This window comes from Mobula hypostoma, chromosome 30 (genome assembly GCF_963921235.1).
Source record: "Mobula hypostoma chromosome 30, sMobHyp1.1, whole genome shotgun sequence".
Classification (NCBI taxonomy): domain Eukaryota; kingdom Metazoa; phylum Chordata; class Chondrichthyes; order Myliobatiformes; family Myliobatidae; genus Mobula; species Mobula hypostoma.
In genome coordinates, this window is record NC_086126.1 from 21,078,036 (window position 1) to 21,132,136 (window position 54,101).

Genomic DNA, 54,101 nt, shown 5'->3' on the forward strand with positions numbered 1-54,101 from the left:
TATGAGTCTTCAAGCTCCTAAGCCTTCTCCCGGAGGGAAGAGGGGCGAAAAGTGTGCTGGCTGGGTGGGTCGTGATTTTCCTGGCAGCACTGCTCCGACAGCGTGCGGTGTAAAGTGAGTCCAAGGACGGAAGATTGGTTTGTGTGATGTGCTGGGCTGTGTTCACGATCTTCTGCAGCTTCTTCCGGTCTTGGACAGGACAACTTCCATACCAGGTTGTGATGCACCCTAGAAGAACGCTTTCTACGGTGCATCTATAAAAATTAGTGAGGGTTTTAGGGGGGCAGGCCAAATTTCTTTAGTTTTCTCAGGAAGTAAAGGCGTTGGTGGGCCTTCTTGGCAGTGGACTCTGCTTGGTTGGACCAAGTCAGGTAATTTGTGATACTGACCCCGAGGACCTTAAAGCTTTTGACCTGTTCCACTTGCTCACCACCGACGTAAATTGGGTCGTGCAGTCCGCTACTCCTTCTGAAGTCAACAACCAATTCCTTCGTCTTGCTGACGTTGAGGGATAGGTTATTGTTTTCACACCATGCCACCAGGTTCTTAATTTCCGCTCTGTACTCAAACGCATCATTACCCGAGATAGGGCCTACAATTGTTGTGTCTTCAGCAAACTTATATATTGAGTTTGATGGAAACTTGGCTACACAATCATGGGTGTAGAGTGAGTACAGCAGGGGGCTGAGTACTCAGCCTTGTGGGGCACCGGTGCTCTGGGTGATTGTTGAGGAGAGCTTGTCCCCTATTTTTACAGCCTGGGTCCTGTCTGTGAGGAAGTTGAAGATCCAGCTGCAGATCTGAGTGCTAAGGCCCAGGTTCCGGAGCTTAGGAATCAGTTTATTTGGAATGATGGTATTAAAGGCAGAGCTGTAGTCAATGAAAAGGAGCCTTACGTATGCGTCTTTATTCTCCAGGTGTTCTAAGGAGTAATGTAGGGCCAGAGAGATGGCATCTGCCATTGACCTGTTGCTCCGGTAGGCGAATTGCAAAGCGTCGAGGTTGACCGGTAGGCTGTGGTTGATACAACCCCAAAATTCATTTTCTTGCAGGCATACTCAATAAATCTCTAGAATAACAGCTAGAGCAGAATCAATGAAAGACCGCACCAACTGGGGTGTTCAACCAACGTGCAAAAGTCAACAAACTGTACAAATATGAAAATAAATAAATAATAATAATAAATAAATAAACAATAAATATCAAAAACATGAGATGAAAGTGAGTCCATAGGTTGTGGGAACAGTTCAGTGATGGGGTGAGTGACGTTGAGTTCAGGTTATCCCCTCTGGTTCAGGAGCCTGATGGTTGAGGGTAATAACTGTTCCTGAACCTGGTGGTGTGGGACCTGAGGCTCCTGTATCTCCTTCCCGATGGAATCAGTTCAGAGTTGAGGTTATCCCCTCTGGTTCAGGAGCCTGATGGTTGAGGGTAATAACTGTTCCTGAACCTGGTGGTGTGGGACCTGAGGCTCCTGTACCTCCTTCCCGATGGAATCAGTTCAGAGTTGAGGTTATCCCCTCTGGTTCAGGAGCCTGATGGTTGAGGGTAATAACTGTTCCTGAACCTGGTGGTGTGGGACCTGAGGCTCCTGTACCTCCTTCCCGATGGAATCAGTTCAGAGTTGAGGTTATCCCCTCTGGTTCAGGAGCCTGATGGTTGAGGGTAATAACTGTTCCTGAACCTGGTGGTGTGGGACCTGAGGCTCCTGTACCTCCTTCCCGATGGAATCAGTTCAGAGTTGAGGTTATCCTCACTGGTTCAGGAGCCTGATGGTTGAGGGGTAATAACTGTTCCTGAACCTGGTGGTGTGGGACCTGAGGCTCCTGTACCTCCTTCCCGATGGAATCAGTTCAGAGTTGAGGTTATCCTCACTGGTTCAGGAGCCTGATGGTTGAGGGGTAATAACTGTTCCTGAACCTGGTGGTGTGGGACCTGAGGCTCCTGTACCTCCTTCCCGATGAAATCAGTTCAGAGTTGAGGTTATCCTCACTGGTTCAGGAGCCTGATGGTTGAGGGGTAATAACTGTTCCTGAACCTGGTGGTGTGAATCCTGAGGCTCCTGTACCTCCTTCCTGATGGCAGCAGTGAGAAGAGAGCATGTCCTGGGTGGCAGGGGTCCCTGATGGTAGATGCTGATTTCCTGTGACAATGCTCCGTGTAGATGTGTTCAATGGTGGGGAGAGCTTTACCGATGGACTGGGTCGTATCCACTATCCTTTGTAGGATTTTCCATTCAAGGGCATTGGTGTTTCCACCTCAGGCTGTGATGCAGGCAGTCAATAGACTCTCCACCACACATTTCTAGAAGATTGTCAAAGTTTTAGATGTTTTAGAAGTGTATAGGGTTTGGACATCTGTGGTGAAAATGAGGCAGTCAAGGCCAGGGAACTGAAAGTTAGTGAGGAGATCGAGGGCATGTGAAGAGTCACGGATGTAGCTGGGCAGGGACTGAACCAAGGGGAATAGAATGCACTTGAGGTGTGGGGACATGAGTTCAGTGGGGCAGGTGCAGGAAGAGACAATGGGCCTACCCGGACAGTCAGGTGGGAGGTAGAAATGAGCAGTGCGGAGTAAGGGAACTACGAGTTCGGAGGCAGTGGATGGGAGCTCTCCAGAGTTGATGAGGTCAGTGATGGTGTTGGAGCCGGTGTTTTTGATGGTCTGGAGTGGGGTCCTCTTCAAGGGGTAGGTATGAGGAGGTGTCGGAGAGTTGCTGCTTGGCCTCAGCAAGAGGACTATCCACCGCACTACAACAGCACCCCCACCCCCCCAACGATTGTAGGGTTGATGGTAAGGTTGGGATTGGTGTGAAGAGGGTGGTAGTTTGGTAGCTCCACAATCATTCCACAGTCAAAGTCACTTAGATCACATTTCTTCCCCATTCTGATGTTTGGTCTGAACAACAACTGAGCCTCTTGACCGTGTCTGCGTGCTTTTATGCACTGAGTTGCTGCCGCATGATTGGCTGATGAGATATTTGCATAAACGAACAGGTCTACCTAATCACGTGGTAAAATAAACAAGAATCATTACAAGTTGAGGGATGTGCAGTCCGAGATGTTTAGGGTTTTTCGGGTGGGTTTCAGAACCTGATGGCAGTGGAGAAGAAGCTGTTAGACCATAAGACATAGGAGCAGAATTAGGCCATTTGGTCCATCAAGTCTGCTCCGCCATTCAGTCATGGCTAATCCTTTTCCCCCCCTCAGCCCTACTCCCCGTCCCTCTCCCGCTAACCTTTGATGCTGAGTCCAATCAAAAACCTATCAAGCTCTGCCTTAACCCAACAACCTGGCCTCCATAGCTGCCTGTGGTAATAAATTCCACAAATTTACCACCTTTGACGAAAAAAGTTCTCGCATCTCTGTTTTAAATGGACACCCCTTTATCCCGAGGCTGTGCACTCGTCCTAGACTCCCCCACCATGGGAAACATCTGCCTAGGCCTTTCAACATTCGAAAGGTTTTAATGAGATCATCCCTCATCCTTCTATATTCCAGCGAGTATAGGCCCAGAGCCATCAAGCGTTCCTCGTATGATAACCCTTTCATTCCTGGAATCATCCTTGTGAACCTCCTCTGAAGTGGCAGATGGAGGTCAACCCAGATAAGTGTGAGGTAGTTTATTTTGGTCGGTCAGATATGATGGCAGAATATAGCATTAATGGTAAGACTCTTGGCCATATGGAGGATCAGAGGGATCTTGGGTTCCGAGTCCATAGGACACTCAAAGCTGCTACGCAGGTTGACTCTGTGGTTAGAAGGTATACGGTATATTAGCCTTCATCAGTCGTGGGATCGAGTTTAGGAACCGAGAGGTAATGTTACAGCCATATAGGACCCTGGTCAGACCCCACTTGGAGTACTGTGCTCAGTTCTGGTCGCCTCACTACAGGAAGGACACGGAAACCATAGACAGGGTGCATAGGAGATTTACAAGGATGTCATCTGGATTGGGGAGCATGCCTTATGAGAATAGGTTGAGTGAACTCGGCCTTTTCTCTTTGGAGTGACGGAGGATGAGAGGTGACCTGATAGAGGTATATAAGATGATGAGAGGCATTGATCGTGTGGATAGTCAGAGGCTTTTTCCCAGGGCTGAAATGGTTGCCACAAGAGGGCACAGGTTTAAGGTGCTGGGGAGTAGGTACAGAGGAGATGTCAGGGGTAAGGTTTTTACTCAGAGAGTGGTGAGTGCGTGGAATGGGCTGCCAGCAATGGTGGTGGAGGCGGAAACGATAGGGTCTTTTAAGGGACTTTTGAATGGAGCTTAGAAAAATAGAGGGCTATTGGTTAGCCTAGTAATTTCCAAGGTAGAGACATGTTTGGCACAACTTTGTGCTACACACATCAAAGTTGCTGGTGAACGCAGCAGGCCAGGCAGCATCTCCAGGAAGAGGTACAGTCGATGTTTCAGGCCGAGACCCTTCGTCAGGAAGGTTTGACAAAGCCTTGGAACCTTGTGCTGTGGGTTGTCTATATTTCTATTATATATATGTAGAGAGAGAGAGAGAGAGAGAGACTGTGTGAAAGTCTGTCAAGGATGATAAGTATTATTTTGATGTCTGTACTCCCACTGCTGTCCCACTTTGTTTTTCCTTTCTGTATTGCATTTGTGTTTATTCCAATAAAGTATCCTCGTGGCTTTGAACACGTGTGCCTTCTCCTTTTGTTTGGGAATACAGATGCGAATGCCCCGATCTGAACCAGGAAAGAACACATAACAAATTTTAAAATGATTCCCATTTCAACCAGTCTCCTGAAACTCCAAAGAAAGCAAAGGTGCTGGCGTGTCACCTTCACGTGGTCAGAGTGCCGTGAAACAAGCCTTTTGGCCCATCAGGTCCGTACCAGCCATCAATGACCCAGCTGCAGCTCCTGGTTTCATGGCCGACAAGGTCTTGGTGTTTCAGTGTACATTGAAACTGACAGTGAAACACGTTGCTTGCACCACGACCAAAACAGTTGCAGGATTGCGATGGGGGCGGTCCTCAAGTGTCGCCAGGCCTCCGGTGCCCACAACTCACTAACCCCTAACCCTGGAAAGCAAGAGGAAGTCGGAAATCGGGGCAGCCAGAGGAGAACGGACAGACTCCTTTGGGATTGAGCCCCAAATGGCGATGGCTGGCACTGCGAACTGCTACGTGACCGTACAGCCAAGCACGCCTGCAGATGCTTTTTGAATGGTGTGAGTGGCTCTGCTTCCAGCAGGATCCAGATTTCAGCACCTCTCTGGGTGAAAATACCTCTCCTCAGACGCTCTAGAAACCCCCTACTCGCCACGTTAAACTTCACCCTAGGTGTCACAGCCATCTCCCACAAAGACAAAACACTTCCTCATTAAATCCTGTAATAAGAAATTTGTGGACATGGGTTACAGGCTGGGATCTAATCCAGGGGTTCACAGGGTTTATATACAGAATAACAGATTCCTGGGAGTGGGTTACAGGCTGGGATCTAATCCAGGGGTTCACAGGGTTCATATACAGAATAATAGATCCCTGGGAGTGGGCTACAGGCTGGGATCTAATCCAGGGCTTCAGGGGGCTTCATACAACAGATCCCCAGGAGACAGTTAAACTCTCCCTCTCCCCTCCACTATCCTCTCCCTCAATCACCCCCTCACTCCACTACCCCTATTCCCCACTACCCACTCAGCTCTTCCCTCTCTCCCCAATCCACAATCCCCTGTCCCACCCACTACACACCGTCCCGATCACATCCTCACTCCCCTCTCCACTCCGCGAAACTCCAGTCCCCCAACTCCCCTCCCTCCCAATCAGCCAAACTCCCCTATCCCCTCCCTCCCACCGCATCAGCCCCAACTCCCCTGTCCCCCTTACACCCCTCCATCCCCTCACACCCTCCCCATCCCCCTCAATCCCTCTCATTCCCTTCATTCAGCTCATCCCTCCTCGCCCTCCTCGCCCTCCTCATCCTCCCTCATCCCCGTCATCCGCTCGTCACCCCCATCCGACTCAATCCCACACTTTCCCCTCATTTCGCTCCCTCCCTGAGTGACGCCGTGTTAAAGGGGAGGGCAGCTTCCCCTCGCCTTTAATGAGCCGACGGCGACTTTGTGCTTTGGGGAATTTCCAGCGGCCCCGGGACATTTTCTCATCCGGATGCAGAGCTCAGGACGGGGAAGCGAGCGGCCCTGCACCGGCACCCGGCCATGGAGCAGTGTGCGGGCAGCGGCGGCACCGAGCCGGGCCACGGCGGCCTAGGAAAGCTGCAGGCCTGGGAGCCCGGCGCGGCCGATGAGCGATGTGAGTCCGCCTGCGACTCGGCCTACGGCTCCGGCCTGTTGGAGAGCTTCAGCTCCCGCTGCTCGCTGGCCGAGAGCGGCGGCGATGAGGCGGCCGAGCCCGCCGAGCCCGCCGAGCCCGAGGAGCGGTTTGAGCCCTGGAGCTACCTAAGCGAGGAGGGGGACACGTAGGTGCTCGGGAGAGTGAGGGAGGGGAGTGAGTGAGGGTGGGGAGGGAAGGGAGTGAGGGTGGGGAGGGAGGGGAGGGAGTGAGGGTGGGGAGGGAGTGAGGGTGGGGAGGAGGGTGGGGAGGGAGTGAGGGTGGGGAGGGAGGGGAGGGAGTGAGGGTGGGGAGGGAGGGGAGGGAGTGAGGGTGGGGAGGAGGAGGGTGGGGAGGGAGTGAGGGTGGGGAGGGAGGGGAGGGAGTGAGGGTGGGGAGGAGGGAGGGGAGGGAGTGAGGGAGGGGAGGGAGTGAGGGTGGGGAGGGAGGGGAGGGAGTGAGGGTGGGGAGGGAGTGAGGGTGGGGAGGAGGGTGGGGAGGGAGGGGGAGGGGAGTGAGGGGGGAGTGAGTGAGGGTGGGGAGGGAGGGGGAGGGGAGTGAGGGGGGAGTGAGTGAGGGTAGGGAGGGGAGTGGGAGTAAGGGAGGGAGGGATGGAGTGAGGGTAGGGAGGGGAGGGGGAGTGAGGGGGGAGGGGAGGAGGAGTGAGGGTGGGGAGGAAGGTTGAGTGAGTGAGGGGAGGAGGGAGTGAGGGAGGGGGAGGGTGGGGAGGGGTAGTGTGAGCGAGGGGAGGGGGAGTGAGTGAGTGAGGGGGAGGGTGGAGTGAGGGGAGGGGGAGTGACTGAGTGAAGGGAGGGGAGGATGTAGTGTGTGTGTGGGGGAGGGAGTGTGAGTGAGGGAGGGGGAGAGGGAGTGAAGGAAGAGGAGGGGTAGTGTGTGAGGGAGGGGAGGGGAGTGTGTGAGTGAGTGGTGGAGGGGGAATGAGGGAGGGGAGGGAATGGGGTAGGGGGAGTGAGGGAGGAAGAGGGAGTGAGCATGGGCTGAGCGAGGGTGGAGTGATGGAGGAAGAAGGAATGAGAGGGAATGTTGAGGATGAAATAGAGATTCAGAGGCCTGGAGTCAATTGGACGGGTTGCGATCATTCTCTTTATTGGTGGAATGAGGGGGTGAGCTTGTCAGGGTTTTGAAAATCACGAGGGGCAGAGATGGGGTCGATCTGAAGGATGGACTATAAAAAACTGAAAAGCAATGACATGATGTGAGAGGGGAGTGATTCAAAGATCCGAGGGGTATGACGTTCTCAGAGAGGGCAGTGGGCAGATATAACTTCTAATCTGTGCTCTGTACCTATGGCTACGTGAACATGTTTTTGATTGTACGACAGTAAAGAGATGGCTATGATCACAGTGTGTAGAAAGCATTTGGGATAGCAGAGGAATCTGGGCCGAGTGGAAGTGGGATCAGTGTGAAAAGGCATCTTGGTCAGCAGGGAGGGCCTGTTCATTCTGAGAGCAAACCTTCCCCTCGGGATGGCAGGTAGACAGACATCTGCTGCTCCCCTTCAACCTGTGGTTGTGGGCTATTCTGCCCCCCTGGTCTAGCAGCTGGCAGCTTTGGTTGACCCTCTTGTCCGAGAGACGGTTCTGAGGGCACTCTCCCTCCTTGGGGGTGGGGGGTGTGCAGAGGGAAACATGGGCCCTGTGCCTCCGGACCACCTGCATGGCCTGGGAACTCCAGGGACATCCTCAGAACTGAGGCACCACTCTCAGTAACAACTAACAGAATCAGTGAAAGAGCGCCCAACTAGGGAATTCAAACAGACTGCAGTAACGGTGCAAATACAAAAACATTCAATAATTAGAAATAAATATTGAGAACATGAGATGAAGAGTCCTTCAAAGTGAGTTCATAGGTTGTGGAAACAGTTCAGTGATGGGGTGAGTGAAGTTATCTCCTTTGGTTCAAGAGCCTGATGAGGGGTACTAACTGTTCCTGAACCTAGTGATCTGGGACCTGAGGCTCCTGTACCTCCTTCCCGATGGAGTCAGTTCAGAGTTGAAGTTACCCCTCTGGTTCAGGAGCCTGATGGTTGAGGGGTAATAACTGTTGCTGAACCTGGTGGTGTGAGACCTGAGGCTCCCGTACCTCCTTCCCGATAGAATCAGTTCAGAGTTGAGATTATCCTCACTGGTTCAGGAGCCTGATGGTTGAGGGTAATAACTGTTCCTGAACCTAGTGATCTGGGACCTGAGGCTCCTGTACCTCCTTCCCAATGGAATCAGTGAGAAAAGAGCATGGCCTGTGTGGTGCTGGCCTTTGATGGCTAAAGTGTTATACCTGCCCAGTCATCTCCCCCCTCGCCTCATTTCAAAGACCCTAACGGTCCTTCCAGGTGAGGCAGCATCTCACCTGTGAATCTGCTGAGATCCCGTCTATTGTGTCCGGTGCTGCCGAAGAGGCCTCCTGGACATTGATGAAACCCATCATAAATTGGGACACCGCTTAATTGAGCAGAACTTCCCGGTGGCCAAAGATTTTAATTCCCATTCCCATTCCCACTCCGACGTGACGGTCCGTGGCTGCCTTTTCTACCAAGATGAGGCCACCCTCAGGGTGGAGGACCAACACCTTGTATTCCGTCTGGGTAGCCGCCAACCTGATGCATGAACATCGATTTCTCCTTCTGGTAAAAAAAAGGTTCCCTCCTCCCCTGCCTCTCTTCTTCTATTCCCCCATCTGGCCTCTCACCTCTTCTCACCAGCCTATCACCTGGTGCTCCTCCTTCCCTTTCTCCCACAGTCCACTCTCCTCTCCTATCAGATTCCCTCCTCTCCAGCCCTTTACCTTTCCCACCCACCTGGCTTCACCCATCACCTTCCAGCCATCCTCCTTCCCGTCTCCCCCACCTTTTTATTCTGGCGTCTCCCCCCTTCCTTTCCAGTCCTGAAGTAGTGTCGCAGACTGAAACATCGATGGTTTATCCATTTCCACAGATGCTGCCTGCCCCGCTTAGTGCGTCCAGCAGTTTGTGTGCGTCCATTGGGATCTCCAGCGTCTCTTGTGTTCATTATAAGAGTCAGTCCACCTCAGAATGGCAGGGTAGCTCAGCAGTTAGCGTAACACTGCTGCAGCTCGGAGCATCAGAGTTCTGAGTTCAGTTCCAGCGCCCGCTGTCCGGAGTCCGGACATCCTCCCTGTGGACTGCCTGGGTTTCCTTGGGCAGCTCTAGTTCCCACCCACACCTGAAAGATGCGCCAGTTGGTAGGTTAATTGGTGATTAGGCTGGAGGTAGAGGTAGGTGGAGGCGGAGGGAGGAAGAGGTAGAGAAATGGAGATAGAGGGAGGTAGGTTGATAAAGGTCGAGGGAGGTAGATCTGTAGACGCTCACTCTCTCAGCTCTGATTCCAGTTCCAGCACTTTAAGGAAGGATTTGAAGGTTCCAGACAGGAATTTACTGGAATGTTTCCAAGGGTGAATGAGGGATTTAGATTATTAGATTGTGAGGACACTCAGTCCTCGTTTATTGTCATTTAGAAATGCATGCATTAAAAAATGATACAATGTTCCTCCAGAAAGATGTCACAGAAACACAGGACAAACCAAGACTAAAACTGACAAAACCACATAATTATAACATATAGTTACAACAGTGCAAAGCAATACCGTAATTTGATAAAGAGCAGACCATGGGCACGGTAAAAAAAAAGTCTCAAGTCCCGATAGCCCCATCATCTCACGCAGGTGGCAGAAGGGAGAAACTCTCCCTGCCATGAACTCCAAGTGCTGCAAACTTGCCAATGCATTGGAAGCACCCGACCGCAGCCGACTCTGAGTCCGTCCGAAAACTTCGAGCCTCCAACCAGCCGTCCGACACCGAGCACCGAGCACCATCTCTGCTGAGCGCTTCGACCCCGCCCCGGCCACCGAGGACTCGGGGCCTTCCCCTCCGGAGATTCTGGATCACACAGTAGCAGTGGCAGTGAAGCAGGCATTTCAGAAGTTTCACAGATGTTCCTCCGTGCTCTCTCGTGCGTCTCCATCAAATCAGGATTGTGCACGGAACCCTACTTGAAAGATAACAGACATCATTCACCGGAGTGGCTGCTGCCATCTTCTCCTCCCCCAAGAATTCGGCTCCAAGGTTGGACTGAGGAAGTGAGGATGTTCTCCTTAGGACAGGGAAGGTGGACAAGATCAGGATTGGTCGAGATGGTGGTGGGCTGGGAGGATGAATGGAAGTTACTTCCAGTGGCGGATGGTTCAAGGAGCCGGGGAGATGGATCAACCAGCTCGGGAGGAGATAGCAGAGGGTGGGCACTGAAGTTTTCAAGAGGGAATTTGGGTGGAGTAACTTGCAAGGCAGCGGGGGAGATGGAGTTGGACAGACTTGGTGGCCACCCCTGACCTGCCCTAATGCTGGGTCTATTTTGCAGGTTCCTCCACCTCTGCATCATCCATGAAGAGGAGAGCCTGGCACTGGCTTTCATCAGCCAGTCCGAGACAGCCTACCTGAACTGGCAGAATGACCTTTTCCAGGTAAATGGGCATCCCATGCTGCTGGGACCTGTGCACCTGCTGGTTGTACTCATTCCTCACGACCTTCCTATTCACCAGTGCAAATCCTCTCTCCCCTCCCCTTCTGCCCTGTCACACTCTCTCATCCCCCCCACCACTCACCTCCATCATTCTCTCGTCACACTCTCTTATCCCCTCAACATTTCCTTTCACCATCCCCCTGTGCGGGACCCCATCGCAGCCTCTCATCCACTCCCCTTCGAAGTCCCCCCATATATGGCCCTGTCACACACTCTCGTCCCCTCCCCTTCACTATCCCCCTGTATACGGCCCGTCACACTGTCTCGTTCCCTCCCCTTCACTGTTCCCCATCCTGTACCCCATCCCCCATGTACACGGCCCCATCACACTCACATGTCCCCTCCCCTTCACCATCCCCCCATACACAGCCCTGTCACACTCTCTTGTCCTCCCATCACCTCCCAGTCTCTGTCACTATTCCCACTCTCCCCTCCTCCGTCTGTCCATCACTCCCCCTCACCTGATCCACCCGTCACCTCCCAGTCTCTGTCACTATTCCCACTCTCCCCTCCTCCGTCTGTCCATCACTCCCCTTCACCTGATCCACCCGTCACCTCCCAGTCTCTGTCACTATTCCCACTCTCCCTCCTCCATCTGTCCGTCACTCCCCCTCACCTGGATCCACCCATCACCTCCCAGTCTCTGTCACTATTCCCACTCTCCCCTCCTCCGTCTGTCCATCACTCCCCCTCACCTGACCCACCCGTCATCTCCCAGTCTCTGTCACTATTCCCACTCTCTCCTCCTCTGTCTGTCCATCGCTCCCCCTCACCTGATCCACCCGTCACCTCCCAGTCTCTGTCACTATTCCCACTCTCCTCTCCTTTGTCTGTCCATCACTCCCCCTCACCTGGATCCACCCGTCACCTCCCAGTCTCTGTCACTATTCCCACTCTCCCCTCCTCCGTCTGTCCATCGCTCCCCCTCACCTGATCCACCCGTCATGTCCCAGTCTCTGTCACTATTCCCACTTTCCCCTCCTCCGTCTGTCCATCACTCCCCCTCACCTGGATCCACCTGTCACCTCCCAGTCTCTGTCACTATTCCCACTCTCCCCTCCTCCGTCTGTCATCACTCCCCCTCACCTGGATCCACCCGTCACCTCCCAGTCTCTGTCACTATTCCCACTCTCCCCTCCTCCGTCTGTCCATCACTCTCCCTCACCTGGATCCACCCGTCACCTCCCAGTCTCTGTCACTATTCACACTCTCCCCTCCTCCGTCTGTCCATCACTCCCCCTCACCTGATCCACCCGTCACCTCCCAGTCTCTGTCACTATTCCCACTCTCCCCTCCTCCATCTGTCCATCACTCCCCCTCACCTGGATCCACCCGTCACCTCCCAGTCTCTGTCACTATTCCCACTCTTCCCTCCTCCGTCTGTCCATCACTCCCCCTCACCTGGATCCACCCGTCACCCCCCAGTCTCTGTCACTATTCCCACTCTCCCCTCCTCCGTCTGTCCATCACTCCCCCTCACCTGATCCACCCGTCACCTCCCAGTCTCTGTCACTATTCCCACTCTCCCCTCCTCCGTCTGTCCATCACTCCCCCTCACCTGATCCACCCGTCACCCCCCAGTCTCTGTCACTATTCCCACTCTCCCCTCCTCCGTCTGTCCATCACTCCCCCTCACCTGATCCACCTGTCACCTCCCAGTCTCTGTCACTATTCCCACTCTCCCGTCCTCCGTCTGTCCATCACTCCCCCTCACCTGGATCCACCCATCACCTCCCAGTCTCTGTCACTATTCCCACTCTCCCGTCCTCCGTCTGTCCATCACTCCCCCTCACCTGGATCCACCCATCACCTCCCAGTCTCTGTCACTATTCCCACTCTCCCTCCTCCATCTGTCCATCACTCCCCCTCACCTGGATCCACCCGTCACCTCCCAGTCTCTGTCACTATTCCCACTCTTCCCTCCTCCGTCTGTCCATCACTCCCCCTCACCTGATCCACCCGTCACCCCCCAGTCTCTGTCACTATTCCCACTCTCCCCTCCTCCGTCTGTCCATCACTCCCCCTCACCTGATCCACCCGTCACCTCCCAGTCTCTGTCACTATTCCCACTCTCCCCTCCTCCGTCTGTCCATCACTCCCCCTCACCTGATCCACCCGTCACCTCCCAGTCTCTGTCACTATTCCCACTCTCCCCTCCTCCGTCTGTCCATCACTCCCCCTCACCTGATCCACCTGTCACCTCCCAGTCTCTGTCACTATTCCCACTCTCCCGTCCTCCGTCTGTCCATCACTCCCCCTCACCTGGATCCACCCATCACCTCCCAGTCTCTGTCACTATTCCCACTCTCCCCTCCTCCATCTGTCCATCACTCCCCCTCACCTGATCCACCCGTCACCTCCCAGTCTCTGTCACTATTCCCACTCTCCCCTCCTCCGTCTGTCCATCACTCCCCCTCACCTGATCCACCTGTCACCTCCCAGTCTCTGTCACTATTCCCACTCTCCCGTCCTCCGTCTGTCCATCACTCCCCCTCACCTGGATCCACCCATCACCTCCCAGTCTCTGTCACTATTCCCACTCTCCCCTCCTCCGTCTGTCCATCACTCCCCCTCACCTGGATCCACCCGTCACCTCCCAGTCTCTGTCACTATTCCCACTCTCCCCTCCTCCGTCTGTCCATCACTCCCCCTCACCTGATCCACCCGTCACCCCCCAGTCTCTGTCACTATTGCCACTCTCCCCTCCTCCGTCTGTCCATCACTCCCCCTCACCTGATCCACCCGTCACCCCCCAGTCTCTGTCACTATTCCCACTCTCCCCTCCTCCGTCTGTCCATCACTCCCCCTCACCTGATCCACCCGTCACCCCCCAGTCTCTGTCACTATTCCCACTCTCCCCTCCTCCGTCTGTCCATCACTCCCCCTCACCTGATCCACCCGTCACCCCCCAGTCTCTGTCACTATTCCCACTCTCCCCTCCTCCGTCTGTCCATCACTCCCCCTCACCTGATCCACCTGTCACCTCCCAGTCTCTGTCACTATTCCCACTCTCCCGTCCTCCGTCTGTCCATCACTCCCCCTCACCTGGATCCACCCATCACCTCCCAGTCTCTGTCACTATTCCCACTCTCCCCTCCTCCGTCTGTCCGTCACTATAGAACCATAGAACATTACAGCACAGAAACGGGCCTTTTGGCCCTTCTTGGCTGTGCTGAACCATTTCTCTGTCTCGTCCCACTGACCTGCACCTGGACCATATCCCTCCATACACCTCTCATCCACGTACTTGTCCAAGTTTTTTTTAAATGTTAAAAGTGAGCCCGCATTTACCACTTCATCTGGCAGCTCATTCCACACTCCCACCACTCTCTGTGTGAAGAAGTCCCCCCACAATGTTCCCTTTAAACTTTTCCCCCTTCACCCTTAACCTATGTCCTCTGTTTTTTCTACCCTCGCCTCAGTGGAAAAAAACCTGCTTTCATTCACTGTATCTATTCCCACTATAATTTTATATGCCTCTATCAAATCTCCCCTCATTCTTCTACGCTCCAGGGAATAAAGTCCTAACGAGGGCTCACAGTTTGAGGATAAAGGGGAAGTCTTTTAGGACCGAGATTAGGAAAAACTTCTTCACACAGAGAGTGGTGAATCTGTGGAATTCTCTGCCACAGGAAACAGTTGTGGCCAGTTCATTGGCTATATTTAAGAGGGAATTAGATATGGCCCTTGTGGCTAAAGGGATCAGGGGTATGGAGGGAAGGCTGGTACAGAGTTCTGAGTTGGATGATCAGCCATGATCATACTGAATGGCGGTGCAGGCTCGAAGGACCGAATGGCGTACTCCTGCACCTATTTTCTATGTTTCTAACCTATTCAATCTTTCTCTGTAACTTAGTTTCTTGTGTCCCAGCAACATCCTTGTAAACCTTCTCTGCATCCTTTCAACCTTATTAATATCCTTCCTGTAATTTGGTGACCAAAACTGCACACAATACTCCAAATTCGGTCTCACCAATGCCTTATACAACCTCACCATAACATTCCAACTGTTATACTCAGTACTTTGATCTATAAAGGCCAATGTATCAAAAGCTCTCTTTACGACCCTATCTACCTGTGATGCCACTGTTAGGGAATTTTGTGTCTGTATTCCCAGATCCCTCTGTTCTACTGCACTCCTCAGTGCCCTACCATTTACCTTGTATGTTTTACGTTGGTTTGTCCTTCCAAAATGCAAGACCTCACACTTGTCTGTATTAAACTCCATCTGCCATTTTTAGCCCATTTTTCTAGCTGGTCCAAATCCCTCTGCAAGCTTTGAAAACCTTCCTCACTGTCCACTACACCTCCAATCTTTGTATCATCAGCAAACTTGCTGATCCAATTTACCACATTATTATCCAGATCATTGATATAGATGACAAATAACAATGGACCCAGCACTGATCCCTGTGGCACACCACTAGTCACAGGCCTCCACTCTTGAGAAGCAATCCTCCACTACCACTCTCTGGCTTCTTCCATCGAGCCAATGTCTAATCGAAATACTACCTCTCCATGTATACCTAGCGACTAAATCTTCCTAACTAACCTCCCATGCGGGACGTTGTCAAAGGCCTTACTGAAATCCATGTAGACAACATCCACTGCCTTCCCTTCATCCACTTTCCTGGTAACCTCCTCGAAAAACTCCAACAGATTGGTCAAACATGACCTACCACGCACAAAGCCATGTTGACTCTCCCTAATAAGTCCCTTTCTATCCAAATACTTGTAGATCCTATCTCTTAGTACTCCTTCCAATAATTTACCTACTACCGACGTCAAACTATAATTTCTATAATTTCCCGGATTACTTTTCGATGCTTTTTTAAACAACGGAACAACGTGAGCCACTCTTCAATCCTCCGACACCTCACCCATAGATACTGACATTTTAAATATACCTGCCAGGGCCCCTGCAATTTCAACACCAGTCTCCTTCAAGATCTGAGGGAATACCCTGCCAGGTCCTGGGGATTTATCCACTCTGATTTGCCTCAAGATAGCAAGCACCTCCTCCTCCTCTTCAATCTGTATCGGTTCCATGGCCTCTCTACTTGTTTTCCTTATTTCATGCCAGTTTCCTTAGTAAATACAGACGCAAAAAAAAAACATTTAAGATCTCCCCCATTTCTTTTGGTTCCATACATAGCCGACCACTCTGATCTTCAAGAGGACCAATTTTATCTCTTACTATCCTTTTGCTCTTAGTATACCTGTAGAAGCTCTTTGGATTATCCTTCACCTTGACTGCCAAAGAAACCTCATGTCTTATTTTAGCCTTCCTGATCTCCTTCTTAAGTATTTTTTTGCACTTTTTATACTCCTCAAGCACCTTATTTGCTCCCTGTTTCCTATACATGTCATACATCTCTCTCTTCTTCTTTATCAGAGTTGCAATATCCCTTGAGAACCAAGGTTCCTTATTCCTATTCACTTTGCCTTTAATCCTGACAGGAATATACAAACTCTGCACTCTCAAAATTTCTGCTTTGAAGGCTTCCCACCTACCGATCACATCCATGCCAGAGAACAACCTGTCCCAATCCACGCTTTTTAGATCCTTTCTCATTTCTTCAAATTTGGCCTTTTTCCAGTTTAGAACCTCAACCCGAGGACCAGATCTATCTTTATCCACGATCAAGTTGAAACTAATGGTGTTGTGATCACTGGAACCAAAGTGCTCCCCTACACAGACTTCCGTCACCTGTCCTAACTCGTTTCCTGATAGGAGATCTAATATTGCATCCTCTCTAGTTGGTATCTCTATATATTGATTTAGAAAACTTTTCTGAACACATTTTACAAACTCTAACCCGTCTACACCTTTAACATTATGGGAGTCCCAATCAATACCGTATGTGGAAAATTAAAATCCCCTACTATCACAACTTTATGTTTCCTGCAGTTGCCTGCTATCTGTCTGCAGATTTGCTCTTCCAATTCTTGTTGACTATTGGGTGGTCTATAATACAACCCCATTAATGTGGTCATACCTTTCCTGTTTCTCAGCTCCACCCATAAGGACTCAGTAGACAAGCCCTCTAATCTGTCCTGCCTGAGCACTGCTGTAATATTTTCCCTGACTAGCAATGCCACCCCCCCACCCTTCATTCCTCTGCCTCTATCATGTCTGAAATATCGGAACCCTGGAACATTCAGCTGCCAGTCCTGCCCCTCCTGTAGCCAAGTTTCACTAATGGCTATAATGTCGTAATTCCCTGTGTCAATCCACGCCCTCAGCTCATCAGCCTTCCCCACAATACTCCTTGCATTGAAATAGACACACCTCAGAAGATTATTACCGCCACACACAACCATTCTATTTGTGACTTTGCATGAACTTTTAACATCATTTATTTTCACCCCTGCTCCACTATCTGCTCTGGCATTCTGGTTCCCATCCCCCTGCAAATCTAGTTTAAACCCTCCCCAAAAGCACTAACAAACCTCCCTGCAAGGATATTGGTCCCCTTGTAGTTCAAGTGTAACCCATCTCTCTTGTACAGGTCCCAACTGCCCCAGAGGAGGACCCAATGATCCTGAAATCTGAAACCCTGCCCCCTGCACCAGTTCCCCAGCCATGTGTTCATCCACCAGAGCATCCTATTCTTACCCTCACTAGCACGTAGCACAGGTAGCAATCCTGAGATTACCACCCTCGAGGTCCTGCTTTTTAACTTCCTACCAAGCTCTCTCTACTCACTCTCCAGGACCTCCTCACTCTTTCTTCCTACATCATTGGTACCGATGTGCAGCACGACATCTGGCTGATCACCCTCCCACTTCAGAATGTCATGCAATCGATCAGAGCCATCCCTGACCCTGGCACCCGGGAGGCAACAAACCATCCAGGAGTCTCTGTCACGACCACAGAACCTCCTGTCTGTACCTCTAACTATCGAGTCCCCTATCACTACCGCTCTCCTCTTTCTCCCCCCTCCCTTCTGCACTGCAGAGCCAGACTCAGTGCCAGAGATCCGGCTACTGCAGCTTGTCCCAGGTAAGCCAACCCCCCCAACAGTATCCAAATCGGTATACTTGTTGTTGAGGGGAATGGCCACAGGGGAACCCTGCTCTGCCTGCCCTTTCCCCTTCCCTCGCCTGACGGTAACCCAATTACCTGTGCTCTGCTCCTTTGGCGTAACTACCTCCCTGTAGCTACTATCTATAAACTCCCCATCCTCCCGAATGATCCAGAGGTCATCCAGCTCCTGCTCCAGTTCCCTAACGCGGTTTGTTAGGAGCTGCAGCTGGATGCACTTCTTGCAGGTGTCGTTGTCAGGGACACTGGAGGGCTCCCTGACTTCCCACATCCTGCAAGAGGAGCATTCCAACATCCTGCCTGGTATTCTCTCTACTCTAAACAAACAAAACAAAACTTACTGGAACCTACCCTCGCCTCTGCCTGTTCACGCCGAAGCCTGTTGAGCCAAAGCCGTCCCACTCTGCTCCCTGTCACTCTGCTGCCCGCTATATATGGTGGTCTTTTTTTAAAAACATTTGGCACTCTATGTCACGTGCCTGCGCAGTCTAGCCTCTTTTCCCCGAGCAGTGTAAAACAAAATATAGATAAATGATTTTTTAACATGATGAACATCTCAGCATTTACTGCATTTATCTAAGGTGCCTGGCACTTTAGAATACGTTTTCCTTTCTTCTTGTATCCTGTAAGCTTCGGACACACAGTAGACATTGAAAATGCTGGAATCTGTAGCAAAGACAGACTGCCAGAGGAACCCAGTGGGTCAGCCAGCATTGGGCAGGGATGTGGATCAGAAAAGGATTTGTGGGATGGGGCCAAGTGGGACTGGCTTAGATGGGAATCTGGGTTAGCATGGACCAGTTGGGCCGATGGGCCTCCTTCCCTGCTGTATGACCAAGAATGGCTTCCTTTCAGCATTCAGCAGCTCTCCGAGTGTGTAGTAATGATCCATTCCCTCTGGTCCCCAGACTCCGCTGCACCTGGCCATTTACACCCAGCAGGCAAGCGTGGTGCGCCAGCTGGTGCTGAAGGGAGCAGACGCGGGGCTGCAGGACCGTAATGGCAACACCGCGCTCCACCTGGCCTGTCAGTACGGCCTGGAGGGGTGCCTGCGCGCCCTGACGCAGCCTGCCTCGGCCAAGGAGCTCGCCCTTGTTGGGTGCAACACCGCTGACGTGCTGGCCACTCAGAACCTGGAACGCCACAACTGGCAAGGTACGTAGTCACGCCTTCTTCGGTGTAACCGCGAGTGAAGCCTTCTGAATGAAAGTGGGGCTTTAACACAAACACGAGATTCTGAAGGTGCTGGAAATCCAGAGGAACATACACACACAAAATGCTGGAGGGAGTCAGCAGGTCAGACAAAATTCAAAGTAAGTTTATGATGACAGTACGTAGTACAACACAGAGTCAGTTTTGTGTGGGCATACTCAGTAAATCTGTAGAATAATACCAGAACCAATGGCTGACTGCTCAACCTGGGCGTTCAGCCAGAGTGCAGTGTTTGTGGAGTGGAATAAATGGTGGACGTTTCAGGCCGAGACTCTTCATCGACATTGGAAAGGAAGGGAGCAGAGGCTAGAATAAGGAGGTTGGGGAGTGGGGGGAAGGAAAACCAGCTGGCAGGTGATGGGTGAGACAAGGTGAGGGGGAAGGCAGGTGTGTGGGGAGCCAGCAGAATGAGGTGAGAGGCTTTGGGGATCTGAAACAGGTGCTAAAGGAGAAATGGTCTCCTTTGGCACTGGCGCGGGCGGAAGGATCTCCGAACATGGAATGAGCTGCCGGCGGAAGTGGTAACTTCAGGTTCAATTAAAACGTTTCATTGAAGTTCAGATAAGTACATAGCTGGGAGGAGTCTGAGGGGCTAAGGTTTGGGTTCAGGTCGATGGGATGAGGCAGGATTGGGACAGCATAGACATAATGGGCTGAAGGGTCATTTCTGTGCTGTAGTACTGGATGACGCTAAGTATTTACAGTGGCGGCTGCAGATACTGGAACCCAAAACAAAGCGCAATGAACTCCATGTGTGACAAAGGCTCTCAACCTGAATAGTTGGCTGTCAACTTTCCTCCTAACCTGCTGGCTTTGAGATTAAAAATATCAAATGTTGAAAGTGGATGTGGGGAGGATGCTTCCTGTAGTGGGGGAGTCTAGGACCAGAGGGCACAGATAGAGTGGATGTGGAGCGAATGTTTCCTATAGTGGGGGAGTCTAGGACCAGAGGGCACAGATAGAGTGGATGTGGAGAGGATGTTTCCTACGGTGGGGGAGTCTGGGACCAGAGGGCACAGATAGAGTGGATGTGGAGAGGATGTTTCCTACGGTGGGGGAGTCTAGGACCAGAGGGCACAGATAGAGTGCATGTGGCGAGGATGTTTCCTATAGTGGGGGAGTCTAGGACCAGAGGAAAAAGATAGAGTGGATGTGGAGAGGATGTTTCCTATAGTGGGGGAGTCTAGGACCAGAGGACACAGATAGAGTGGATGTGGAGAGGATGTTTCCTATAGTGGGGGAGTCTAGGATAAGAGGACACAGATAGAGTGGATGTGGAGAGGATGTTTCCTATAGTGGGGAGTCTGGGACCAGAGGACACAGGTAGAGTGGATGTGGAGAGGATGTTTCCTATAGTGGGGGAGTCTAGGACCAGAGGACACAGATAGAGTGGATGTGGAAAGGATGTTTCCTATAGTGGGGGAGTCTAGGACCAGAGGACACAGATAGAGTGGATGTGGAGAGGATGTTTCCTATAGTGGGGGAGTCTAGGACCAGAGGGCACAGATAGAGTGGATGTGGAGAGGATGTTTCCTATAGTGGGGGAGTCTAGGATAAGAGGACACAGATAGAGTGGATGTGGAGAGGATGTTTCCTATAGTGGGGAGTCTAGGACCAGAGGGCACAGATAGAGTGGATGTGGAGAGGATGTTTCCTGTAGTGGGCGAGTCTAGGACCAGAGGACACAGATAGAGTGGATGTGGAGAGGATGTTTCCTATAGTGGGGGAGTCTAGGACCAGAGGACACAGATAGAGTGGATGTGGAGAGGATGTTTCCTATAGTGGGGAGTCTAGGACCAGAGGGCACAGATAGAGTGGATGTGGAGAGGATGTTTCCTGTAGTGGGCGAGTCTAGGACCAGAGGACACAGGTAGAGTGGATGTGGAGAGGATGTTTCCTGTACTGGGGGAGTCTAGGACCAGAGGACACAGATAGAGTGGATGTGGAGAGGATGTTTCCTATAGTGGGGGAGTCTAGGACCAGAGGACACAGATAGAGTGGATGTGGAGAGGATGTTTCCTATAGTGGGAGAGTCTAGGACCAGAGGACACAGGTAGAGTGGATGTGGAGAGGATGTTTCCTGTACTGGGGGAGTCTAGGACCAGAGGACACAGAGTGGATGTGGAGAGGATGTTTCCTATAGTGGGGGAGTCTAGGATAAGAGGACACAGATAGAGTGGATGTGGAGAGGATGTTTCCTATAGTGGGGAGTCTGGGACCAGAGGACACAGGTAGAGTGGATGTGGAGAGGATGTTTCCTATAGTGGGGGAGTCTAGGACCAGAGGACACAGATAGAGTGGATGTGGAAAGGATGTTTCCTATAGTGGGGGAGTCTAGGACCAGAGGACACAGATAGAGTGGATGTGGAGAGGATGTTTCCTATAGTGGGGGAGTCTAGGACCAGAGGGCACAGATAGAGTGGATGTGGAGAGGATGTTTCCTATAGTGGGGGAGTCTAGGATAAGAGGACACAGATAGAGTGGATGTGGAGAGGATGTTTCCTATAGTGGGGAGTCTGGGACCAGAGGACACAGGTAGAGTGGATGTGGAGAGGATGTTTCCTATAGTGGGGGAGTCTAGGACCAGAGGACACAGATAGAGTGGATGTGGAGAGGATGCTTCCTATAGTGGGGGAGTCTAGGACCAGAGGACACAGATGGAGTGGATGTGGAGAGGATGTTTCCTATAGTGGGGGAGTCTAGGACCAGAGGACACAGATAGAGTGGATGTGGAGAGGATGTTTCCTATAGTGGGGGAGTCTAGGACCAGAGGACACAGATAGAGTGGATGTGGAGAGGATGTTTCCTATAGTGGGGGAGTCTAGGACCAGAGGACACAGATAGAGTGGATGTGGAGAGGATGTTTCCTATAGTGGAGGAGTCTAGGACCAGAGGGCACAGATAGAGTGGATGTGGAGAGGATGTTTCCTATAGTGGGGGAGTCTAGGATAAGAGGACACAGAGTGGATGTGGAGGAGATCGGAGAGTCTACTTGGATGGATTTTACGGTGTTGCTCCTCCACTCTGAGGGTGCCGAGATGTTGGATTGAGAATGGGGATTCTAATTAAAATGGCTGACTTTCGGTGGATGGAGGGGATGCGCTTGATCAAAGGGGTTCCCCAATTTGCGATGGGTCTCACCAATGTACACGAGCACAGGATCCAATAGACGACTTGCAGATTTGCAGATGAGGTGATGTCTCGCCTGGCAGGGCTGGTTGGGGCCCTGAATGGAGCTGATGATAAGGTATGGAGCCTATTCCATTTGAATAGCAGGCCGTTCTTGGGGTAGAGTGACTCCCGGTTGCTGTCATTGCCGCTGTTACCGTGGTGCCTGGGAGAGGGTGATCCCGGCATCTCGGAGGCTCCTGACTAACGTGTGCAATGTTGTCTTTTCATAGGGTTGACCTGTTTGCATGTGGCGGTTCTGTGCCGAAGGGAGGAGATCGTACAGCAGCTGTTGGAGACCGGAGCCAAGATCAATACACAGGTGGGAACTGAGGAGTCAGGTCCCCATCCACCTCCCCCTCCCCAACCCGAGCCGAACCGTTCCCTCCCTTCCCGGCTCCCTGTCGAGCTCACAGCACCTTCCACTCTCAGGTGTGCCCCACAATTCCACTCTTTTGACTTCTCCCCATAACCTTTGAAGCCCTGACAACCTCCACTTTAAATATTCACAGCGACATGGCCTCCACAGGGTCCACGGTAATAAGTTCCTTGTCCTCTGACTGAAGGAATTCAATCTCACAGAGTGATGAACATGTGTCATGGGGACGGACACCTTCATCCCATCCAGTCCATGATGAAGCGTTGAAACATCGACCTGCACCCAGCCAATCTCTCTCTACACCTCACCCACCCACATACCCATCATTGAAACATCGACCTGTACCCGGCCAATCTCTCCATACCCCTCCCACCCATGTACCCATCATTGAAACATCGACATACACCCGGCCAATCCCTCTACACCCCTCCCACCCATGTACCCATCATTGAAACATCGACCTGCACCCAGCCATTTTCTCTCCACACCCTTCCCACCGATGTACCCATCATTGAAACATTGACCTGCACCCAGCCATTTTCTCTCCACACCCCTCCCACCCACGTACCCATCATTGAAACATCGAACTGCACTCGGCCAATCTCTCCATACCCCTCCCACCCATGTACCCATCATTGAAACATCGACCTGCACCCAGCCAATCTCTCTACACCCCTCCCACCCACGTACCCATCATTGAAACATCGACCTGCACCCAGCCAATCTCTCTCCACACCCCTCCCACCCATGTACCCATCATTGAAACATCGACCTGCACCCGGCCAATCTCTCCACACCCCTCCCACCCATGTACCCATCATTGAAACATCGACCTGCACCCAGCCAATCTCTCTCTACACCTCACCCACCCATGTACCCATCATTGAAACATCGACCTGCACCCAGCCATTTTCTCTCCACACCCCTCCCACCCATGTACCCATCATTGAAACATCGACATACACCCGGCCAATCTCTCCATACCCCTCCCACCCATGTACCCATCATTGAAACATCGACATACACCCGGCCAATCCCTCTACACCCCTCCCACCCATGTACCCATCATTGAAACATCGACATACACCCGGCCAATCTCTCTCCACACCCCTCCCACCCATGTACCCATCATTGAAACATCGACATACACCCGGCCATTTTCTCTCCATACCCCTCCCACCCATGTACCCATCATTGAAACATCGACATACACCCGGCCAATCTCTCTCTACACCCCTCCCACCCATGTACCCATCATTGAAACATCGACATACACCCGGCCATTTTCTCTCCACACCCCTCCCACCCATGTACCCATCATTGAAACATCGACATACACCCGGCCATTTTCTCTCCATACCCCTCCCACCCATGTACCCATCATTGAAACATCGACCTGCACCCAGCCATTTTCTCTCTACACCCCTCCCACCCATGTACCTATCCAAACTTCTCCCAAACGTTGAAATCGAGCTCACATGTACCAGAGGCACTCTCACCACCCTCTGAGTGAAGAAGTTTCCCCTCATTTAAACATTTCATCTTCTACCCTTGACCTCTAGTTGTATTCTCTCCGAACTTCAGTGGAAAAAATCTGATGGCATTTATCCTGTCCATACCCTTCCATTTTGAACTCCTCTATCAAATCTCCTCTCAAGCTTCTACGTTCCAAGGAATAAAGCCCCAATCTATTCAATATCCTCATAACTCGGGTCCTCCAGACCCGGAAACATCCTTTTAATTTTGTCTGCGGTCTTTCAACCTTATTTACATCTTTCCTGTAGGTGGGTGACCAAAACTGCACACAATACTCCAAATTAGGCCTCACCAATTCATCAACTTAACATCACAACTCCTGCACTCAGTACTTTGATTCATGAAGGCCAATGTGCCAAAAGCTTTCTTGATGACCCAATCTACTTCTAGATTAGATTATGAGGACACTCAGTCCTCGTTTATTGTCATTTAGAAATGCACGCATTAAAAAATGATACAATGTTCCTCCAGACTGATATCACAAAAAAAAGGACAAATCAAAGACTACCACTGACAAAATACATAATTATAACGTATAGTTACAGCAGTGCAAAACAATACCATAATTTGATAAAGAGCAGACCATGGGCATGGTTAAAAAAAAGTCTCAAAGTCCCGATAGACTCATCATCTCAGGCAGACGGTAGAAGGGACAAACTCTCCCTGCCATGAACCTCCAAACGCCGCAAACTTGCCGATGCAGCACCATCGGAAGCACCCGACCGCAGCGGACTCTGAGTCCGTCTGAAAACTTCGAGCTTCCAACCAGCCCTCCGACACCGAGCACCATCTCTGCCGAGCGCTTCGACCCTGCCCCGGCCGCCAAGCAACAAGCAAAGCCGAGGACTCGGGGCCTTCCCCTCCGGAGATTCTGGATCACACAGTAGCAGCAGCAGCGAAGCAGGCATTTCAGAAGTTTCTCCAGATGTTCCTCCGTGCTCTGACGTCTGACTCCATCAAATCAGGATTGTGCTCGGCACCCTACTTGACAGATAACAGATATCATTCACCGGAGTGGTCGCTGCATTGCGCCGCCATCTCCTCCTCCAAAGAATTATGGAGCCTTCCTCTGTTCTGATGAGATGTCCTTGCTGTCTAGGCTCTGCCTTCTGCCCACTCATTGAAACATCCTCTCCATGTCCACTCTACGCCTTTCAACATACAAGATCACCCCCTCCTTCTCTTGTGCTCCAGTGAATAAAGACCTCAGCTGTGTAAACTCTCTCTGAAACAGTACCTCAAGTCCCGGTAACAGCCTTGCATCGTTCCAGTTTAATGGCACCTTTCCTACAGCAGGGTGACCAGAATTGAACACAATACTGGAAGTGTGGCCCCACCAATGCTTTGTACCTCCCAGCTTCTATACTCAGTCTCTTTACCAATGTCAGCCAGCATGCCAGACGACCTCTTCACCACTCTACCTACCTGCTACGTCACTTTCAGGGAACCATGTTCAAAGAAATTTTATTAGCAAGGTACATATATATCACCATATACATCCCCGAGATTCATTTTCCTGCAGGCATACTCAATAAATCCATAGGATGATAACCATAACAGAATCAATGAAAGACCTCACCATCTAGGTGTTCAATCAGCGTGCAGAAGACAATAAACTGCACAAATACAAAAATTTTTAAAAATAATAAAAAATTAAGCAATAAGTATCAAGAACATGATATGAAGAGTCTTTGAAAATGAGTTCATAGGTTATGGGAACATTTCAGTGATGGGGCAAGTGAGGTTGAGTGAAGTTATCCCCTCACTGGTTCAGGAGCCTGATGGTTGAGGGGTAATAACTGCTCCTGAACCTGGTGGTGTGGGACCTGAGGCTCCTGTACCTCCTTCCTGATGGAATCAGTTCAGAGTTGAGGTTATCCTCACTGGTTCAGGAGCCTGATGGTTGAGGGGTAATAACTGTTCCTGAACCTGGTGGTGTGGGACCTGAGGCTCCTGTACCTCCTTCCTGATAGAATCAGTTCAGAGTTGAGGTTATCCTCACTGGTTCAGGAGCCTGATTGTTGAGGGGTAATAACTGTTCCTGAACCTGGTGGTGTGGGACCTGAGGTTCCTGAACCTGGTGGTGGGAGTCCTGAGGCTCCTGTACCTGCTTACTACTGTACCTGGTGTAGCCTGACCTCGGTGGTTGGGAAGATGTTAAGAGTCAATTGTTAAGGATGAGGTTGTGGAGTACTTGGTGACACAGGACAAGATAGGACAAAGTCAGCATGGTTTCCTTCTGGGAAAATCTGCCTGATGAACCTGTTGGAATTCTTTGAGGAGATTACAAGTAGGATAGATAAAGGGGATGCAGTGGATGTTGTATATTTGGACTTTCAAAAGGCACCTTGTCAAGGGCCACACATGAGGCTGCTTACCGAGTTAGCAGCCCGTGGTATTACAGGAAAGTTACTAAGATGGTAGAGCATTGTCTGATTGGAAGAAGGCAGTGAGTGGGAATAAAAGGATCCTTTTCTGGTTGGCTGACAGTGACTAGTGGTGTTCCGCAGGGGTTGGTGTTGGGACTGCTTCTTTTTATGCTGTATATCAATAACTTAGATGATGAAATAGATGACTTCGTTGCCAAGTTCACAGATGTTACGAAGGGTGGTGGAGGGGCAGGTTGTGTTGAGGATGCAGGTAGGATGCGGAAGGACTTGGACAAATTAGGAGAATGGGCAAGAAAGTGGCAAATGAAGTATAATGATGGAAAATGCCTGGTCCTGCACTTTAGAAAGTGGTGGACACAGCCCAGTCCATCTCAGGTAAAGCCCTCCCCACCATTGAGTACATCTACACGGAACGAAATAAATGTGTGGACTAGTTTCTAAATGGAGAGAAAATCCAAAATCTGAGATGCGAAGGGACTTGGGAGTCCTTGTGCAGAACACCCTAAAGGTTAATTTGCAGGTTGAGTGGTGGTGCGGAAGGCAAATGCAATGTTAGCATTCATCTCAAGGGGTCTAGAATACAAGAGCAGGGATGTGATGCTGAGGCTTTGTAAGCCACTGGTGAGGCCTCACCGTGAGTATTGTGAACAATTTTGGGCCCCTTATCTTAGAAGAGATGTGCTGGCATTCGAGAGGATCCACAGGAGGTTCACAAGGGTGATTCCAGGAATGAAAGGGATATCATACGAGGAACGTTTGATGGCTCTGGGTCTGTACTCACTGGAATTTAGAAAGGTGAGGGGGGGATCTCATTGAAAACTTTTGAATGCTGAAAGGACTAGACAGAGTAGATGTGGTAAGGATGTTTCCCATGGTGGGGGAGTCTAGGACAAGAGGGCACAGCCTCAGGATAGAGGGGCTCCCTTTCAAAACAGAGATGCGGAGAAATTTCTTTAGCCAGAGGGTGGTGAATTTGTGGAATTCATTGCCACAGGCAGCTGTGGAGGCCAGGCCTTTGGGTGTATTTAAGACAGAGATTGATAGGTTCTTGATTGGACATGGCATCAAAGGTTACGGGGAGAAGGCTGGGAACTGGGGTTGAGAATCAGCCATGATGGAAGGGTGGAGCAGACTCGATGGGCCAGAGGGCCTACTTCTGCTCCTATGTCTTATGGTCTTATGGTTCCTGATGGCAGCAGTGAGAAGAGAGCATATGCTGGGTGGTGGGGGTCCCTGATGACAGTGTCCCGTACAGATGTGCTCAGTGTTGTGGAGGGCTTTACCCGTGATGGACTGGGCCGTATCCACTATATTTTTGTAGGATTTTCCACTCAAGGGCGTTGGTGTTTCCATACCAGGCCATGATGCAGCCAGTCAATATACTCTCCACTATAGAAGTTTGTCAAAGTTTTAGATGTCATGCCGAATCTTCGCACGCTCCTGAGGAAGTCGAGACACTGCCGTGCTTCCTTCGTAATTACACTTACCTGCTAGGCCCGGGACAAGCCCTCCGAAATAATAACTGTATTGCTAGGCCCCTCTGTTCTACAAGTCTCCTGGGCCCTGCTGTTCACAGTGAATATCCTACCCCTGGTTTGTCTTCCCAAAATACAACATCTGACACTTACCCAAATTAAACTCCAGTGGCTGTTCCGCTTCCCAGCTGATCAGGATCCCTGATGGCCATCTTCACTGTCTGCATCTATTTTAGTCTCATTTTCACACTTGCTAATCATGCCTTGTATATTTTTATCCAAATCCTTTAGAACATGTGTATAAATTTTAAAAGAGCATGATACAGAAAGGCCCTTCGGCCCACAATGTTGTGCCGCCCCTTGGACCAACTCCAAGACGAATCCAACCCTTCCCTCCCGCGTCGTCCGCCATTATTCTACCGTCCACTCGCCTGCCCTTTTGATGCAGGTGACCCAGAGGTAATGGGGTGCCAGGACGCGATGGCAGGTGACGGCGGTCAGAGCCCAGTCCAGGCCCCCTCTGTAAGGAGTCTCTGTAATTGGTCAGGGTTGAATCGGGGGGTGCAGCTCGAAGGGTGGAGGGGTCTGCTCCGAGCTCTCTCTCTAATTGCAGATGGAGACTGCTGACAGCTGACGCCGGAATTGAACTCTGAACTCCAACACCCCGAGCTGTGATAGTGTCGCACTGACCGCGGCGGCTCTGTATGCACTTACGTATAACAAATAAAGTCAGAGGTTAAATGTGGAATAAAATCTGCATAAGTACCAGCATCTATTTGCAATAGATGGCGCATGGCCAAGTGGTTAAGGCGTTGGTCTAGTGATCTAGAAACATAGAAAATAGGTGCAGGAGTAGGCCATTCGGCCCTTCGAGCCTGCACCACCATTTATTATGATCATGGCTGATCATCCAACTCAGAACCCCGCCCCAGCCTTCCCCCCATACCCCCTGACCCCCGTAGCCACAAGGGCCATATCTAACTCCCTCTTAAACATAGCCAATGAACTGGCCTCAACTGTTTCCTGTGGCAGAGAATTCCACAGATTCACCACTCTCTGTGTGAAGAAGTTGTTCCTAATCTCGGTCCTAAAAGGCTTCCCCTCTATCCTCAAACTGTGACCCCTTGTCCTGGACTTCCCCAACATCGGGAACAATCTTCCTGCATCTAGTCTGTCCAATCCCTTTAGGATCTTATACGTTTCAATCAGATCCCCCCTCAATCTTCTAAGTTCCAACGAGTATAAGCCTAGTCGATCCAGTCTTTCTTCATATGAAAGTCCTGCCATCCCAGGAATCAATCTGGTGAACCTTCTTTGTACTCCCTCTATGGCAAAGATGTCTTTCCTCAGATTAGGGGACCAAAACTGCACATCTGAAGGTTGCTAGTTCGAGCTTTGGCCGAGGCAGCGTGTTGTGTCCTTGAGCAAGGCACTTAACCACACGTTGCTCTGCGACGACACCGGTGCCAAGCTGTATGGGTCCTAGTGCCCTTCCCTTGGACAATATCGGTGGCATGGAGAGGGGAGACTTGCAGCATGGGTAACTGCTGGTCTTCCATACAACCTTGCCCAGCCCTGCGCCCTGGAAACCTTCCAAATCCATGGTCTCACGAGACTAACGGATGTCTGTATATTTAGACTAGAAACATGAAGAGTGGTTGCTGACCTGTGGGCTCGGTGTGTTTCTCGTCTGATTACCAGCAGGCCCTTCAGCCCACCATATCAGTGCTGTACAGGATGTTAAGTTAAATAGATGCCTTCAGAATACACTTATCTCTATTGCCGGGATTCAATGGCACGAGCGGCCTTGATGGGCCGAATGGGCGGGCGATGTGCCTCTGTCTAATGGACTCTGAGATCTCTACGCTGTTGGCTTGTCCCGGGGGTTGTATTAAGCCTGTCTAACACCTCCCCCTCTTTCGGCCTGGCAGGACGCGACGAGTGGGCGGACGGCCCTGCACTTGGCGGTGGAGCTGGGAGAAGCTGGCCTTGTGCGGCGGCTGCTGTGGGCGGGCGGAGACGTGGACGCGCCCATGTACAACGGCTGCACCCCGCTGCACCTGGCGGTTGGGCGTCTGGACGCACCGCTGGCTGCCGCCCTGTACCAGGCCGGCGCTGACCCACTGCGCCCCAACCTGGAGCAGGAGACACCTCTCGACCTGGCCAACAGCAACTCGGTACGGGAGCTACTGCCCGGTGGTGGGGGAGGTTGAATAGAGGGTGGGGAATACCAACAGAGTGGGGAGTGTTGAGGTTACCTGGGGAGGAGGGGTGAGGAAGGAGGGGATGGGGATTTACCTGGGGAGGGTGAACGCTACATTGGGTGGGGTGCCATTAGGGGGCAAGATATGGAAATGGCAGTATGTGGTACAGGGCCGATAGGGGAATGGGGAAATGGCAGTATGTGGTACAGGGCCGATAGGGGAATGGGGAAATGGGAGTATGTGGTACAGGGCTGATAGGGGAATGGGGGGAAATAGGAGTATGTGGTACAGGGCTGATAGGGGAATGGGGGGAAATGGGAGTATGTGGGACAGGGCTGATAGGGGAATGGGGAAATGGGAGTATGTGGTACAGGGCTGATAGGGGAATGGGGGGAAATGGGAGTATGTGGGACAGGGCTGATAGGGGAATGGGGAAATGGGAGTATGTGGTACAGGGCTGATAGGGGAATGGGGAAATGGGAGTATGTGGTACAGGGCTGATAGGGGAATGGGGAAATGGCAGTATGTGGTACAGGGCTGATAGGGGAATGGGGGAAATAGGAGTATGTGGTACAGGGCGATAGGGGAATGGGGAAATGGGAGTATGTGGTACAGGGTGATAGGGGAATGGGGAAATGGGAGAATGTGGGACAGGGCTGATAGGGGAATGGGGAACTGGGAGTATGTGGTACGGGCGATAGAGGAATGGGGAAATGGGAGTATGTGGTACAGGGTAATAGGGGAATGGGGAAATGGGAGTATGTGGTACAGGGGCGATAGGGGAATGGGGGGAAATGGGAGTATGTGGGACAAGGCTGATAGGGGAATGGGAGTATGTGGTACAGGGGCGATAGGGGAATGGGGAAATGGGAGTATGTGGAACAGGGTAATAGGGGAATGGGGAAATGGGAGTATGTGGTACAGGGGCGATAGGGGAATGGGGAAATGGGAGTAAGTGGTACAGGGGCGATAGGGGAATGGGGAAATGGGAGTATGTGGTACAGGGCGATAGGGGAATGGGGAAATGGGAGTATGTGGGACAGGGCGATAGGGGAATGGGGGAAATAGGAGTATGTGGTACAGGGCGATAGGGGAATGGGGAAATGGGAGTATGTGGTACAGGGCGATAGGGGAATAGGGAATTGGGAGTATGTGGGACAGGGCGATAGGGGAATGGGGGAAATAGGAGTATGTGGTACAGGGCGATAGGGGAATGGGGAAATGGGAGTATGTGGTACAGGAGAATGGAGAAATGGGAGTATGTGGGACAGGGCGTTAGGGGAATGGGGAAATGGGAGGATGTGGGACAGGGCGATAGGGGAATGGGGGAAATGGAGTATGTGGTACATGGTGATAGGGGAATGGGGAAATGGGAGGATGTGGGACAGGGCGATGGGGGAAATGGAGTATGTGGTACAGGGTGATAGGGGAATGGGGGAAGTGGGACTATATGGTACAGGGCGATAGGGGAATAGGGAATTGGGAGTATGTGGGACAGGGCGATAGGGGAATGGGGGAAATTGGAGTATGTGGTACAGGGGTGATAGGGGAATGGGGGAAATGGGAGTATGTGGTACAGGGGTGATAGGGGAATAGGGAAATGGGTGTATGTGGGACAGGGAGATAGGGCAATTGGGAAATGGGAGTATGTGGGACAGGGCGATAGGGCAATTGGGAAATGGGAGTATGTGGGATAGGGCAATTGGGAAATAGGAGTATGTGGGACAGGGTGATAGGGGAATAGGGAAATGGAAGTATGTGGGACAGGGCGATAGGGGAATTGGGAAATGGGAGTATGTGGGATAGGGCAATTGGGAAATAGGAGTATGTGGGACAGGGTGATAGGGGAATAGGGAAATGGGAGTATGTGGGACAGGGCGATAGGGGAATGAGGAAATGGGAGTATGTGGGACAGGGGTGATAGGGGAATGGGGAAATGGGAGTATGTGGTACAGGGCGATAGGGGAATAGGGAATTGGGAGTATGTGGTACAGGGTGATAAGGGAAAGGGGGAAGTGGGAATATGTGGGACAGGGTGATAGGGGAATGGGGAAATGGGAGTATGTGGTACAGAGTGATAGGGGAATGGGGAAATGGCAGTATGTGGTACAGGGCGATAGGGGAATAGGGGAAATGGGAGTATGTAGTACCGGGTGATAGTGAATGGGGAAATGGGAGTATGTGGTACAGGGTGATAGGGAATGGGGAAATGGGAGTATCTGGTACTGGGTGATAGGGAATGGGGAAATGGGAGTATGTGGTATAGGGTGATAGGGGAATGGGGGAAATGGGAGTATGTGGTACAGGGTGATAGGGGAATGGGGGAAATGGGAGTATGTGGTACAGGGTGATAGGGGAATGGGAAAATGGGAGTATATGGGACAGTGCAATAGGGGAATGGGGGAAATGGGAGTATGTGGTACAGGGTGATAGGGGAATGGGGAAATGGGGGTATATGGGACAGTGCAATAGGGGAATGGGGGAAATGGGAGTATGTGGTACAGGGTAATAGGGGAATGGGGGAAATGGGAGTATGTGGTACAGGGTGATAGGGGAATGGGAAAATGGGAGTATGTGGTACAGGGTAATGGGGGAATGAGGAAATGGGAGTATGTGGTACAGGGGTGATAGGGGAATGGGGGAAATGGGAGTGTGTGGTTCAGGGTAATAGGGGAATGGGGAAATGGGAGTATGTGGTCAGGGCGATAGGGGAATGGGGGAAATGGGAGTATGTGGTACAGGGGTGATAGGGGAATGGGGAAATGGGAATATGTGGGATGGGGTGATAGGGGAATGGGGGAAATGGGAGTATGTGGTACAGGGTGATAGGGCAATGGGGAAATGGGAGTATGTGGGACAGGGCGATAGGGGAAAGGGGGAAATGGGAGTATGTGGGACAGGGCCGATAGGGGAATGAGGAAATGGGAGTATGTGGTACAGGGCGATAGGGGAATGAGGAAATGGGGGTATGTGGGACAGGGCGATAGGGGAATGGGGGAAATGGAGTATGTGGTACAGGGCGATAGGGGAATGGGGAAATGGGAGTATGTGGTACAGGGTGATAGGGGAAAGGGGGAAATGGGAGTATGTGGTACAGGGTGATAGGGCAATAGGGAAATGGGGGTGTGTGGGGCAGGGCGATAGAGGAATGGGGAAATGGGAGTATTTGGTACACGGTGATAGGGGAATGGGGTAATGGGAGTATGTGGGACAGGGCGATAGGGGAATGGGGGAAATGTATGTGGTACAGGGTGATAGGGGAATGGGGGAAATGGGAGTATGTGGTACGGGGTGATAGGGGAATGGGGAAATGGGAGTATGTGGTACGGGGTGATAGGGGAATGGGGGAAATGGGAGTATGTGGGACAGGAGTGATAGGGGAATGGGGAAATGGGAGTATGTGGTACAGGGCGATAGGGGAATGTGGGAAATGGGAGTATGTGGGACAGGGGTGATAGGGGAATGGGGAAATGGGAGTATGTGGTACAGGGCGATAGGGGAATGGGGTAAATGGAGTATGTGGGACAGGAGTGATAGGGGAATGGGGAAATGGGAGTATGTGGTACAGGGCGATAGGGGAATGTGGGAAATGGGAGTATGTGGGACAGGGGTGATAGGGGAATGGGGAAATGGGAGTATGTGGTACAGGGCGATAGGGGAGTAGGGAATTGAGAGTATGTGGGACAGGGGTGATGGGGAAAGAGGGAAATGGGAGTATGTGGGATAGGGGTGATGGGGAATGGGGAAATGGGAGTATGTGGTACAGGGTGATAGGGGAATGGGGAAATGGGAGTATGTGGGACAGGGCGATAGGGGAATGGGGAAATGGGAGTATGTGGTACAGGGTGATAGGGGAATGGGGGAAATGGGAGTATGTGGGACAGGGGTGATAGGGGAATGGGGAAATGGGAGTATGTGGTACAGGGTGATAGGGGAATAGGGAAATGGGAGTATGTGGGACAGGGCGATAGAGGAATGGGGAAATGGGAGTATGTGGTACTGGGTGATAGGGAATGGGGAAATGGGAGTATTTGGTACACGGTGATAGGGGAATGGGGGAAATGTATGTGGTACAGGGTGATAGGGGAATGGGGGAAATGGGAGTATGTGGTACGGGGTGATAGGGGAATGGGGAAATGGGAGTATGTGGTACAGGGTGATAGGGGAATGGGGGAAATGGGAGTATGTGGTACGGGGTGATAGGGGAATGGGGAAATGGGAGTATGTGGTACTGGGTGATAGGGGAATGGGGGAAATGGGAGTATGTGGGACAGGAGTGATAGGGGAATGGGGAAATGGGAGTATGTGGTACAGGGCGATAGGGGAATGTGGGAAATGGGAGTATGTGGGACAGGGGTGATTGGGGAATGGGGAAATGGGAGTATGTGGTACAGGGCGATAGGGGAGTAGGGAATTGAGAGTATGTGGTACAGGGCCGATAGGGGAATGGGGGCAATGGGAGTATGTGGGACAGGGTGATAGGGGAATGGGGAAATGGGAGTATGTGGTACAGGGTGATAGGGGAATGGGGAAATGGGAGTATGTGGGACTGGGCGATAGGGGAATGGGGAAATGGGGGTGTGTGGGACAGGCCGATAGGGGAATGGGGAAATGGGAGTATTTGGTACAGGGTGATAGGGGAATGGGGAAATGGGAGTATGTGGGACAGGGCGATAGGGGAATGGGGTAAATGGAGTATGTGGTACAGGGTGATAGGGGAATGGGGGAAATGGGAGTATGTGGTACAGGGTGATAGGGGAATGGGGGAAATGGGAGTATGTGGTACAGGGTGATAGGGGAATGGGGGAAAAGGGAGTATGTGGGACGGGTGATAGGGGAATGGGGGAAATGGGAGTATGTGGTACAGGGTGATAAGGGAATGGGGGCAATGGGAGTATGTGGGACAGGGTGATAGGGGAATGGGGAAATGGGAGTATGTGGTACAGGGTGATAGGGGAATGGGGAAATGGGAGTATGTGGGACAGGGCGATAGGGGAATGGGGAAATGGGGGTGTGTGGGACAGGCCGATAGGGGAATGGGGAAATGGGAGTATTTGGTACAGGGTGATAGGGGAATGGGGAAATGGGAGTATGTGGGCAGGGGTGATAGGGGAATGGGGAAATGGGAGTATGTGGTACAGGGTGATAGGGGAATGGGGGCAATGGGAGTATGTGGGACAGGGTGATAGGGGAATGGGGAAATGGGAGTATGTGGTACTGGGTGATAGGGGAATGGGGGAAATGGGAGTATGTGGGACAGGAGTGATAGGGGATTGGGGAAATGGGAGTATGTGGTACAGGGCGATAGGGGAATGTGGGAAATGGGAGTATGTGGGACAGGGGTGATTGGGGAATGGGGAAATGGAAGTATGTGGTACAGGGCGATAGGGGAGTAGGGAATTGAGAGTATGTGGTACAGGGCCGATAGGGGAATGGGGGCAATGGGAGTATGTGGGACAGGGTGATAGGGGAATGGGGAAATGGGAGTATGTGGTACAGGGTGATAGGGGAATGGGGAAATGGGAGTATGTGGGACAGGGCGATAGGGGAATGGGGAAATGGGGGTGTGTGGGACAGGCCGATAGGGGAATGGGGAAATGGGAGTATTTGGTACAGGGTGATAGGGGAATGGGGAAATGGGAGTATGTGGGACAGGCCGATAGGGGAATGGGGAAATGGGAGTATTTGGTACAGGGTGATAGGGGAATGGGGAAATGGGAGTATGTGGGACAGGGCGATAGGGGAATGGGGGAAATGGAGTATGTGGTACAGGGTGATAGGGGAATGGGGGAAATGGGAGTATGTGGGACGGGTGATAGGGGAATGGGGGAAATGGGAGTATGTGGTACAGGGTGATAGGGGAATGGGGGAAATGGGAGTATGTGGGACAGGGGTGATAGGGGAATGGGGAAATGGGAGTATGTGGTACAGGGCGATACGGGAGTAGGGAATTGAGAGTATGTGGGACAGGGCGATAGGGGAAATGGGAGTATGTGGGACAGGGCGATAGGGGAATGGGGAAATGGGGGTGTGTGGGACAGGCCGATAGGGGAATGGGGGAAATGGGAGTATGTGGTACAGGGTGATAGGGGAATGGGGAAATGGGAGTATGTGGTACAGGGCGATAGGGGAATGGGGAAATGGGAGTATGTGGTACAGGGTGATAGGGGAATGGGGGAAATGGGAGTATGTGGGACAGGGTGATAGGGGAATGGGGAAATGGGAGTATGTGGTACAGGGTGATAGGGGAATGGGGAAATGGGAGTATGTGGTACAGGGTGATAGGGGAATGGGGGAAATGGGAGTATGTGGGCAGGGGTGATAGGGGAATGGGGAAATGGGAGTATGTGGTACAGGGCCGATAGGGGAATGGGGGCAATGGGAGTATGTGGGACAGGGTGATAGGGGAATGGGGAAATGGGAGTATGTGGTACAGGGTGATAGGGGAATGGGGAAATATGGAGTATGTGGGACAGGGCGATAGGGGAATTGGGAAATGGGGGGGTGTGGGACAGGCCGATAGGGGAATGGAGAAATGGGAGTATTTGGTACAGGGTGATAGGGGAATGGGGAAATGGGAGTATGTGGGACAGGGCGATAGGGGAATGGGGGAAATGGAGTATGTGGTACAGGGTGATAGGGGAATGGGGGAAATGGGAGTATGTGGTACATTGTGATAGGGGAATGGGGAAATGGGAGTATGTGGTACAGGGTGATAGGGGAATGGGGGAAATGGGAGTATGTGGGACAGGGGTGATAGGGGAATGGGGAAATGGGAGTATGTGGTACAGGGTGATAGGGGAATGGGGGAAATGAGAGTATGTGGTACAGGGCGATAGGGGAGTAGGGAATTGATAGTATGTGGGACAGGGCGATAGTGGAATGGGGGAAATGGAGTATGTGGTACAGGGTGATGGGGAATGGGGAAATGGGAGTATGTGGTACAGGGTGATAGGGGAATGGGGGAAATGGGAGTATGTGGTACTGGGTGATGGGGAAATGGGAGTATGTGGTACAGGTGATAGGGGAATGGGGGAAATGGGAGTATGTGGGACAGGGGTGATAGGGGAATTGGGAAATGGGAGTATGTGGTACAGGGCTGATAGGGGAATGGGGGCAATGGGAGTATGTGGGACAGGGTGATAGGGGAATGGGGAAATGGGAGTATGTGGTACAGGGCCAATAGGGGAATGGGGGCAATGGGAGTATGTGGGACAGGGTGATAGGGGAATGGGGAAATGGGAGTATGTGGGACAGGGCGATAGGGGAATGGGGAAATGGGGGTGTGTGGGACAGGCCGATAGGGGAATGGGGAAATGGGAGTATGTGGGACAGGGCGATAGGGGAATGGGGGAAATGGAGTATGTGGTACAGGGTGATAGGGGAATGGGGGAAATGGGAGTATGTGGTACAGGGTAATAGGGGAATGGGGGAAATGGGAGTATGTGGTACAGGGTAATGGGGGAAATGGGAGTATATGGGACAGGGTGATAGGGGAATGGGGAAATGGGAGTATGTGGTACAGGGTGATAGGGGAATGGGGAAATGGGAGTATGTGGTACAGGGTGATATGGGATTGGGGGGAAATGGGAGTGGGTGGGACAGGGGAATGGGGAGAAAGAGTTGAATGGGAGTTACTGGGGAAGGGAGTCGATGAGGAGGTAAACAGGAGGTGGGAATGGGGGGAATACCAGTGAGTATGGGGGGGCTGGGGGTAATTGCCCCTTCACCACCTTCCATCCCCAGTTAAGGAACAGGCCCTTCAGCCCATTAATCCAGCCCAGTATGGTTCCATTCATACTACCCTCGTCTGCCTCTATATGAAACATTTCCTTCCTGTACGTGCGCCTATCTGCTGTCCCTACTTGCCTCCACTCCCACCCTGGTAGAAAAGCCTGCCCTGAACATCCCTTCTTCCCTTCCCAATGTAAATGCACACTCTCAGGCACTAGACATCTTGATGCTGGGAGAAAGGCACGAACTGGTCTGCATGTTTATGCCTGTCATAAAATCTATCAGAAGTTCAAAGAAAATTTACCATTAAGGTACAATCTATAACCCTAATGTTCCGTTTCGTGTGGGCATTTGCTGTAAATACAATCACCATGATAGAATCAATAGAAGGCTGGAGTGCAAAGGACCACAAACAGGCAATAAACATCGAGAACAGGAGGTGAAGAAATCGTCAAAGTGAATCCATAGGCTGTGGGAACAGTTCAGTGATGGGGAAAGTGAAGTTATTCCCTCAGATTCCGCCACTCGAAAGAAACAACCCAAGTTTGTCTGACTGCCCCCCCTCCCCCGTATAACACAGGCCCTCGGATCCAGTCAGCATCCTGGTGTATCTCCTCCAAAGCCCCCACATCCCTCCTCCTCCAGGGTGACCAGAGCTGCACACAGAACTCCAGGTGTGGTCGAGCCACAGATTTATAAAGCTGCAACATAACTTCCTCACTCGTGAGTACAGCACCTCAACTGATCAGAGACCCCTCCCCCCAGGTCATGTGATCATCAGGGACCCCACCCCACCCAAGTCATGTGATCACCGGGGCCCCACCACCCAGGTCATGTGATCATCAGGGACTCCCCCCACTCAGGTCATGTGATCATCAGGGAATCCCCTCCACCCAGGTCATGTGATCATCAGGAACACACACACACACACACACACCCATGCACCCCCAGGTCATGTCACCATCAGTGACCTGCCCCACCCAGGTCATGTGACCATCAGGGACCCCTCCCCACCCAGGTCATGTGGTCATCTGGGATTCCCCCCCACCAGGTTCAGGAACAGTCATTACCCCTCAACCATCAGGCTCCTGAACCAGTGAGGATAACCTCAACTCTGAACTGATTCCATCGGGAAGGAGGTACAGGAGCCTCAGGTCCCACACCACCAGGTTCAGGAACAGTTATCACCCCTCAACCATCAGGGTCCTGAACCAGAGGGGATAACTTCACTCAAATTCACTCGCCCCATCACCGAAATATTCCCACAACTAATGGACTCACTTTCAAGGACTCTTCATCTCACGTTCTCTGTATTTATTGTTTTATTTTATTATTATTTATTTATTTCTATTTGCCTTCTGCCTTCTGGTTGAGCACCTTGGTTGATGTGGTCTTTCATGGATTCTGTTCTGGTTGTTATTCTATTGTGGATTTATTGATACTGAATGTGGGGTAGGTAGGACTGAGGGGCTGATTGGCCTACTTCTTCCGTTCTGCGCTGTCGTCGTGCGATCAGGTTTGCCTGCGGCTGAGGAGGTGTCATGGACCCGCGGGCTCTACTGCCCTTAGTCTGGGAGTCTCAGGACAGAGGGAGATCTGCACATCCGGTGGGAGAGTCCCATTGTAACCCAAACGTCCCGAAACACTGAGGCGAGGCAGGTCCTCTCTCCATGAGCTAGAGGGTGGGTAGGGGCTCTGGAAGCTGCGATTTGAACCCCGGGACAGGGTGGGGGAGCCGGAGCTGTCTGACTCGCGGGGCACGGTGGGCAGTGGAGATCGGAGTGGGGGAGGCGGGCTTTGGGAATCTAGTCATCCAGCCTTTCACCTATCACCTTCGACCCTTCAGGTTCTGGAGCTGTGGCCCTTCGACGACCTGAGGTTACGCGGTCGGCCGGTCATGTGACAGCTCAGTGGATGGCGGACTGCGCGCGGTGCTTCCGAGGATCGGGGGGCCGGTGGTGACGGAGAATTGCCCTCCCTGACCAGTGGCTGGACCACTGGGGACCCTGCACCCACACCCAGGGGGCCCGTAGACCGACCCCCACCACCTCTGCTCTCCCACCCAAGCGATGGGGCAGCCACCGCTCCTCGAAGACGAGGCTTGCTCGCGTCTCTCAGGGATGGCCCTGTGGTTCGATCCTGCAGGATAGGCAGACCTCCGAGCCAAAGAAAACGGAATAAACTCGGCCCATTCTGCACCTGTCTTGCTGCTGCTACCGAGTCTTCTTCCCCACCCCACCCCACCCTAGCATTAGCCCTCTTTTTGATCCATATTTAAATAAATATGAATCTAAAAGATAGAAATGTATAGAAATCTGTAATATATACGCCTAAGACTTGTGCTTCCCTCTCCCTTCCCCTTTTCCCAACCATGATTCCCCTCTCCCTGCCCCCTTCCCACTCTCAGTCCACAATAGAGACCCAGATCAGAATCAGGCTTGTCATCACTCACACACGTCATGAAATTTGTTTTGTTTTCTGGTTGCAGTACAGTGCAATACATCAAATTGCCACAGTACTGTGCAGAAGTCTCGGGCACCCTAGCGATGTAAATGTGTCCAAGACTTTTGCACAGTACTCCTCCCTCTCCCTCGTGCAATCGCACCCTCTCTGTCCGCACGGTAACGGGCCCTACTGGCCCAGTGAGCCTGCGCCGCCCCATCACGTCCCCATGACCCGTTCGTGTCTGGACGGTGGGAGGAAACTGGAGCAGCCAGAGGAAAGCCACAGGAAGAAGGTGCAGACTCCTTACAGGCAGCGCCAGGAACTGATCCCGGGTCGCTGGTGCTCGCCACATCCCATCCCCTGGTTGAATGCTGTATTATTGTCCAAGATCAGCGAGAAAACTTGCTTTTGCCTGCCATCTGCACAGATCATCCCAAACATCAATGCATCAGGGTCGTTCATCGTGTGCCGTGTCGTATGACGTGGCCGATCACGGCCGTGATTGTCCTTGGCAAGCTGTGGTTTGCCATTGCCACTTTACAAGACGGGCAACCCCAGCCATTATGGGTACTCTTCAGAGATCGCCTGCCTGGCATAACCGGGACTTGTGATGTGCACCAGCTGCACGTACGACCATCCACCCCCACTATCGAGACGTTACACTGGGAAAAGCAGTTACAATGAGTGGCCTTGGACTGTACTCGCTGGAATTCAGAAGAATGAGAGGAGACCTTATAGAGATATAAAGGGATAGATAGGATAGAGGCAGGAAAGTTACTTCCACTGGTAGGTCAGGCTAGAACTAGCGGACACGGCTTCAAGATTCGGGGGAGTAGATTTCGGACGGAGATGAGGAGGAGAGTGGTGAATCTGTGGAGTTCTCTCCCAATGAAGCAGTGGAGGCTACTTCAGTAAATATATTTAAGACAAGGTTGGATAGATTTTTGCATAAGAGGAAATTGAGATTTATGGGGAAAAGGCAGGTAGATGGTCAGATCAGGCATGATCTTATTGAAAGGTGGAGCAGGCTCGACGGGCCAGATGGCCGACTCCTGCTCCTATTTCTTATGTTCTTAATGCAGAATAGAGTGTTACAATTACGAGGAAAGGGCTCCCACAAAGTAGATGATGAGGCCAACAACCCATCTGAATCATACAGGAGGTCTGCTAACAGCAGGATAGAAGCTGTCTGTGAGCCTGGAGTCCGTGCTCTCGAGGTACTGTGGGAAGGGGGAGAAAAGAGAAAGCTTGGGGTGGGAGGGGCCCTCGATTATGCTGGCCTCTTTCCTGATGGAGTCAGTGTGGAGGGGAGACTGGCTTAAGTAAGGGACTGGGCCGTGTCCACCACCCTGTGATATTTTGCAGTCTTGACCCTCATCATTCTTGGGTACGTCCTGGGGACCCTGCCCAGCTGTCAGAACCACTATTTCCCCTCCACATATACACCCCGAACCCCACACCTGCGGCCCAGAAGCTGGTCGCCCATGTCAGGCTCTGCAGGTGTGAGATCAGAGCCCGGTTGGCTCGCTTGGCAATGCTGGAACACTGTCTTCCCAACGGGATGTTAGCCCAGATCCTTCCCTGACGGTCACGTGAAGATCTGGCGCTGTTACAGGGTGAACTGTAGCACGCCCTGCTGATGTTTACACTGCCATCCATGTTACAAAAATATTACTAAACTGCTGCTTTGAAGAGTTGGCTTTGTGCAAACTAGATTCTGAAAAAGGAACGCTATTCTGAATGTGATATTGTTTGTAAGATACCTGCATTTGTCCTTAACCTCTTTCCACCTTGTTTCCTCCAGAAACCCACATATTTTTAGATTTCCTTCACACTGATTAGATTTGGCCCCATTGGGCCGGGGTTTTAAGCGGGAGGATTACGTGGAGCGGCAGGACAGGTGTGCAGCTGAACTGCCCGAGCAGGTTACTGGCAGAATCCATCCCACGGTAGCGTAGCGGTCAGAACAACGCTATTGCAGCTCAGGGCAGTTCCGTCCTGGCGTCCACTGAATGGGAACTGTACATTCTCCCCGCGGAATGTGTGGGTTTCCTCCGGGTGCTCTGGTTTCCTCCCACAGCCCAAAGACGTACCGGTTGGTAGGTTCATTGGTCACTATAAAATAGGCTAGGGTTAAATCAGGGGGCTGGGCAGCACAGCTCTAAAGGCCATGAGGGCCTGTTTCATGCTGTATCTCAATAAAAATAACAAACTTAAACTATCCTCGGCCACATTAACCAAGGAAGCTTTACAAATGAAGGGTGAAGAGTCTCGACCCAGAGCATCGATTGTCTGTTCCTCGCCACAGATGCTGCCTCACCTGCCGAGTTGCTCCACCACTTTGTGAGTTGCACCCACCATCTTCCCTGTCTAAACCAGCCCCCCTCGCAAAATGCTGGAGGGGCTCACAAGTTGGGCAGCAGCTATGGAGGGGGATAAACAGTCAACCTTTCTGGTTCCTCACCCCAGATGCTGCCTGACCTGCCGAGTTCCTCCACCACTTTGTGTGTTTGCTGCTCTGAATTTCCAGCATCTGCAGAATCTCTTGTGATTGACGTTCCAGTGGAAACAATGCAGTTTTCTCCTTGCATTCTGGTGTGCAACTCTTCCGGACTTTCTCCAAATCCTCCACACCGTTCCTGTAATAGGGCAACCAGAAATGCGCACAATGAGTGGGGCCTAACCATCACACTGTGTGGGTGAACGGCCATGCAAGAACTGAAATGCTGCTATGCACACAGCTTCTTGCCACACCGCTGGAATCTTATGTAATGTTAATATCGTTTTGAAATCATGCTAATATAATTGTGGACTACCCTGTAATTAATTGTGTTAATGAATATGGTCCATAAATTTCCTGAATAATAAACTTACCACAACCTTTACTTTGAAGCATTTTAGCGCTTCAGCATATTTATATTAACAGTGTTTTATGTTACAACACTGTTACAAATTGTAACAATACACAGAGAATGGAAGTTGGTAGCTCTTTGTTAATAAACCGCTGGCCAGCTGAATGCCGATGCCATCTAGTCGAAACATTTTACTTTTGCCATTGTGCCTGTTTTGACTGCCTGGCATTGTTTACTAATGTAGAGTTTTGGTTTGTGTTTGTTTGGTGTGCAGATTACAAAATAAAACATTGAAAGTACCATGCAGTTTTCAGACCGTGTGAAAATTTCCTGCTGAGAGCAATGCAAGGTCCACACACCTGCAAAAAAAATTATGCATCTATATTTATTGTAAAAAAAATTTAAAACCATATAACCATATAACAATTACAGCACGGAAACAGGCCGTCTCGGCCCTTCTAGTCCATGCCAAACTCTTACTCTCACCTAGTCCCACTGACCTGCACTCTGCCCATAACCCTCCATTCCTTTCCTGTCCATATATCTATCCAATTTAACTTTAAACAACAACATCAAACCTACCTCAACCACTTCTGCTGGAAGCTCATTCCACACAGCTACCACTCTCTGAGTAAAGAAGTTCCCCCTCATGTTACCTCTAAACTTTTGCCCTTTAACTCTCAACTCATGTCTTCTTGTTTGAATCTCCCCCATTCTCAATGGAAAAAGCCTATCCACGTCACCTCTATCAATCCCCCTCATAATTTTAAAGACCTCTATCAAGTTCCCCCCTCAACCTTCTACGCCCCAAAGAATAAAGACCTAACTTGTTCAACCTTTCTCTGTAACTTAGGAGATGAAACCCAGGCAATATTTTAGTAAATCTCCTCTGTACTCTCTCAATTTTATTGACATCTTTCCTATAATTCAGTGATCAGAACTGTACACAATACTCCAAATTTGGCCTTACCAATCCCTTATACAATTTCAACATTACATCCCAACTTCTATACACAATGCTCTGATTAATAAAGGCCAGCATACCAAAAGCTTTCTTCACCACCCTATCCATGTGAGATTCCACCTTCAGGGAACTAGGCACCATTATTCCTAGATCCCTCTGTTCTACAGCATTCTTCAATACCCTACCATTTACCATGTATGTCCTATTTTGATTAGTCCTACGAAAATGTAGCACCTCACATTTTTCAGCATTAAACTCCATCTGCCATCTTTCAGCCCACTCTTCTAACTGGCCTAAATCTCTCTGCAAGCTTTGAAAACCTATCTCATCATCCACAACACCACCTATCTTAGTATCATCTGCATACTTACCAATCCAATTTACCACCCCATCATCCAGATCATTAATATATATGACAAGCAACATTGGACCCAGTACAGATCCCTGAGGCACCAATCTGACACACAGTCATCCACCACTACTCTCTGGCGTCTCCCATCCAGCCACTGCTGAATCCATTTTACTACTTCGATGTTAATGCCTAACGATTGAACCTTCCTAACTAGCCTTGTGTGGAACCTTGTCAGGGCCTTACTGAAGTCCATATAGACAACATCCACCGCTTCACCCTCGTCAACTTTCCTAGTAACCTCATCAAAAAATTCAATAAGATTTGTTAAACATGACCTTCCATGCACAAATCCATGTTGACTGTTCCTAATCAGACCCTGTCTATCCAGATAATTATATATACCATCTCTAAGAATACTTTCCATCAATTTACCCACCACTGACGTCAAACTCACAGGCCGATAATTGCTCGGTTTACTCTTAGAACCCTTTTTAAACAATGGAACCACATGAGCAATACGCCAATCCTCCGGCACCATCCCCGTTTCTAATGACATTTGAAATATTTCTGTCAGAGCCCCTGCTATTCCCACATTAACTTCCCTCAAGGTCCTAGGGAATATCCTGTCAGGACCTGGAGACTTATTCACTTTTATATTCCTTAAAAGTGCAAGTACTTCCTCTTCTTTAATCGTCATACTATCCATAACTACCCTTCTTGTTTCCTTTACCTTACACAATTCAATATCCTTCTCCTTGGTGAATACCGAAGAAAAGAAATTGTTTAAAATCTCCCTCATCTCTTTTGGCTCCGCACATAGCCGTCCACTTTGTTTCTCTAAGGGACCAATTTTATCCCTCACTATCCTTTTGCTATTAATATATTGGATTCATTTTCACCTTACTTGCCAAAGGAGCCTCATATCTTCTTTTAGCTTTTCTAATTTTTTTCTTAAGATTCTTTTTACATTCTTTATATTCCTCGAGCACCTCATTAACTCCAAGCTGCCTATATTTATTGTAGATCCCTCTCTTTTTCCAAACCAAGTTTCCTATATCCCTTGAAAACCATGGCTCCATCGAACTTTTAACCTTTCCTTTCAACCTAACAGGAACATAAAGATCCTGTACCCTCAAAATTTCACCTTCAAATGACCTCCATTTCTCTATTACATCCTTCCCATAAAACAAATTGTCCCAATCCACTCCTTCTAAATCCTTTCGCATCTCCTCAAAGTGAACCTTTCTCCAATCAAAAATCTCAACCCTGGGTCCAGTCGTATCCTTCTCCATAATTATATTGAAACTAATAGTATTGTGATCACTGGACCCGAAGTGCTCCCCAACACATACCTCCGTCACCTGACCTATCTCATTCCCTAACAGGAGATCCAACACTGCCCCTTATGTAGTTGGTTCCTCTATGTATTGCTGCAAAAAACTATCTTGCACACACTTGACAAACTCCAAACCATCCAGCCCTTTTACAGAATGGGCTTCCCAGTCTATGTGTGGAAAATTAAAATCTCCCACAATCACAACCTTGTGCATACTAGAAATATCTGCTATCTCCTTACAAATTTGCTCCTCCAGTTCTCAGACCCCCATTAGGTGGTCTATAATACACCCCTATAAGCATCACTACACCTTTCCCATTCCTCAGTTCCACCCAAATAGCCTCCCTAGACAGGTCCACTAATCTATCCTGCCAGAGCACCACTGTTATATAATCTCTGACAAGCAATGCAACACCTCTACCTCTTGCCCCTCCTACTCTGTCACATCTGAAGCAAAGAAGTCCCGGAATATTTTGTTGCCAATCAAACCCTTCCTGCAACCACGTTTCACTAATAGCTACAACATTATGTTTCCAGGTATCAATCCATGCTCTAAGCTCATCCACCTTTCTTACTATTCTCCTAGCATTAAAGTAGATGCATTTAAGAAACTCTCCACCTCTTACTCTCTTTTTATCCTTAATGGAGCAAACAACTTTGTTATCCTTTTCTTCCTTGTCCCCTACATCTTTGTTCCTTTCCCTCTCACTTCAGGATAGCTTGGATGCGATCAGAAACATCCCGGACCCTGGCACCAGGGAGGCAATCTACCATCCTCATCTCCGGACTGAGTCCACAGAATCACCTATCTGACCCACTAACTATCGAGTCCCCTATTACTACTGCCCTCCTCTTCCTTTCCCTACCCTTCTGAGCTACAGGTCCGGACTCTGTGCTGGACGCACAACGACTGTCGCTTCCCCCAGGTAAGCTGTCCCCCCCAACAGTACTCAAACAGGAGTATCTATTGTCAAGGAGCACAGCAACTGGGGTACTCTCTAGTACCTGACACTTCCCCTTCCCCCTCCTAACCGTGACCCACTTGTCTGCCTCCCGTGGCCCCAGTGTGACCACCTGCCTGTAACTCCTCTCTATCAACTCCTCACTCTCCCTGACCAGACGAAGGTCATCGAGCTGCAGCTCCGGTTCCCTAACGCGGTCCCTTAGGAGCTGCATCTCAGCACACCTGGCGCAGATGTGGACGTCCGAGAGGCCTGGAGACTCCAGGGCCTCCCACATCCGGCACTGAGAACAACAAGCTGCCCTCACACTCATACTGCCCCTCTCCTCAAATAACAACAAAAAATGAATACCAAACCTTCCTCGCCTCGCCCGTTTCCGCCGAAGTCCGTTGAGCCAAAGCCCTTAAGCCTTCACTCTGCTCCCGACTCAGTCCGCTGCCCTTTTTGGATCATTGGGACCTCTTTTGGTGCAGGTGTGACCTGAACAAAAAGGACGGGCTACACTTGAATCCTAGGAGGACCAATTTCCTTTGCAAGAAAGTAAGAGTTTGTTGTTAACATTCCACTGAGGTCAGAACTTCTGCACAAGTTTACCACGGAGGCAAAGGGAAATAAAAAGAGACCTTAGTACCGGATCTCCTGGTGGCCAAACGTTTTATTTCCAATTCCCATCACCATTCCCACAGGTTGGCCCATGGCCTCTACTGCAAAGAGGCCACTTTCAGGTTGGAGGAGAAACACCTCATAGTCTGTCTGGGTAGCCTCCAACCTGATGGCATGAGCATCAATTTCTCCCCCCCACCCCGCAACCCCCCACTTCTCTCTTTTTCCATCGCAGCTCTGAGAACGCAAGAAGAACTTTGGTCCAGGTCAATGGAACTGAAGAACTACCATTCCCCACTCGCTCCCCTCTTAACTCTTCCCCTCACCTACCGAGCCCCCCTTCCTGGTGACCCTGCTTCCCTTTTCTCCCATAGTCCATTCTCCTCTCTTGTCAGATTCCTCCTCCATCAGCCCTTTACGTTTCCCACCCACCTGGTTTCACCTATCACCTGCCAGCTTGTAGTCATTCCCTCCCCACCACCACTTCTTTCTGGCTTCCGCCCCCATCGTCCAGTCCCAATGATGTGTCTCGGCCTGAAACGTCGACTGTTCATTCTCCTCCATCGATGCTGATGTCCCCTGGTAATCTTCTGTGTTTCTCTGCTCAGCTTCTGCCATTTTCTACGATGATTGCTAAGAAAACCTCCTCTGGTGGGGAGGGGAGGGGAGTGGGTTCATTTCGGGGGCCTAGAACAAAGGATCAGGTCGAGGTCTCAGAGGGGCTGAATCCCCCTGCGAGCTCCTGTGATCCTGCGGGAGCCAATTGATCGGAAAATCTCCAAAGGGAATGAGACGGAGAGCGGGAAAGGGGAGTGGAGGCCCGAGACGCTAACACAGACACCACCGGAGGAGCACAGTGGGTCGAGCACCATCTGCCGCTGTTTTCCAGCGTCAGGACCTGAAACTTTGACTCCACAGATGCTGCCTGGCCTGCTGACATACTCCAGCAGTTTTCAGTTTTCACATGGGAGGGGGGAGCTCGGGAGGTAAGGGGCAGGTAGCATTAACATAATGGGCTGAGTGCTCTCCATTTATAACTGTGATCCTGGAAGAAGTGGGGAGGGGGGAGGTGTTGGATTTGACTTGGGCAAAGGACGTGATTCGCCACACAACCTGCTGGAAGAAATCAATGGGTCAAGCAGCACCTCAAAGTTCAAAGTACATTTATTATCAAAGTATGTAGACTATATACAACCTTGAGATTGGTCTCCTTGGGGGCAGCCATGGAACAAACCCAATCGAACCCATTAAAGACGACTGTCAAGCCCCCAGTGTGCAGAGAGAGAAAAACAAATCACGTGAACAATGGAAGTAAGCAAATCACACTCAGAACTGAGTGAGTGCACAGCTGAGTCTCTGCAGGCCACAGCTTCTGTTCAGCGCAGAGACGGGTAAACCTTGCCTATCCCCCTCCTCTGGCCTTGACATCCTGAACTTTTCAATCTGACCTGGTGCTTACACTGCCCAAACATCAGCCTGTGCTTCACACTCAGACCTGGGCCCTGCTGCTTCGATGTGCTCTCGGGCCCAGGATCTGCCACCAAAGTTCGGCCTGACCTTTCCGCCCAGGCCTGGTGCTTAAATCGGTCCTCGCTCTGGGGCCCTTGACTTGGCTCTTGCCGCTTCGAATCGGCTCCAGGTCCTCTCCAGCAATGGCCAAGTGTCAGCTCATTCCTGCTCGCGGGCCTGGGGCCTGGGGCGTGGGGCGTGGGGCCTGGGCCTCACCGCAAGCCTCCTGCACCTTCGAGACTTCAGTTCGCACCGCAAAAATGCCAGGTTGTACAGGTGGTTCGAAAGCTCAGCTCTGAAAGGGACTTTATGGGCGATTGACTGCAGTGATCGTTGTCGAGAAAACGTGTGATTAACACAGTAATTAGTTGTTTTCTATGCTCCCGGAAAGTCGTCACTGTGCTTCACCAGCACCATCTTAAACCATCTGTGAGGGAGAAAAGGATTTTGTTGAGGGTGTTACGTACCCCGTAACTGGGTTGCCAAACCAGCAGAAATGGATCACTCAGTTGGAGTCTGGAGTACTAGAACTAAGAAAGTTTTATTAAAGAAACAAGCAACACAGTAATCGAAAGGATAATAAATGCAACAGTTCAGCAATGATAAACACACATGTGCACAGAATTAAGATAACAGCATCAATCAAGCTCTATCGTTGTCTAGGGGTAAATGACCAAATTTCAAAGTGACTCAAAGTTCAGTCCAGTTCGATTTAGTTCAGTTCGCAGTAATCGTTGCCATGGCGATGGACAACGTGGGGGAAGAGAGAGATAGAACAGGAACAACTGATCATTCAGACACGGCTTCACTCACAGACCGGCGAGATGGCTCACAAGCAACTTTTTTGGGCGGGTCCTTGGTGATGTCACCTGAGGTCACCGACTGTGACCCCTCCTCCAGATGCGGTCGATCCTCTGCAGTGAACCCGGCACCCAGGCAAGGGCGGACACACACCGGGTTCCCACTGATCGTACCTTTCCACCCTGGCCGTTGTCTGATACTTCTCACCCACTCGTGAGAGGCGCACCGCTTCCAGGGTCTCGTTACCTCGGGTGGCGTGTGTGTCCTGCCTTAGCGAACCTGTCCCTTTTTATCCCCCTGCTGGGGTATCGCCTGTCCATCACTTCAAACAGTTCAGGGTTCAAAGGAGGAGCCGCTCCAGACAGCTCTCTCTCCCCCGTCCCTTCATTACACATCTCCAGATCGCCTGTCCATCACTTCAAACAGTTCAAGGTTCAAAGGGGGGAGCCGCTCCAGACAGCTCTCCCTCCCACGTCCCTTCATTACACATCTCCAGACGCTGCTCCATTGTTCCTTATCTCTCCTTCCCCTGAGGGCAGGTGGCAGACCACTTGCTGATGTCACTGATGCTAACCCAGGCCAGCAAACATCTTAATTTTATGTGTATTCTCGTAACAAGGGAAACAACATAATAGTAACACATCGAGCCAGGGTGGCCCAATTACACCCAAGTGACTAATTATCCTGCACATTTGGAATGTGGGGGAAACCTATGAATCTGTGTGGCCACCTTGTGCTTGGCCCAAACCCCCAAAACCCTTCCTGTCCAGGTACCTGTCCAAGTGCCTTTTAAACGTTGTCAATTTGCCAGCTGGCCTTGACTACTTCCTCTGGCAACTTGTCCGCAATGTCTGCCACCCTCCGCCTGAAGTCGTTGCAACCTTTTCTCTCTCACCTTGCACCCGTGGAAAAGCCAGTGGCACTTTGCTGTGGGACCGGTCTCTCCCCCTCCCTCTTGCTCGCTGCCGCAGTAGGATGGTACCGGGGCATTAGGTCTTGGCCAGGGTTTAATCGACACAGTTTGTGGATTGGACTCCGTAGGTCACGTTATGATGTGTTCCTGGTTTCTGATTACTCCTTTTTGTATGCTATTTTGCACGATTTTCATGGGGATGGAGAGGCTCTATGGCCAGCAGTCAACGAACGACAGTTGGGTTTGATGTTTAATATTCTCTGTGTTATTTGCTCTTTTTTGCTATTTGTGCGATTTGTTTGTCTTTGTCCATTGGGTGCTTGATGTTTTCAGTGAACTTGTTTCTTTGTTTCGTGGCTGCCTGTGGAGAAAAGGAATCTCGGGGTTCTATCCTGTCTACAAACTTTGATAATAAATGTACTTTGAACCTTCAACTCTTTGGAAACAAATTCACCCTACTTGATTTTAAAATCACTACACTCTGAGGAATAAAGTCCTTGTCTGCCCAACCTCTCTCTATAACAGGGGATCTTGTAACCCTTCTGTAACACGCTGTAAGGTTTCGCTGCTAATGTAATGGCCTCCCTGTAACGTTCCACTGCTGAGGTAATGGTTTCTCTGCAGCAGCAATGTTTGGATTATGACTAGAGATAACGGGGCATGTTAGCCAGGGAGCGGGATGTTGTTCTTGCTTGTGTGTCTGGGAGCTGGGAATTCGCGGTCTTTTGCCCGGGAGCGATGAGGAGAGAAGACGCGAACGGAGAGAGTTGGTAGACCGCCGGACGGGGTGGACTTGGAGTGAGGGTCCGAAGGTCAGTGACAACTTGAGGAGGTCGATGATGGATGAACGGCCTCATCAGTGAGCTCCAACAGTGCGCATTAATCTCTTTCATGAGAATGGGCCCTTTTTCTTTTTTTTTTGTTTCTTTACTAACCATATAGTCAAATTAAGAATTATAAAGCTCAATCATTTAACCGCATATTGTGTACTGTTTGTTATTTTGGGGTACTGATTTGTAACAGGGGACACATTGCACAGCATCCACCCAAACGAGATTTCTTCAGTTTGGCCGGGGTCGGGTGGAGGGGGTCTATCATCCCCTGTAATAAGCCGCTAGCTGAAGTGAGAGTTACACTTCATTGCAACCTTTCCACTGGAATAATGCCTTTCCGATAACAGAGAGACTAAACTGACTGCAGTACTCTCACCAACGTCTTGAATGACTGTGATAAAAAGTCCCGACTCCTGTACTCGGTACCCTGAATGATAATGGAACCCTGCCCTGTCATCCCATCTCTTCGAATATATATTAACAGACATCCCACCTTGCAAACACTCATTTCAGGGAGGTAGCACCATCAATTTGCAGGAGACTTCCGGGAGAGGTGGGATGTCTGCAACAGAGTAGCTCCTTAGCAGCCAGCCAGCTAGTTTAAATAACGTTAGCTACGCTAATGAACGAATGACACCTGTTAAACTCACCTCAACACGTCTTTTACAGTCTTAACCCACCATGGGCATCAGAAAAGTCACTGTTGCAAACAGTGCAGCGAGCAACACTGTCATTATTTTTGACTCCTATTAGGCAGGGTTACACTTTAGTGTAGTCTGGGGTGACGTAGTTTTATATTTCCTTTTGGAACACTCTACCACTCTGACTTTTTTTTGGAACTCTCTCGCTCTTGCTCTTGCTCTATCGAGCGTGCTCTCTCGCTCGTGGTCGCTCTCACTCTTGCGCTCTCTTACGCTCGCTCTCTCGCGCGCTCTCTCACACTCGCTCTAAAAGTAAATCAATTTCCGGGACATTGTATATAATTTGCGGGCATCAGGGAGCCACTATTAATTTGCGGGAGACTCCCGGACCTTCCGGGAGAGGTGAGATGTCTGTATTAACCCTCGCTGGGCAGCACAGTCTAGGCCCCCGGCCTTTCGCTGTAGCTGGATCTTAGTGTGAGTACGATTCGCTGTTTAGAAAATTTAAACGCCGCCCCAGATGGTCACTCCTCTCTCCGAGGAGCTGAGGCTGTGAAGACTGCCCCGGCTGCTGTGCCCCGTGCCCGCTAATATTGTTGAACTGATAGTGAGGCCTTGGGCCTACTCCGGGCTGCTCCAGGGTTTGGATCTCAGGCCTCAATTCTCGTTCGGAATGCTGTTGCTCGCTTCAGTTGTTTGCATGATTTGTGTTATTTTTCCGTCTCCTGCGCATCGAGTGTTGCTCTTTTGATTTTATTTTTATTTTCATTCTTTAATTGGGTCTTTCGGGAATCTTGCTTTGTGGCTACCTGAGAGAAAGCAAATCCCAATGTTGTATAATTTATACATTCTGTAATAATATACGTATCTTAAATCGTGAATCTCAACCTCATTCTCTTTCCTCTTCCCCATCACCTTTCAACCTATCAACCTTCACTTTAAATACACCCAATGACTTGACCACCACAGCCATTGGTGGCGGTGAATTCCACAGATTCACCATCCTCTGACTAAAGAAATTCCACCTCATCTGGATTCTAAAGAAGCATCCTTCTATTCTAAGGCTGTGCCCTCCGATACTAGACTGCCCCACCATAGGAAACACACTCTCCACACCCACTCTATCTGTGCACTCTGGTCCTAGACTCCCCCACCATAGGAAACATCCTCTCCACATCCACTCTATCTGTGTCCTCTGGTCCGAGACTCCCCCACCATAGGAAACATCCTCTCCACATCCACTCTATCTGTGTCCTCTGGTCCTAGACTCCTCCACCATAGGAAACACACTCTCCACACCCACTCTATCTGTGCCCTCTGGTCCTAGACTCCCCCACTATAGGAAACATCCTCTCCACATCCACCCTATCTGTGTCCTCTGGTCCTAGACTCCCCCACTATGGGAAACATCCTCTCCACATCCACTCTATCTGTGTCCTCTGGTCCTAGACTCCCCCACTATGGGAAACATCCTCTCCACATCCACTGTGTCCTCTGGTCCTAGACTCCCCCCACTGTAGGAAACATCGTCTCCACATCCACTCTATCTGTGTCCTCTGGTCCTAGACTCCTCCACTATGGGAAACATCCTCTCCACATCCACTCTATCTGTACCCTCTGGTCCGAGGCTCCCCACTATAGGAAACGTCCTCTCCACATCCACTCTATCTGTGTCCTCTGGTCCTAGACTCCCCCACTATAGGAAACATCCTCTCCACATCCACTCTATCTGTGTCCTCTGGTCCTAGACTCCCCCACTATAGGAAACATTCTCTCCACGCTCACACATATCTAGGGCTCTCAATATTTGAAAGGTTTCAATGAGATCTCCCTTATTCATCTCAACTCCAGTGAGTACAGGCCCAGAGCCATCAAATGCGCCTCATTTGTTAACCCTTTTATTCC

The 54,101-nt window shown here is 50.8% G+C and overlaps 1 protein-coding gene across 1 annotated transcript; it reads left to right on the forward strand.

Annotated features, from left to right (window-relative positions):
- The first annotated feature begins 6,032 nt into the window (after window positions 1–6,032).
- LOC134339791 (NF-kappa-B inhibitor epsilon-like) lies at window positions 6,033–43,582 on the forward strand. Its single transcript, XM_063036567.1, has 6 exons — window positions 6,033–6,434; window positions 10,678–10,780; window positions 18,796–19,042; window positions 22,501–22,589; window positions 29,979–30,224; window positions 39,832–43,582. Exons 1-6 carry the CDS (start codon window positions 6,175–6,177, stop codon window positions 39,886–39,888), a joined length of 1,002 nt encoding a protein of 333 aa, XP_062892637.1. The 5' UTR covers window positions 6,033–6,174; the 3' UTR covers window positions 39,889–43,582.
- Window positions 43,583–54,101: the final 10,519 nt, after the last annotated feature.

Excerpts from the sequence above, each read along its gene's own strand:
- LOC134339791 (XM_063036567.1), top strand. The coding sequence starts at position 6,175 with ATGGAGCAGTGTGCGGGCAGCGGCGGCACCGAGCCGGGCCACGGCGGC. Across the intron at positions 6,435-10,677 it reads CTAAGCGAGGAGGGGGACAC|GTTCCTCCACCTCTGCATCA; the intron begins GTAGGTGCTCGG and ends TCTATTTTGCAG. Across the intron at positions 10,781-18,795 it reads GGCAGAATGACCTTTTCCAG|ACTCCGCTGCACCTGGCCAT; the intron begins GTAAATGGGCAT and ends TCTGGTCCCCAG.